The sequence below is a fragment of the Lissotriton helveticus genome, chromosome 11 (genome assembly GCF_964261635.1).
Source record: "Lissotriton helveticus chromosome 11, aLisHel1.1, whole genome shotgun sequence".
Classification (NCBI taxonomy): Eukaryota; Metazoa; Chordata; class Amphibia; order Caudata; family Salamandridae; genus Lissotriton; species Lissotriton helveticus.
In genome coordinates this window covers 607,957,427-608,029,515 of record NC_136072.1, presented here as the reverse complement: position 1 = coordinate 608,029,515, position 72,089 = coordinate 607,957,427, and positions in this window count along the sequence as shown.

Here is a 72,089-nt window from a genome sequence, read left to right as displayed (position 1 = left end):
TGATGACCTTGATGACAGGTGATATGGATCTGCAAAGAGGGAAGGGTGGCTGTCGAGATCTTGTATCCTCATAACTCAGTGTGCTTTCTGGCACTGTTCTTCTCTTGTGGCATGTGCGGTTGCGAGCAGGGATGCCATCTGTCTCAAGCAGCCAACACTTGTGGACTGATGGATGCACTAGGAAGCGTGGGGTAGAGATGCGGTTTGCGCTTGCTGGTTGCTTACATTTGGTTCTACCACTGAGCTGTCACCAGAGATGTCGCTCCACCTCGGTGGCTTGCTTGTGCCTGTAGGTTCACTCTCCGGTAGTGGCACGAGTAATCTGTCTCTTCATCCTTTGACCATGTGCTCTTGTGTACCTGTGGACAGTGTATAATAGAGTGGTCCTAATGTATTGGTGGCTTTCACATAGAAGAGAAATGAACAAATCAAAAACTAACATTCAAGGTGTTGAATGAGAGAAAACACAATAATATTCAACCAATGTTATTTAATCACATTGGAGATATGCATCTTATGCAGAGAATAAATCGTAGGGAAGCCTAACAAGGTAACAAAATTCACATGAATAGTTCCCAAATAAGGGGGGAGGGAGTGCAAGATGGTAGGTGGTGAGAAAGAAAGTTTGTGGTGGTGACAAAATATCACAAGCAATTCTGGTATATATTGTTCATATACCGGATGGTCAAAGTACACATAGTATATACATATTCGCCATATAACACATGAAGTCACAGTCTATTCATTACTGTTGATTGGGTATTGGCAAGAGTTGTAATGTCGACATTTCAACCCCTTTTCCCATAGGTATCTTGAACCTTACTTGCGGGGTCTTCCTCAGGACAAGTGAGAAGTGATAAGTGCTGGGGGCACCTAAAGAGAGAGGGATGGTGTGTCAATACCTAACTGTAAACAGGAAAAATAAAAACAGAGCCCCAAAACGATGGGCAGAGTTACTTAATATTACCATGAGTGCTGGGGCGGGGGGGTCACTCACAAATCAATCGTGGAGCAGGAGGGCTCGTTGGCTCTCCATGGAACACTGTAGGGTAGGAGTGAGATGTCACCTGTATAGTAAAGGTGACGGTTAGCCAAACTAATAGGCATGGAGAAAATTCGCAATCTGAAGTTGAAAGGCCACTACGCACTTACTGAATGTACGTATGTAGCGTACAAAGGTCCATTCAAACAAAGGATTTCTTCTCTGGTGGGAAGGATAGTCCCGAAATTCTATGAGAATGTTGTCAAGCCTGAATCAATCAAGGCTAGCACGTGGAATAAATCTAAGGAGGAGAGGAGAAATCAGCAAGTAAATTTGTCCAGAACAGCATTCTGTTGGTTGTAAAAAACAATACTGATCTAATAAAAATGGTGACTGGCGCGAGTTAGACCGACACAAGCGGTGGGCATGCATCTTAATAGTGTAGGCATTTAAACTGGAGTAGAAAGTGATTTCCTTAACTTATACCGTGAGGATGTAACGGCGTCTCAAATTGCCAAGATCGTAAGGCTGTCACAAGTGTTACTTAAACATAAGGGTCCTCTGCTCGGGAAAATTCAGGTGTTTAATGAACACAGTATATTCCAAAGGCCTGAAACAAACTGGAAAAGGCTTCTTCAGGGCTGTAATGTCATACAATTTATAGGTATACATCAGTATGTTTCATAAAAATAAATAAAAGTAGTCTAAAGATATTATGCTTGGAATGTGAAGAGGGAGAGATAAAGGAGAGAAAGGGTAAGAACGAAAATGCTAGTACATTTCGGTATAAAGGGTGTTTAAGATTGTGAAAGAAAGAGTAGCCGAAGTTGTGAAAGGGGGAGGGGTACGTGACTCAACACGGCGGCTTTCTAATCTGATAGACTGTCGCGTCGGTTGAGAGGAGAAACTATGAGTAAATTGAGAACATAGCTAGAGTCCCCAAAAGATAGTGAAGAAAAGTTGGACACAGCCGTGCATAGCTAGGTTAGGTGATCACCACAAACCAAAAAACTGAAGGTGAACAGCACCCATCTGTGCGGCAAGTGCTAGTGGAAACCATGAGTGATTTAGTGATGAAACATAGTGGAAAGTCATCTCTGTGAGACCCATGCTGCCTGCCATTCTACCCAGGTGATGAATGCCAGAGTAGCTTACCAAGAATCGGTAGAATAAACGATAGTATCTTAAATAATTCTGTGAAGTGCGTCAATGGGAAGATCTGAAGGGTTTAGAAAGACTCCAATGGAAGAAAACATACCTGGTCCGAAGTAGAGAAAGTCCCGAGTGAGGGAACACTCAATGAAGAGAGCAAAAGGACCTGAAATAGAGCGGGGGGTGTATAAGTGCCCTGTTCATTGTCAAATAGATTCAAAGCAAGCAGAAGGAGGAAATAATATAAATGTAAAAAAATATTACCGGCATAGAGGAAAGGGGTTTATTTAAAAGGGGCAAGGGGGCGGTGGGATTACTACATATTGATACAGGAATCTGAAATAGTTCTCATCTAAAAATAATGGTACTTGTAATATTTTACAGCATGGTGACTACATATTGACACACGAGTTTAGAATGAGTCTCATCTAAAAATAACAGTGCACGTATTATTTTACAGTATGATGGGACCCACGATTTGGATGACACATTGTAAAGAACATGAAGCATAAATGTTACTAAGAGACAATAATTGTCAAAAGAGGTACACATCATTTTCTACATCATGGTTGCTTAGTCCTACATGTCAGATATCTGGTGAACAGAGGTCAAGATATTAAGTTATCCATGTTGAAGGACAGGCAATGTTGATGTTGAATGGAGACACTAGAGAATATTACATTTGCGAACGGTATATGGGGGAAAACAGCTAGTTCAGCAGTCCTGTATTGGCAAAAGCATGTTAAAACAGACCCACCGATGGGTATAGTCATGAAAAAATGGGGAATATCTTACATGTTAGTCTGTCTGGCCACAGTGATGAGCAAAAAAAACAGTCAATGGTTAGACAGTCAATCATAAACAAGAAATAGTCTATTATATGTATACTGATGCCAGAGCAAATCAGCCAATGGATACAGTGGAAAATACATAAATAAAGAGGGTTCACATGATAGTCTTCCATTACGGCTAATAGGCCAAGTCTGAAGTAGAAAGGGGTGACCATCATTTGTTTGGACATTCGATTGAACAACCCATATTCTTATAGACACCGCATGGGACAGCAAGGCCAACTGAATAATTGTGGTGGATCTAAATTGATTGTAGGGGAAGTCTATCGTGTACTCAGACAAGCCAGTTGGGCATTGCTTATATCCTGTTTGTTGAGACCATTAATGATAGTGTCCAATCTTATCATCCATTTGGATTCTCTTATATTCAGGATGGAGCCGATGTCACCTCCTTTCCCTACGATGTATTCTCTGCATAAGATGCATCTCCAATGTGATTAAATAATATTGGTTGTATATTATTGTGTTTTCTCTCCTTCAACACCTTGAAAGTTAGTTTTTGATTTGTTCATTTCTCCCTTCTATGTGAAAGCCACCAATACACTGGGACCACTCTATTATATATTGTCTAGCACCCAGGTCCCAATGATTCTGGGTTTACCCTTTTCTTGTAACAACTTGCATACCTGTGGTCGCCCTGTCGTTTCTTGCAGAATGGCATCCTGCCACATGTCACACTTTTTTCAGCTCTTCAGTTTGTGCGAGGTGGTGTCAGGCCACGTGTCATCGGTTCTCCTCACTGGGACCTCCTGCCAACTCCATCCTGTCCATTTGACTGCGCATCTTCTCCCATTTTGGACCACTTACAGGTCCGGGGCGTCTTCTTACAGGTGCACCAGCAAGGTTGTGATCAGCAGTGGAGACAGGGTTGCTTTGATGGATCCGGTCTGCAGTCTATTTCCATACATTCCTTCTTCTAGACAAGGTATTCCATGTGCAACTCATGATCGTCATGGGAGAAGAGGGTCTCCTTTCTTTTGTGGCAGCTTGCTTCTAAGGCTCGTGCAACCCTCCTCATGCCTGTAATGGGTTGCCAAGTGATTCAGTCTTACAGTAGTGCAGGGGCACTACCTGAACAGTCTCTGGCCTGCTGCAGGGCAATGTTTGTATAGTTAGGATGGAGACGATCTCCTTCCTGCATTCGGATCACGCTAGACCTTTCCTGCCTTCTTGTCTCTGGGAATCACTAGTGATGTTGGGCATGTGAGTGGTGGTGCAGATAGCATCCAGCTCTTTAATTGTCATGTTGTGGGGTGCAGTGCCACTCCGCCTCCTTATGGCATCAGCGGCAGCGTCTCTCTCGCAGACACCTGGCAGGCAACCAGGCTCTTTCTCTAACTGGCATTGTGTCTTTAGGCAAGTACTCAGCATGCCCCCTTTATGCCTTCCACGTGGACCTCTTGCAGGTCCTTTTCCTTTCTAAGGGACCTCCTTGGTACTCTGCTCCCTGAATGGACTGTCACCTTCCTTCCACCTCCTCTCTGTTCGAGGGTGTAGTGCTTGTGCCTCAAGGTTGCATTTTTGCAGTGCTCGGTCATGCCTCAGTTTGTGCGTACTTGGCAGGGTTGGCCACTCAGTGTGACACTCTCACAGACAGGCCAACAATGGCTAAGCAAAGCTGAGAGGTCAGCTAGCACTACTCCTTTTCTGCAGACATGCACTACATGCCCTCTTGCCACTGTCCCTGTTCTGGCAGTGATGGAGCTGGTAGATAGTCTCTCCATGGATGCACCCATGCTGGCACCTTGTGTGGTCATTCCTCTCACTTGCGTGGGGGCAGTTCACTACCGGTGGCATGAAGCATTCTCCTTGCGCTGCTGTGATACTACTTTTAGCACTGTTGATACTTGTGTCTGGCGAGGATCGGTGTAGCTTTCTTTCTCAGCTGCTTAAGCATAGGCCACTACTCCCACAAAGAGCCCGAATTAGTATGCAAGATGGCATCAGAGTATGCCAAAGCCAATAGGTAAGTCCTACCTTTAAGCAAGATACAGTTAGACCCAGAAAAGACATTATCGAGCCTTACTTTGCGGCTAATTCATATTATGTAGGCCTACACAGCACTATATTAGAGCAAAATATACTGAGATGGTAGTGGGCAACGGTCATAATCGAGCCGTTTCCATAAAAATGGCTCAATCACTACATTCCACCTATGACCATTGTCCAATACCATCAAATGTATATAAACATTAGACAGACTGTAAATCATTACTAGAATAATAGGAAACATAACTAACGGATCTAGTCATAGTACCTGGTCGAAACATATTCAAAAGATTTGGTACACATTTAATGCAACAACAAATGGCGATGAGAAAACAAATGACCAAGAGTGCACCACCCAGAATAGAATGAAGCAAACTAAAATCAGGCAGCTTCCCAAAAAGCCAATTAAACCACCCTTGATCCAAATTTTGATTAACTTCTAAAGACAGATTGGGCAAGGCATTAATATGGGATTAAAAAGATCTCGAATGGTCAGAAAGATTAAAACAACATAGACCCTTAAAATCAGAGCACCCATGATCATGCTTCAATAAGAGATAATCAATAGCAGCCCTATTTTGTAAAATAGCTCGGCGCTCAACCTGTGCATCTAATAAAAATTCAGACAAAGCAGTTGAAGTGTGATTGATAGATTTGACCATAAGACAAGCCAGTTTACTAATGGCTCTGGAATTGTAAATCAATAGCCCAGGAATAGCTACAATTGAAGCAGCTAGACTAATATATTCTGATTTGGAAAGTAAATGTAGATTAGATTCACAATGTTCATCCAATGGAGGTGCCTCACGTACAGTTTGAGTATGCATAGAGGGAAACAAAGAGAACATAGCCAGGCTAAGTCTAGCTAAGGCACACGTTTTACCTGAAATGTTCGCTGGAATAAAGGACCAAGAAATCTTTCCACAAGAAAAGAGCCATCCTGTTGGCAGTAAAGACATTTTTGTAATAACTAAAGGAAAGAAGAGTTTTTCTACAGGACATAAAATTACGAACTGAAGAGCACATGTAGGGTTTACGACTGTAGCACAACATTTGTACATGCTGGGGAAGCGTGGAAACATTTTCTAATTTAGTTTGAATACATTTGCCAATTAATAGTGGGTCACACGTAAAATCAAAGCATACATCACCTTCTGTGATGTTATAAGTGGTGACAGCCAAAGTCCGAAGCGCATCAAGATCAGTTAATACTGTACAGGAGGCACAATAATTGTACATTGACAGTCGACTTTTCACGGTGTCAATGCCAACACTTCTGTCGATGTTTGTAACATTGAAAGCATCAATTAGAACAGCCGTCGGAGTTGGAACCGAGACATGGCATGTTGACAAAATATCAGGGATGCTTCTTATGTTCGACATGCACAAATTGGAGTTATTGAGAATTCTCTGTGCCAAATTCTCCCAAATGTTCAGTTTATTGGTCAGGATCGAGTTCGTTCTGCGTTCTCGGACGATCGTCTCGCTTTCGATTCTCCACAGCCCACCTTGGCCCCAAGCGTACCATGCCGAAAGGAGTCCAGCGACGACACATCCCGCAGCGACAATCCATACAGTGACCTAAAGAAAATAAGTCAAAAAAAGGCATTATTCATTCTCGAAGATAACATTTGTCAGCTGGGACATGGTCCCACTTTTCCTGTCCAGGTTTCATGACCAGTATTGTGTTATCATTGCCCGTGGCGATTATTTCAGCCAGTTCAGGAGGTTGATCAGGCGACTGTACCCACACTTTGGCTCTTGGATTTCTATCAGTTGAGCCAAAACCTCCTTCTCCGCGTACAGTTAGGAGGGTTGGGGCAATCCCTTTTCTCACCACACCACCAAAAACTGGCATTATAACCAATTGGGCAACTCGATCACCAGGCTGGACTGTTAAATCCAGATCACCACTATTCAACAGAATAATTTTGATTTCACCTTGATAATCAGAATCAATTACACCGCCCAGCACCTGGATGCCATTTAGCGCTAATCCAGAGCATGGGGCGATCAGACCAAAGTGTCCTGCTGGTATTTGGACACCAATTCCAGTTTCAATGAGCACAATATCACTTTGTTTTAAAACATGCTGTTTCAAAGTATGCAAATCTAAGCCAGCAGCTTCAGGGGGCGGTCTGTGTGGAGCCAAGGCTCCGGGAGTAATTTCCCAATAAACAATGATAGCCACTGCCGTATGGAGTTGCACATTTACAGAAGGGGACAACATTTGTATAATGGGTGTATCTGAATTATTTAAAGGACGATTGTTGAGAATTTGTAGGGCATCCACTAAATGAATTCTCCAGTTATGTAATGAACCATCAGACAGTTTTCTCAATTGTTCTTTCAAAAGGCCATTCATACGCTCGATCAGTCCTGCTGCCTGTGGGTAATAAGGAATATGAAAAATCCACTCGATATTGTGTCGAGCACAATATTCTTGTACCATTCTCCCTTTAAAGTGTGTGGCATTGTCTGATTGAATTTGTAATGGTACCCCGTAATAAAGTGCGATCAAATCTAAAGTCTTCAGTGTATTTATCTGAGTAGCACGTTTATAGGGGGATGCAACCAAATATCCTGAATATGTGTGTACAACTGTACATACATATTGACAGCCTCTACAGGTTGGTAAGGGACCTATGTAGTCTATCAGCCAAATCTGTGCTGGTGACTTACCTCAATGTAGCTGACCTCTCACTATCTGTGGTACCTCTCGTTGTCGGGAATGCTGGCAAATGGGGCACTGTAAAATTACTGTTTTAATCACATCATGGGGAAGATATATCCCTCTATCTGCTGCCCACCTGCTAGTAATCTTTTCTCTAAAGTGTCCACACTTTTGATGTGCCCACTTCGCCAATCCAACCAGGTCAGAATTCTGCGTTTCCACCTTTGTCTCAGAGATCTTAGCATTTTCATCTGCAATGAGATTAGACCACCTATCAAGTGAATCAATGACACAATGAGAATCTACATGGAACACTGATACAGTACTTTGAGGAAGCATATCCCACACCTCATTCCACAATTCCTTTCCCCATAATTCTTTCCGGTTTATTAACCAATTATGTGCGGGCCATGTGGGAAGTCATGTCGCCAATCCATTAGCAGTCAACCAGGAGTCAGTATAAATATGGCAAACTACCGGTAATTCTTGTTTAAAAGCCTGATAAACAGCATAAAGTTCTGCAAACTGACTGCTCTTTCCTTCACCAGTTGTGCTCAACAATTTCTGGGTAACAGGGTTATAGGATACTGCTTTCCATTGCCTCTTTGCTCCAACATACCTGGCTGAACCATCCGTAAACCACACATGGTTTCTATCCTCCACGGAGAGATCGCTAAATGGCTTACCCCATTTGATAGGAGATTCCTGTACTATAGGTACGTTGCACTCCACATCGGTCTCTTCTATTAGCGCCTGCGCCACCTGCTCATGTAACATCGCTGTACCCTTAGGACCCACTCGAGCCCTGTCCTGTATGTACCACTTCCACTTGATCACACTAGCTTCCTGTGCATGTCCAATTCTATGAGTTTTAGGGGAGCTCATAACCCATTGCATGATCGGAATCTCAGGTCTCAAAATTACATCATGTCCCAAAGTCAGTTGTTCTGTGTCTACCAAAGCCCAATAACATGCAAGTAACTGTTTCTCAAAAGGTGTATAACGCTCGCCAGCGTCAGGCAATTTCTTTGTCCAAAATCCTAGAGGTACTTTCGTCTTACCTTGTTTTTGCCATAAACTCCAATTTGCATATGGATCCTGTACAGTCACATTCAAATCAACATCACCATCTCACACTGGCCACAAATCCAAAGCATGCTGAATAGCCCCTTTCGCCTGTTCAAACGCAGTCTGCTGCAGTTCACCCCACTCAAATGCATTTTTCTTTCGAGTAACCTTGTATAAAGGGGCCAAAATTTGACTTAGATGGGGAATGTGCTGTCTCCCAAATCCAAACAAACCAATAAATCTCTGAGCTTCTTTTCTATTTCGGGGGACTGCAAATTCTTTAATTTAATTTTCTGTCTCACTTGTGGGACCACTTCTCGATTTCCCTGATGCCACTGAATAACTAGGAATTTTACACTTTGCGCTGGACCCTTAAATCTATCAGGATTAATCTCCCATCCTTTGCTTTGCAAATAGGTTACAATTTGATCTAACTGAATTTATACTTGCTCCTGTGTCTCGCCTTGAATCAATATGTCATCAATGTAATGACAAATTTGTACTCCAGAAATTATCGGTACCTCATCTAAATGCTCTGCCACCAGCCGGTGACATATCGTCGGACTATGCAAATAGCCTTGAGGCAGACTTCGAAATGTCATTTGTCTGCCACCCCATGAAAAAATGAATTGTTCCTAACATTCGGGAGCTATAGGAATAGAAAAGGAAGCATTGGCAATATCGATAGTTGCATACCAAGTCCCTGAAAGTTTCTGAATTCTCTCAATCAGTGTAACAGTGTCAGGGACGGCAACAGTCAAAGGTGGTGTATGTTTATTCAATTTGCAGTAATCCACTGTCATGCGCCATGAATTATCACTTTTGCGCAACGGCTACACAGGATTATTCCATGCAGTGGTAATCAGAACCACAACCCAGGCGTCCATTAAATTTTGAATAGTAGCCCTGATCTCATCATGCCCACCAGGAATTCTGTATTGTTTCAACAAAATCACTTTAGTCACCTGAGGCACCTTTACAGGAGTGATTTTCAAGCGACCTACTCTCACAGCGTTGGCTGAAATATAGCATCTTGTTCCAAAATGATAGTACCCATCATCTAAACATAATGTCAATTCTAATAATATATTCAGAAAGGTGCACAACTAGTACACTATGTTCTCTTTTTGGTATTTTTCCGATTCTTAATTGGGGATTAGATTGTACTGCTGGGGTCTCTTTACCACCCAATCCTGTGATTGTAAAATACTGTCCTCTAAATTTCTTGGGATTTCCATATATCAAAGTGGCTTCTGCTCCTGTATCTACTAAGGCTCGGGCCCGTTGCATATTTTTTTAGTATTACGATGACTCCCAAAAATTTCTATATCTACATAGGGTCTATGATCTTTGCGAATCCAATTCTGTACCGGAGCTTGACCTATTTCCTAGTCGTTTTTGTTCCTGTCTTGCGCCCAGGACAAATCAGGGTAAATATTCTCATATCGTTTAGGAAGTACACTCTCTCTTCATAATATGAATTTCTCATATTTCTGGCCCTCTGCGATCTTCGATCAGAGGATCTACCCGGGTCTGGTGGCTCAGTGGACTAATGCGTCCATTGCATGGGCCTGTGTTCGACCTCATGGTCACAGGTTCAAATCCCGGCAGGTCCACTCAGCATTTCATCCATCAGAGGTCGATAAAATGAGTACCATTGAATTGGGTAACAATCAACATCTGTTATTCAGCGCCAAGAGACCTCTGGGTGAACATGCGCTTAACAAATACACATGTTATGTTATGTTATGTTTATCTACCTCTTTCATTTCTCATTCTCAGTTCTGGAGATCTGTCTCTTTCATTTCTAGCTCTGTGATCTGAGGAGTCTTCCCTCTCGTATCGTGTTCTATGTACTGGGGATCCTTCCCTTCTCCCTCTATACAATTCATCACTGCTTCCTTTTGAATGTCTCTGTTCATGATCCTGTTTATTAACTCTCCTGCTCCCTTTTTTTCGGTCCAAACCTCTTTTACGAAATATGGTACATAACTTCGGAGTAGGTTCCCCATCTATTTCTCCTATTCTCACCCCGTCCTTCATTAGAGCTGTAAACAAGTCTTGTCTAGTTAATTTGTTATTATCTGTACGGACCTCAGGTCTAGATGTTCTTTCAGTCTTCATCCTTTCTCCCAGTTCGCCCAACTTACGAACTGCCTCAATCACCTGCGCTAAAGTGTTTCCTGTTTGATTTATTAACAATGTCATTATTACCTGCCTATAAGCAGGAGGAGCAGTACGAATGATCTTATTTCTTACAGAAGTGTTAAGTAGTCCTTCCATTAATCTGTGTGCAGTATCTAGGAAAATCGAGGTTTTTATTACCTCTTCCTTTAATCTCTGTGTCGCATCTCTCAACGTATACCATGGCTTTTCATTTACTGGCCAATCTGATTCAGTCGGGTATTTATGACTGCATCCGGCCGCAGCCAATTGTAATAGGCTAATTTGGTTATTAAGCCCATAGTTTCTGAAATGTTCCTGAATTGTCGGGTCTGTACTTATCATGCAAAATTTCAGTGCATCTCCATGGTCTAATATTATGCCTGCAGCATCCAAGTCATAGATGTGGACCATCCATGTAAGCACGTTCTCGCCAGGTCTCTGCTGAAACCTGTCCAAAATATCATTAATCTCATGTTGCGTAAAATCCTCCAAGCTATCTAAAGCTAGCCCCTGGGGGTATTGTTGACCACCCTGCAACTTTCTCCGATGTATCGGCTGCACATGCACCTCTATATGCTCTTCTGATTTATTTTTGGTCTCAGTCCTAATAGGCTCTGTTTTCTTGTCCTCTTCCTCACCTGAACCTGAAAACTCTGAAGTATCCCAAATATTTCCATCCCACTTCTTGGGATCCCAATCAAGTCCTGCTTTTGCAATGACTAAGTGTACTTTCCCCTTTTAACTCTCCCTCGCTTGTTCCTGTATTTGTACTTTGCAATGTGCACTGCAGCCCTTTCCGCTACGGTCTGATAAGTCTCTATCTTGTCCAACAATAATGTATTTTGACATGTTAACAACGTAGTGGCATTCTTTGCTTCAACATACTGTTCTTCCAATGCCTTACACTCACGCTGCAACTTCACATATTTATCATGTATCATTCTGTAGGCATTTAATAAAACCCATCCTCTCCGTCCTAATATAGGAAGCTCTTCTCCTCTTGTTACTGGGACTTTTAGCAAACATGAAACCACCTGAGCCGGTTCGGCTTCGAACAAACATGCATTCCAGTTTTCACTCAAACCAGCAGATTTAGCCCATTCATGAGCCAATACTCCATACGGAGTCACAACGCCAAGATGTAATGACCTGATAATTCTGCCAATCACCAGGGAATACTGACCCTATCCCCTCTTGGGACCCAAAAGGACACAACACTTCACAATACTTACCCAAGAAAGTAATAATACTAATAATTACCTAGAATATATGGCTATTGCCGAGGAGCTTGCCAACAACAACAACAACACAATAACAGTACCAGTGGCGACAACAACGCAAACAACGCACCCCGGGGTACGACAACTCAAACAAGGGGCCACTCGGTATAACAACACAACAAAGCACACCCAGGCGGGACTGTATAATCAACGCATACTCCTCCTAACATTGCCTCAGGTGGAATACTTGTTATTTTGAGCTTCCCTGGATGAGAGCGGGACGTCCATCGTTCTGCAATTACCTGCAGGAAGGGAAACTTACCGTCCTGCCAATGCTACAGCATTTGGGTAAGAAGGGCCCTGACCTTCCATCCCAAGGAACACAGACAAATAATTCTTTATTATACAATGATAGAATGACAAAAGTAAAGAATCACTAATATGTCACGATAGGCCTTCTTCACATCAGTACCTAGGCAATTGCTAAATGCAATCAATCATACATATACAGAACTTATATGTAAACTAGCAGCCCGCCCCGGCCTTGCCCGGGGCAGAAAGGGGCTGGGGGCAGCATCGCAGCAGGAGAGGCGCAGCAGAGCGTCCGCTTCTGCCCATGCTTTGTTTCCTCCGACGTCCCGACTTTCACTCTCTGTTCATGGCCCCCGCCCGTCCCTCGCTGCGCACCCGCGGCTGCTTGACTTACCTCATCCGCCGCTCCTCCCCGCGCTGCTGTGTTTACCGCTCCACTGCTCCCCTGCTTCTCGCCGCTCCTGACTGCTTGTCCGCTACCTCATCCGCCGCTCCTCCCCGCGCTGCCACTGCTCCTCCGCTTCTCACCGCTCCTTTCCGCTTGTCCTCTGCAGCTCCTCCCCGCGCTCATGTCCTCCGCTCTTCCTGTTGCTCCTGAATGCCGCTCCTCCCCGCGCTCCCGATGTCACCACACAGACATCGCGGCCGGCGCTACTTTCTAGGGACTACTTTATTTTTATTCGTAAATGTTTTTTTTTGTTGGTTTTTTTGCAGAGTTTTATATAGCGCGAACTAGAACCGAACCGATTCAGTTATCAGAGCGCTTTACATAGCACCAGTTAAGTTACATGAGGACACACTTTCATTTTAGGCACGGGGAGATTAAGTGATTTGCCCAGAATCACAGGGGGTTTTTGGTGTCGTTACCGAGACTCGAACCAAGTTCCCCAGGTCCGAGGTCGAGCGCCTTAGCCGTTAGGCCAACCCCTCTCTTTTAAATAACGTATATTTTTTATTTTTATATCGCCTATGTCCTTCTGCTTGCCCTGAGGTTTTCATTGATGTCTTGGGAGTTTAGATTGGTGGTGTACTTTTTGAGTTTACCTGGCTCAAAGGACAGACTTCTCTCTTTATAATAGTAGTATAGATAAATGTATGGAACCTGAAAATAGGAGACAATAGTTACATAAGAACGGTTAGAATGTAAGAGTTAGTGGAAGTGGAACACCTCACCAAGTTTCTACACATCCTGCTTCCACTTTGCCAGAGCGGAGTCCGTTTCTCCAGCCAATCAGGATTCTCTGCTCCACCGTCAAAGCTACATGTCTGCACTGTGATGAACTACCAATGGTCGAGACCTGAACACCCCCTTTAGTACAAGTGGAAACGTTGATTGAAGCTTCTAGCAAGGCTCGCCCCCTGTTCCCATCAGATTCCATACCACTCCGCACCAAGGCCACAGCATCAGCTAGATAGGCGTTTGTTATGACTCCGGGGCAGAGCGACGCATTCCTCCGACAAGAGCCAGGTCCTACCAGCATACGAAGTGCAGAAAACAAGTGAGAAGCAAAACATGACTCCTCACCCAGGAAAGCTCGGAAGATGGCGACAGCTTAGAAAATGGAGTCGCTTAAGCATAGGCCACTACTCCCACAAAGAGCCCGAATTAGTATGCAAGATGGCATCAGAGTATGCCAAAGCAAATAGGTAAGCCCTGCCTTTAAGCAAAATACAGTTGAACACAGAAAAGACATTATTGAGCCTTACTTTGCGGCTAATTCATATTATGTAGGCCTACACTGCACTATATTAGAGCAAAATAAACTGAAATGGTAGTGGGCAACGGTCATAATCGAGCCGTTTCCATAAAAATGGCTCAATCACTACAGGGTCCCATGTTCTCCCTACTACTGGAGTCAAGCTAACCTGGCTGATGAGTGGGGAAACCCCGAAACCGGTCCTAGGAGGCTTGTTTCCAGTCCAGGGAGGACCTGGCCTGGCAGTTCGGGCTGAACTGTTCCCATAGGGACAAGGGTCAAGACTTTTTTTGCATATGGCTGGGTTCCAACTGGAATGCCATGGGGAGAATAAAAAATGATGGATTCAGGTCCAGATCTTTGTACTGGTGTGAATGAATGGTAGTGTTCTGCAATTTGTCCATACATTTTTCTTTCTGCATGTGTCACCCGAGTGGCACATGTATGCCGAGATGTGGGTCCCATGCTCTCCATCCCACTGGAGTCAAGCTAGCCTGGCTGATGAGGGGTGAAACCTCGAAACCGGTCCTACGATGCTTGTTTCCAGTCCAGGGCGGACCTGGCCTGGCAGGTCGGACAGGACTGTTCCCATAGGGACCAGGGTCAAGACTGATTTGCATATGGCTGGGTTCAAACTTGAATGGAATGGGGATACAAAAAATTATGGATTTAGGCCCAGATCTCTGTACTGGGATAAATGTATAACATTGTTCTGCATTCTGTCCATAAATTGTTCTTTTTGCATTTGTCACCCCGAGTGGGACGGGTATGCCCAGACGTGGGTCCGGTGCTCTCCATGCCATGGTAGTTAAGCTAGCCTGGCTGATGAGGGAAGAAACCCTAAAAACAGTTCTAGGATACTTGTGTCCAGTCAAGGGAGGACCTGGCCTGGCAATTATGGCTGGACTGTTCCCATAGGGCCAAGGGTCAAGACTGATTTGCATATGGCTGGGTTCAAACTGGAATTGCATGAAGAGAAAATAAATTATGGATTTAGGCCTAGATCGCTGTAATGGGGGGAATGTACGACATTGTTCTGCATTCTGTCCATCAATTGTTATTTCTGCATTTGTCACCCAGAGTAGGACGGGTATGCCCAGATGTGGGTCCCATGCTCTCCAAGCCACTGGAGTCAAGCTAACCTGCCTGATGAGGGGTGAAACCCTAAAACCAGTCCTAGGATGCTTGTTTCCAGTCCAGGGAGGACCTGGCCTGGCAGTTTGGGCTGGACTGTTCCCATGGGGCCAAGGTAAAGACTGATTTGCACATGGCTGGGTTAAAACTGGAATGCCATGGGAAGCAAAACAATTATAGATTTAGTTCCAGATCTTTGTACTCGGGTGAATGTATGCCAGTGTTCTGCATTCTGTCCATCAAGTGTTCTTTTTTGCATTTGTCACCCAAGTAGGACGGGTATGCCCAGACGTGGGTCCCATGCTCTCCACGCCACTGGAGTCAAGCTAACCTGGCTGATGAGGGGTGAAACCCCACAACCAGTCCTAGGATGCTTGTTTCCAGTCCAGGGAGGACCTGGCCTGGCAGTTTGGGCTGGTCTGTTCCAATAGAGACCAGGGTCAAGATTGACTTGCATATGGCTGGGTCCAAACTGGAATGGCATGGGGAGCAAAACAATAAAATGATGGATATAGGCCCAGATCTCTGTACTGGGGTGAATGTATGCCATTGTTCTGCATTCTGTCCATCAGTCATTATTTTGCAGGCTGCTCCCTCACAGCATGCGTGATGCTCACTGTTTAATTAGTTCTCTATGCTGCATGTTTGTTCATGTGTGCCTCTCCGGCGAAATCTTCCTCTTCCCCACTGAATCTGCTGCAGCTGTGGACAGTGTATATAGCTGTTGTGGGCGTCACTCACAGTCTCAGTCTCTTTGGCTGTCTGAGGTGATGTCACCACCAACTCTTAGACCATCAGGACGGCATGTACTTTCAAAAGCGGTTAGCTTGATTGGGCCGCCTCATTTTGCCTGTCTCTGTTGCGGTGTAACAAGCAGGTGCTAGGTTGCACTGCAGCCACTTCACATGAACCGTGACAGTCTCTCCAGTGCTGCAGGCCATGCTGCCCCTTGCAGCACTGCAGACAGGTTGGCTCGTAGAGCTGGCGCCATCAAGGGTCAGTCCGTGCCGTGCTCTTCTCACCTGGTTCACCTTGTTCCAGACCAATGTACTGTTCAGGGGACAGACCAGTCCCCATGCATTGGCCGTTGGTGTGCTTCACACTCCTCCTCTATCCCAACAGAGCTCTGCTGCATGGCTAGCGGTCTCTCTCTGGCTGGGAACACTGGGTTGCCTTATTTGAGGATGCCACCCAGCTTTCACAGTGCTGCAATGGTACTGCTCCTCTTCCTCTTCACCGGGACAAGAGTTGGCTTGCAGGGCTAGCTCTCTGTATTTTTTTATTTTGACGAGTGGAGGAGTGGAATGACTCTTTCCATTGAGTGGCGCTTCTTTCAATGGGGTCCCTCCCATATGAGTCACTTGCTTTGATGCGAAGCTGCAAACGACCGCTAGGTGTTGCTGCAGCCACTTCAGAAGGCCAGAGCAGCTTTCCAATGCTGTGAGCCATGCCAATAGGACATTTGCAGGAGGAGTGACAATGAGAACTGGTGCAGCCAAGAGCCAGGCTGTGTTCCTCCCACCTGCGGGCACAGCATATTCGGGTGTAGGCCTCCCTCAGTGCTGGTGTGGCCACGGTTTTCTACCCTGCTGGCGGGGCAGCACCACCGACAGTCAGCAACAGATATGACCTGCGGGGCACCTCTTGTTGGTCACTGGGCCTCTGCACATTTACGAGCCTCACCGGGGTTGCTGATGGTTGGCTCACAGTATTGGGAGGATGCTCCTCTCTCCTCCTCACACCAGGACAGATGGCAGCAGGCAGGTGCTGCTTGCTGGTGCCTCTCAAGCATGGGGCATGGCATGAAGTGAACCCCAGTACCCCTGGAGGGTCAGGGCACATCAAACATTGGCATCCTGTCCGTTGTGTTGCTCTTACGGTATTATGCTCTCTGCCAATTCATATGGTCTCTCTATAGGCATATCACAGCATGTGCATCGAGGTGCTAGAGATGACAAATCTCTCTCCCCTTCTCCTTCACAGTGAGAAGGGTCATCCTCTTCTCCATGGCAGGCGTGAGTGGCAACGCCAATATGCATTACCCAAGAAGGCACAGGAGCAAGCTGCAAAGCTGCATAGCATGGGTTTCGGAACACTCTTTGCAAGTGTTATTTCATGGGCTCTAGGCCCAAAAAATGATAAAGTGATGACACAGACATGGTGTGTATGGTTACTGAACTGACCACGTGCATGTGCACTCTGGTCTTTTTATTGACAGGGTCACCTGACCAGTGACACCTGTCTTGGGAGGGTGTGGGGTGAGTGTAAAGGCCAGCTCTCACTGAGTGGCTAAGGGTAGCTGCGTAGCAAACATTAGTATGTGTCCAGCAGGACACTACAGCATGTCTTTTTAATCTCCTTGTTTGTCGAACATACAGACAACAGTTTCGCATATATTCAAGACCTGGAGTTAAAAAAGTAAATCATGAAAGTTATGAGAGGGGTCTCCTGCCGGCGGACCAACGGCTAGCGTCCATTGTAGTAATTAGGAAACCAGGTAAGCCTACGGATGCTCGTGGCTCCTTCCGCCCGATTTCCCTGATCTATGTGGAGGCAAAGATTTTAGCTAAAGTCCTATCCTTATGTCTAATAGCGGCCATTTCATCACTGGTTCACCTGGATCAGTCAGGCTTCATACCCGGGAGGAACACAGCGTTGAAAATCAGGCGCCTGCATAATGTCATTGCCCGTCTGGAGTTTATCGAAGAAGATGTTGTGATCCTCTCCCCGGACGCTTCGATGGCGTTTGATTCCATCGAATGGCCCTACTTATTCGTAGTCTTGAAGCATATGGGTTTTGGTCCTAAATTTGTGGGGTGGGTGAGACAACTATATACGGATATTCAGGGACAGGTACGGGTGAATAACCATACATACAGGTCCTTCCCCCTCGGCAGGGGCACCAGACAGGGTTGCCCTCTCTCCCCCTGCTATTCCCTCTGATGCTGGACCCCCTCGTGGCATGGGTTAGGCTAGATGCTATGGTACGAGGCTTGAAGTGGGCGGAGGGGCACGATGACAGAATCTCACTTTATGCAGATGATATTTTGCTTTACCTGGCATCTCCCTATAAATCCCTGCATGGGGTTTTGGATATATTCACAAACTTCGGGAAATACTCGGGATATGCCATAAACTGGAGCCAATCAGTGCTGTTTATCTTGAAGGGTAAGGCCCCCCGATTGCCATTGGGCTGCACAGTGGAAATCACCTCGGTAGGCTTTCGATATTTAGGGATCTTTGTGACTCCGGACTTCCAACTTTTCTACGATTGTAATCTTGCGGCCCCCCGGTCCGGCTTCGAACAGACGTCAAACTCTGGCGCTCTCTGCCTCTATCCCTGGTGGGGCGAGCAGCCCTCTTTAGGATGATGGCCCTTCCCCGGTTCTTGTACATAATTCAGAACTGCCCCACAGGGTCTCTGATGCCTATTTCGCAGGCGTGGAGAGGTAATTTGCATGCTTTTGTGGGATGGATCCCCTCGAATAGCCATGCACAAGCTGACTAAAGGGTGGTACGATGGGGGTATTGCCTTCCCCGACCTCTGTCTGTACTATTGGGCAACGCAGCGAGGTGTGGTGAATCACTGGATATAACGATCTCCGGCAGATCTGGCATATATGCTGGATAGGTACCAGATGGGACGATCGGGACATCTGGAGGCACTATACTCTAAGACCCGAAAAGGTCGGTACGTTGGCCCCACAGCACACATGGTAATGATATTGCACCTGGCGTCCTCTTGTCTGGGATGGGCAGCAACCCTCGCCAGGGCCACGCCCCTCTGGTGCACTCAGAGACTGGGACTCCTAGGCAACCACACTGGGTTTGATAAGTGGGACATTATCGGAATCTCAACAATAGGAGACTTGGTAAAAAAGGGGGCGCTTCTCAAATTTGAAGACCTACAGAGAACATATGTTATGGCAAGAGGGGAGGTATTCAGATACCTACAGGTCAGACACGCCCTAGCAACAACTATCCCTGACATGGCGGATATCCCTGACCTTCCCATTTGGAGGACAGGCTACTTGACGGTCCTCTGCTTACAAAGGCCATATCACTCACATATAAAAAACTATGTAATAATCTACCGGACACTTTTCATAACCTTCAAGAGAGATGGCAGGTGGACTTAGGAACACTGGATGACGATGACTGGCAGGCGGCATTCATGTCACATATATATATGTGTATATATATATATATATATATATTCACGCTCCAAGGTCCCACCTCAAACCACTAAACTCCAAGGGCGGGTGCTCCCATATGCGAGGGTGAGGTCTCGCAGTAAATGTACGCTCTGTTCCAAGAAGGAATTGAAGCACTCTCGGGGTAAAAACAATTTATTCAAAGCAGTCCTCCAGATGCATTTCGGCAAGGTGCCTTTGTCGGTGTATGAACTGCTAGTCTTTGACACCTGGTGTCCCATTGGATTATATTTCAAAACCCCAGTTCTCATTGGTTGGTTCGAAGCCAATGGAAGGACTGCAAACCTTCCTGGATGTACCCAGCTGTGGCGTGTTACCGTATATACATTGGCACTGTGGTCTAAGAGATCTAGTATTTGACCTGTATGGCAGCTGTTAATTAAGCCCGATAGGCCGATAAAATGTACCAGTATAACGTAACACGCTCGGAATGCCGTTGTGGTATGCAGTTCCTGTTAGCCCCACATCAGGGGCGGCGTGTTTTTCTTGCACCAGTTTCACCCCTCGCCAGCCGCTGGATGTTAAGAAGGATAATGCTGCAGTCGTCTTTCATATTGATAGGCGTCCCTGGGCTTGTATAGCCCACGACCTGGATGGTCACCAGAATAGTCCAAACAGCGACGGTTCAATCGGTTACATTGAATTCACGCTCCAAGGTCCCACCTCAAACCGCTAAACTCCAAGGTCGGGTGCTCCCATATGCGAGGGTGAGGTCTCGCAGTAAATGTACGCTCTGTTCCAAGAAGGAATTGAAGCACTCTCGGGGTAAAAGCAATTTATTCAAAGCAGTCCTCCAGATGCATTTCGGCAAGGTGCCTTCGTCGGTGTATGAACTGCTAGTCTTTGATACCTGGTGTCCCATTGGCTTATATTTCAAAACCCCAGTTCTCATTGGTTGGTTCGAAGCCAATGGAAGGACTGCAAACCTTCCTGGATGTACCCGGCTGTAGCGTGTTACCGTATATACATTGGCCCTGTAGTCTAAGAGATCTAGTATTTGACCTGTATGGCAACTGTTAATTAAGCCCGATAGGCCGATAAAATGCACCAGTATAACGTAACACGCTCGGAATGCCGTTGTGGTATGCAGTCCCTGTTAGCCCCACATCAGGGGCGGCGTGTTTTTCTTGCACCAGTTTCACCCCTCGCCAGCCGCTGGATGTTAAGAAGGATAATGCTGCAGGCGTATCAGGCTTAAAAAATTCCTTCTTGGAACAGAGCGTATATATATATATATATATATATATATATTACCTACTGGCGGTCGCCAGTAGGTATATATAGTTAGGATTTTTTCTCTATGGGTTTTTTGAAAATTCTATGTCTAATAACTTTGGCGTTTGTGGACGGAATTGGCTGAAATTTTCAGGAAAATGGCACATTTTGTTTCTGAGCAGCCCTTGAAAATTTGGGGGGGGGTTCGTCCAGTGGGGGCCGAGAAAAAAGGGGGGTCCCAAAACGTGTTTTTAACATTGAGTTTTCCATAGGGCGGTTGGCCTCACTTTTAGCCCGAACGGCTGAATGGATTTGCACGAAACTTGGCAAAATTGTAGGGACTGGTAGCCCGATGTGCCTTTTGTAGGTCTCAATATATGTGCTCCAGTGGATTTTGAGAAATTAACGTTTAAAAAAAGATATATATCTGTAACAGCGGACCGGGCAGCGCTCTGGTTCGCGGACTTTTCGCGCAACGGAGCTTTGTGAAGCGAAGCTGATTGGTTCTCCGGCGTCTGTCAACATTCCAAACAGTCCGTAGCGGCCGCCATCTTGTCTCTCGGTAGGATCGAGAGACAAGAGGAGGTCAAAACAAAGGGGGAAATAACTATAAGGGGGCATAGTAGATCCTCGCTGACCCCCTAGGTTTGATGTGGAGGTTTTAAAAGGGCCCCGCGGGGCAAAAAAAAAAAATAATAATAATAATCGAACGGCTGAATGGATTTGCACGAAACTTGGCAAAATTGTAGGGACTGGTAGCCCGATGTGCCTTTGCTAGGTCTCAATATATGTGCTTCAGTGGATTTTGAGAAATTAACGTTCAAAAAAAGATATATATCTGTAACAGCGCACCGCTTCGCGTACTTTTCGCGTTACGGAGCTTTGCGAAGCGAAGCTGATTGGCTCTCCGGTGTCTGTAAACATTCCAAACAGTACGTAGCGGCCGCCATCTTGTCTCTCGGTAGGATCGAGAGACAAGAGGAGGCCAAAGCGAAGGGGCAAATGACCATAAGGGGGCATAGTAGATCCTCGCTGACCCCCTAGGTTTGATGTGGAGGTTTTAAAAGGGCCCCGCGGGGCAAAAAAAAAAAATAATAATAATAATCGAACGGCTGAATGGATTTGCACGAAACTTGGTAAAATATTAGGGACTGGTAGCCCGATGTGCCTTTGCTATGTCTCAATATATGTGCTTCAGTGCATTTTGAGAAATTAACGTTCAAAAACAAGATATATATCTGTAACAGCGCTCCGCTTCGCGGAGATAAAATTATATCTGTATTACCTAGCTGTTGCTAACACCAGTTAGCGACGGCTAGTAGGAGATAGCGACCATCTTGGGTCCCACTTTGCATGTGAGTGATATTTATCACTAATGACATGCAAAGTGGGCATGCCAAGATGTTAGCGACTGGAAACAGTCGCTCACATCGCTATCTCCTATTATCAACTTTTGGAAATATTCGAGATAAGCGCGAATATCTCCAAAAAGTAACAGCTGCCCTGAGCAGTTCTTAGCCATGTTATCCAATGGGAGGTGGATAACATGGCTAAGAGCATTAGCTCGGTAATGCATGAATATCGCGGAGTTTTCAGCGATATTAATGCATTGCGCTCGTTTTTTATCGTATTTGCGATAAACCTTGATAATAGCAAGGTTTATCTGCGATAATTTCTGACGGTAAAAAAATCTTTGCAATGCATCGTTAGGGATAAATATCGCTTAACTTTGGTAATATGCCCCAACGTCTGTTAACGTTCGATTCGAAGGAAATCAGGAATTGTTGAAAAACATTGTGTGCGCCATCTTGTCTTTTTTCAAATGCCACACTTTTGTCGTGCACGGCAGCCATTTTAGATGCCTTGACCAGACCCACTCTGTGCACGCTGTCGATCCTTAGCATGGCTCCCCACCCTCGCAAGCATCTCACCCAGGCAGTGGTCACCCCCGCTCTCTGTCTTATGCATGGGTAATAAACCTCCCCCCATCTGCGCTGCTCTTCCCTGAGAATCACACCCTGTGCCCGCCCGACACCTCCCTTTCGCCCTATTCACTACCGCACCCTCTGACACTCCTTTTCCTCTGTGTCCGATTGTCCAGGCCGGTCCTAGGCTATCAGCTAGCCCTGCAGATGTAGTTTATGGCCACAGCTGTAAAGAATCACCCCTCTTCAAAGGAGTTATAGTAGATCAAGGCCCACACTCGATGAGATCCGTCACAGCAGAAGCGTTGCTATTATCTGAAAACCATCCTGTATTGTGATTGGGGAGGGGACCGAGCGTGAAGCGGAAGATTCCAGGGATGACTCTTTGTACATCAAAGTTTTTACAATTATGTGTCACATTAAAAATATATAGCACTCCGACAAAGTAGTAAGATTATAAAACTTTAATAATTTATAAATATATACAAGAAAACAAAAATAGTAATAACATATAAACATTTTTAGGGAAAAACAACGAAGTAGCGGTCGGCTGTGCGAATAGTGCCAATGCAGCACAACGTCCAGATTTCCGGCGTGGGGCGTCGCGGGGGGTGGGTCATCAGTAGCAAACTGTTGTGCGAATAGTTCCAAGGCAGCAGAACGCGCCGAAATCTAGATGACACGAAAGTGATGTCTAGTAAGTTGCCACCCAGCAAATAACGGCGTGGGGCGTCGCGGGGGGTGGGTCATCAGTAGCAAACTGTTGTGCGAATAGTTCCAAGGCAGCAGAACGATGGCACCAAGGTGATGTCCAGTAAGTTGCCGCACTGGTTTTGGTATCCTACAATGCTGCTCCGAATAACGGCGTGGAGCGCCCCGGGGGAGGCGGCGTGAACGGGCCTCTCCAGGTGGAGTCTCATCTGTTTTAGTGGGGCGCCCCTTTACCGTTTCAGTTGCCATTCCGTCCGCTTTTGGTCCACTGTGTCAAAATCCGCCATTCAGCTGAGTTGCGCCCACTCTTGCGGTGCAGCGATAGGCGGCTGCCACAGGACTCTCAAAATGGCGGCAGGCTCTTTCCTTTTTGGGCGTGGTCCACTGAAATGGCCCTGGGACACCTTGGAAATCGGACGCTTGTCTGCTAGGTCTTGGACCCCATTCTCGAAAGCGTCCCCTCCGCCTTGAGAATTCATCAAAAGTTTTGGGGGCCCCGACTCCTGCAGGCTTCTGGTGGGGAGCGGCTGCCATGATTGCTCGCGGAATGACCACGACGGAGCTACGGGATGGTGGTGCTCTCATGCTGACGCCAGTTTAGTCTGAAACATCCAGAAACAAGGTGGGGCTTTCATCGTTTGGGGGAAAAAAAAAGTTTTCATCCAATGAAAAGTGTTGTTTTTAGGTCATATGATCAAGCCTTCCATCATTCGGAAACCAAAAGTAAAATGAACCAATGAAAAGTTTTATAAACAAGTCACATGACCTGTTATGCGGCATAGGGTATAAAATGCGGAGAAAATACGTTGGCACGTGAGGCGGCGTCAGTAGCGGACCGATGTGCGAATAGGCCGAAGGCAATACAACGCGCCAAGATCCGGATGGCACCGAGATGGTGTCCAGCAAGTTGCAGCACTGGTGTGGCCATCCTACAATGCTGAAAGTCGGCGTGGGGCGCCCCGTTGGCCTGTGAGTTTGCGTCAGTAGCGGACCGATGTGCGAATAGGCCGAAGGCAGCACAACGCGCCAAGATCCGGATGGCACCGAGGTGGTGTCTAGTAAGTTGTCGCACTTCTGTGGCCATCCTACAATGTTGAAAGTCGGCGTGGGGCGCCCCGTTGGCCTGTGAGATGGCGTCAGTAGCGGACCGATGTGCGAATGGGGCCAAAGGCAGCGCAACAATATTTTCTGACTGACACCACAAGGCGCTGAGATGCCAAGATCCGGATGGCACCGAGGTGATGTCTAAGTTGCGGACTGATGTGCGAATGGGGCCAAAGGCAGCGTAACAATATTTTTTGTATGGAAGATACCACTAGGCGTTGAGATGCCAAGATTCGGATGGCACTGAGGTGATGTCTAGCAAGTTGGTGTGGTCATCCTACAATGCTGAAACTCGGCGTGGGTCGCCCCATTAGCCTGTGAGATGGCGTCAGTAGCGGACCGATGTGCGAATAGGCCGAAGGCAGCACAACGCGCCAAGATCCGGATGTCACCGTGGTGGTTTCATAGTTGAGAGGCACTTCATCTGCAGTGGGGCGCCGAGATCCGGATGGCACCGAGGTGATGTCTAGCAAGTTGCTGTACTGGTGTGGTCATCCTACAATGCTGAAACTCGGCGTGGGTCGCCCCATTAGCCTGTGAGATGGCGTCAGTAGCGGACCGATGTGCGAATAGGCCGAAGGCAGCACAACGCGCCAAGATCCGGATGGCACCGTGGTGGTTTCATAGTTGAGAGGCACTTCATCTGCAGTGGGGCGCCGAGATCCGGATGGCACCGAGGTGATGTCTAGCAAGTTGCTGTACTTGTGTGGTCATCCTACAATGCTGAAACTCGGCGTGGGTCGCCCCATTAGCCTGTGAGATGGCTGTTCTTTGGATTTGGGCCTGGTCCACCAAAATGGCCCTGGGACACCTTAGAACTCGGACGCTCGATTTTTTTTTCCTTTCCTGTACATGCAAAAAAAGATAAATGCCCGGTACGTTACACGCTTCATCTGCCACGATGAACTCTCCAGAGGAACCGAAAAAAAATATAGTTGTGGTAACTATACCATGCATCGTCATATGGAGAGGTGGCACCAATTAATTATAGTGCTGCATAAAAGAGAGATTTGGAGGAGAACCCCTGACCTGCTAGTACATTCATCAAAGAAGTGGCACTGAGAGCTTCAGAGGCAAGGGAAACGGTCCCAAATATTTAGAAGAACTTTGGAAAGATTAAAATGACATGTTTAGATTGTGGCAAATTAATTTCATGTGGACAGATGAGTGTTACTCTAATAAATACAGCATATGAACATCATCATAGTCGATGGTTGGTAGAGACATTTTGACTATATCCTGGACCTGCCCGTCCTCGCCCAAAATGGCGCCGGAATAAATGGGACTCGTAACTCCTTGTTGTGTACTGGTTGCAGAACCTTGAAATCACGAGATACGTATGCAGTTTTGAAGCACATGGCGGGCGGGGACGAGAATTGATTGAATATTTCGACATCCCTATTGATATTAAGTTCTGATGTGTTATTGATTACTGTACTGTTGAAAGTTCGAATTAACGTCACCCATGGTACTTGCCCGCAAATGTATATCTAGATAATTTTATTGTAACTGGCCCTGTCGTATTTTAATTATAAAATGTACGTCCACCGATTCCGTAACTGTTAGACACCTTAGTTCTTGCAACCTAATGGCCCGCCCGTTACGTTCCTCTACAGTGTAAATGTCTATTCATCATATACGATTACAGTTTGCTCTGTGGCAGGCCCACGTGGTTATAGGCTCGTATTTGTATAATGAAATTTTCACAATAAAGGTTTTTAAAAGAAAACATGGTAGTAGTATATACATTGGTAAAGTTTTTAATAATAGTGACTGTTTTAGAATCATTAAAAGGCAAGTGAAATAAAGCAGACCAATTACATGAAGGGTAAAAGGTATAATACGAAGGAACGCAGTAAAGATAAATGGTCAAGGGCTGTTGTGTTTTCTATTCCTGCAACATAAAGTGATCGATAAGAATCTCATATTCAGGCGTATCGGCGACTAAGACAGCAGGTCGACCCTCTTTTGCTCAACGGCTCCGTCATGGGACGAAGAAACGCTCTTTTTCTCGAAAAAAGAATATATTTTACTTGCAGGACAGTTGTAAAATTTCCGGGAAAGTACATTAGCCTGGAACATTATAACATATATTTAAGAAAAAATAATGTTCGGAAGTAATGAAAAGCGTAATTTTTAGGTCATATGACCAAGCCTTTCATCATTACAATAAGAAAAGTAAAATGAACCAATGAAAAGTTTTATTAACAAGTCACATGACTTGTTATGCTTACGTTACGCGCTGCGCGCCCCGGATGACTTCCGGATGCGCTAACGCGGCGCGTCATATGACGCATTACGCGACAACGCAGGTACAGAATATAGTCAAAATGTCTCCACCAACCAGCGGTCGGAACACAACCCCTTTCAGCAGGCTAAATAGTTCTGTTAAATGACAACAGAAGGGACAGGCAACAAGAACCATCAGTCAAAGAGGGGAGAGCTAGTTCTTCTCTACCGGGTTACATTGGGGCGCTACCGGAACTGATCAAATTGGTAGTCTACAGTGTTTCTGGATGTTTCAGACTGAAGCTGGGGTTAGCATGAGAGCAGCACCATTTCGTAGCTCCGTCGTGGTCATTCCGCAACCAATCATGGCAGCCGTTCTTTATCGTTATTTTGGGCGGGGTGGGTGGCGGAGCCGAGCTGTTTTGCAGCCATCATTGTGTGGAGTTCAGTTCATCTCACTAGTTTTGTATTTGTCATGAGGGGTTGTTCCTAATGTTTCTATTTTAGCGAGGTCAAAAAGAGATCCCATTAGTGGCCTACTGATTTTGCTCGATTCCTTTTCTTTTTTTTTTACACGATTTTTCGTTATCTGCAAAGACTAAACAGAGTATTGCGACTCTGTGTTTGTTTGTAAATAGAGAATGAACCAAAGAGAACTAATTCTAAAACAGTAAATACTTGGATAACAATCAATCAAATGGAGAGAGAAGCAGGCACGACGGATTACAATGGGGGCAAAGACCTGCGTTAACTACCTTTCACTATCTGCAAAGAGAGAGTACTCCTAATAGAAATGAGGGGGGGGGGCACCATTCAAAGCAGATCAGTGTGCATAAACACGAAAATGTTTTCACTTACCACGTACTTGACATTCGACAGCTTATGATATTTGCTATTAAAAAACCATTGAAATTCACTGAAAAAACCATAGGTTATAGACCATATATAGTTAGGAATTAGCATTTACAAAACCTTGAAAATTCACTGAAAAAACCATAGGTTATAGACCATATATAGTTAGGAATTAGCATTTAAAAAACCTTATTTTACTCACACAAAACCATTGAAATTCCATATATAGTTAGTTGCACTAACTATATATCGCGCACCTGCAATCCACTGCTGATCATGTCACATATTACATCATTCATGACATGGTCAGTGACATCACTGATGACATCACTGATGACATCTCAAATGACATCACTGATGACATCACTGATGACATCTCATTTGACATCATTCTTGTGCTAATACGATAAACCTCTTCAGACTCTAATATAACCTTAGATACACTCAGTGTATACAGACACTCACACACTGCCACTCATCCATGGAGTTACTCACACACCCAGTCAGTCATGCAAAGAAACAATCTCATCTCCATTTCTTCAACTATACAGTTAAACACACCTTACTTATTGAAACATATACTAACACATATTTACTCTCTTATACAATCCCTGATACAAGTTCACAATGATCGATACAACCACTCACTCATTCGGTGGCTCTCATGCACAGTTATTTATATATGCCAACTCTCACATGTACTGTGTTTTACATATGTACTTACTATGACATGTAGCATTGAGATATCCATTCACTCATCAATACACTCATGCACACAGTCAACTGCCCATGTAGCTGTTTCCACATGCACTCTTGAACTCATACACCTAGTGAATAAACTGTTCACACATCTATGCATAGAGTCACACACCTTCCAGCCACCCCCACACAAACTCAATCTCCCATAGAAATACTTGGGCAACCAATTAATAACACATATAGCCTCTCGTATAGCTAATGATCAACACATGCAGCAGTTTACAGAACAACAGACATAATGATGCACAAATTAAGACAGTTTAGTCACTAACACATGCATTCAGTGAGACACATTTAATCACTCACTCATACAGTCAGTCACGCACCTACTAAATCCTTCATCCAGACACTTATACATCCACTCATTCTTCAATATGTAAGACATATTTTAACTTTACAGAAACATACAGTCACTGGATGTTGTCATCAGTGATGTCATCAGTGATGTCATTTGAGATGTCATCAGTGATGTCATCAGTGATGTCACTGACCATGTCATGAATGATGTAATATGTGACATGATCAGCAGTGGATTGCAGGTGCGCGATATATAGTTAGTGCAACTAACTATATATGGAATTTCAATGGTTTTGTGTGAGTAAAATAAGGTTTTTTAAATGCTAATTCCTAACTATATATGGTCTATAACCTATGGTTTTTTCAGTGAATATATATATATATATATATATATATATATATATATATATATATATATATATATATATATATACATATATATATATATATATATATATATATATATATATATATATATATATATATATATATATATATATATATATATATATATATATGAGAAGAACTCCTCCAAGCAAATGAAGAAAGAGAGGCCAGAGCAGGGGAAACAGTGGAGGAACCTTTATTCAGCAGTAACACACCCGGTATGGCGAATGCATTTCGGCGTCTGTATCGCCTTCATCAGCGCCGGGGGTATGAAACAGGATGTCCATCTGGGGATAAGTGCCCTGCCCCATTCTGTTAAGTAATGCACAAGTCCTCCCTCAAGGTAGATAGTCCATGCATACACTTTCTGTTAGTAACCTGTTGTCCGGTTACTACAAGTCCCAGAATGCCGCTGTTAGATGTGGGCCAGTGTTGCGGGGGGTGGATAATATGCCTGATGACTTTAGCCCCTAAATCGAGTGTAATCGCCAAACATCGCCGCCTCCTCAGCTCCCCAACCTGTGGTAAATAAAACATTACCCTGTCATAATTTCTCTAAATAAACAAAGCATCATGCATCAAATGAGAGGCAGAGTCCGTGATGTCCGAGTTAAAAGGGCTTTATTCCAATAACTCGAGTTAAGGGAGAATCTGTTCCATCACCACTAAGGTTCAGGAAGGGTCTTCTAAACATTATTTACAGAGTACAATATATATACGTTTATTCTTGTACATAGGGAGGAGCGCTCCAGGCAGAGCAAGAGAGAAAGAGATAAGAGCATGTGGGCGTGCATGAGGGTGTACACTTGATGTGTCGCAGGTGGGTGATAGGTGGGTGGATATGTAGAGGAGGAGTTGCATGGCCAGCTGGAACTTTGCCCTACTTGTGTGTGCAACTTGATCATGACGTGCAGCTGACGTGTAACTGGGGGGAGCTGACATTCAGTCTAGTAGGGAGGCCTTCAGTGTCAGGGCGACCAGCACGTCTGGTACTATCTGATATCTTGAGTCCGGGGATGTATTATCTGAAGCAAAGGTCGCTCATCACTAAGAGCCAGAGAGGGCATATATTTCTTCGTTCATTGCGTGGGGGCCGTGGGCTTTCTACGAATGCAAGCTCTGTAATTTACTTAAACGGAGACAGAAAGGCTAGGCCCTATCTCTGCAGGCGGGTTCTGTTTACCTTCTTCACCGGGCAGGAATGTGATTCTGTAGAGCAAGCAGATAACTGTTTTGCAAAATACTGTCTTGGCACCCCGTGCTGGGCCTCTTTCGGCTGAGCCAGAAGTATGCGAGGTCAGGGATACGTAACTGCAGCTCTCAGAGTGTCTGGAGTCAGGAAACCTTAATTCAGAGACTGGCTCAGGCTGAGCCACAAAATGAGTTCATCGTGATTTAAAAGTGCACAATGCAAACACATGGGCTTTAATGCAAAACTTAATGTTTCTTACATGGGAGACTTGATGACTGGCATCCTAATACAGGACGTAAATGCAGAGGCCTTGTTATTCAGGCCACTTAAGGGAAAATGCATGGATGACATGCACATATATTAAACATAGGGTACACGCAGGGGACATATTGGTCAGGCAAAATTTAATTTTCCTCATTCCCTCCTTGTCCCCTACTGTACCCTTCAGGACACATCTATATTCATGAGACCGTATATTTGATCATACAGCATCATTTGTTCATCTTTGATCCTTTGTATACGTGGATGTGGAACACAGGCAGTCGCACACAGGCCGCAAATGGCCGGGCCACACTGCAGACAGAGACAGCAGCCGACTATCATAAGCAGTATCATTCCTAGGAACGACAACACTTTCCATCCCCAAGCCGATATTACACCGCAGAGCCAACTGGACCAAGTCCATGTGCCTGGGTCTTGATGTATATCATGAGCAATCTTGTGGAGCCTTGTTATTGCTGCGTACACAGAGGGTGCGTTATTAGGGATGAAAATGCATCAACTAGAGCCGATCACTCTACAGGCCCCGCCCCTATCCGCCAGGATGACGTCAAGAACAAGGCGGTTCTGAAGAACAACAAGTCTCATGGCAGACTGCTCCTGGGTCAAGTTCGCCAGGGCAGATGCAGTCACATTCACAACCGTTTCCAGGGTTCTTGTTAACCTGCGTATCAGTTTACTGTTTTGGACAGGACCTATGAAGAAAAAGAATCCTTTGTTGAAATCTGAATATTTTTCCCACGCTGTCTCAGTTTGATCGATACCTGCGGCATCGGTCTCTCTCCTTAATCTACCATGCTCTTGCTCTAGTCGTGAATCTCAATGATAATGGGATGGGGCCAGAAAGACGGGTGGCAGCAGGAACGCTATATAACATGTCCCACCCCAGTCTGAGGGCAGATGTACATAGGCTGTCTGACCGCAAATGAAATAGGTATGGCGTGATGCTTTGAAAGAAGACTGTCCTTCATCGTTAAACTCTACTACAGCTTTACACTCGCTGTGTCCCATGTGTACTGAGCCTTTCTTTCTGACACACAAATCACCTTTTACCGGTAGGACTGAAATAGACGGTGGACCTATATTTTGCATGGGTTGAACATTCAGCATTACAAAACTAACGGATGCATTTCCTTGCTCGTACTCTTCATTTTCTAGATCGGTTCCTTTCCTTTGGGGAAATCCGTCTTTGTCTGGAAAGCATACCTCGTTCATGACTTTATTCAAGTTTCCATATATCCATTCATCTTGGTAAACTATGGACTTTCTGTCCAGAGAGGTCATTAAGGCAAACCATGCTCCACACGAACCATTGTGGGAGAACGGTAAAGGGAAGAAGGGCAGAACTCCCTTCGTCTTTTGGTAAGGCGGGAGTTGGCCACATACCCAGCAATCAGTCGCATTGCTGGTCTGATGAGAACGGTGTAACATTCGAATGAAAGTATTGTTACGCAGGGCAAGTCGATATGACAGTTCATGGGGTGGCAGGTCACTGAATGTATGCTCTACGGTGTTGTTAATGGAAGAGTGCATATGTGAGGCAATAGGAGGAAAGAAAACATGTAGTATTAAACTAACACAGATTATAACGATGCACAGAAAAAAAAAAATAACCAAAGAAACTATACATCTACTGCGTAATATCTTGCAGTATTTCTCTTTCATTTCGCTCTTCTTACTATTCTCGTATGCGATCTTATACATGTCAGAAATCTAGTCTAACCGATTCACCACCTAGTGGACTTAAACAATTAAACCTCGTCTGACTTACTAGATCGTAACTTAGACCTATACTCTTGCTGTGGAGTCTTTTCTAGCAAAGGCGGCGCAAAGTCTGTAATGTCTTTAATGTCTTTATTCTTTGCCAAAGTTCCAGATTGTCCAAAGTATCGCTTGCAATGGTGGGCATGAAGCCATCCCTTTCTTCCTTCTACCTTGATAGCAGTCCTCGTTGTTAGTAACACTAGCTTCGGTGTCTTCCAACGCGACTCAAGGGGGCTTGATCGATCAAAGTTCCGCACAAAAACGAAGTCCCCAGGGACTATGGCGTGTTCCTTGACCTGGGTGTTGTCAGGGAAGGCGGCAGCAACCTGTGAACGACAAGAGAGTAGTGCAGACATCAAGGAAGCCAGGTAATCTGTCAGCATGTTACTGTCAACATCAGTTATTTTCTTAGGCATAGGCGTACCCCACATATTTGGCGGTCTACCGAAAACTACTTCATACGGGGATAGGCCTGTTCTGGAATGAGCTACCATACGCATGTAAAAGAGGGCAACCGGCAAGGCTACCATCCAATCCACGCCTTTGTCTGCACAGATCTTTGCTAGTTTTGTCTTGATTGTCTGAATATGTCTTTCTACAAGGCCTGCTGCTTCAGGGTGTCGTACACAATGGAACTTCCAAGTATATCCTAACAGAAGAGACACTTGTTTCATTAATTCAGAGGAAAATGGCTGACCATTGTCTGAGTAGATGACACGGGGCAATCCATATCTGGGAAAGAACTCACGCACTAATTGCCTGGCAGTTGTCACAGCAGTATAATCTGGGACTGGATACGCTTCTGTCCATCTAGACAGTGCACACACAACTACCAGAACATACTTGTAACCTTTACATCTGTTCATTTGGATATAATCCATCTGGAGGACCTCAAAAGGGTGGTCAGAAGGATGAAATCCGCCTTGTTCCACCGGGATGCCTTTACCTGGATTGAACTGGCAACAGATCATACATGTTCGTACTTTCTGTTTCGCTGCTGCACGCAGGTGCTTGTTAAACCAGATATTCTGTAAGCTGTCTATCATTGCCTTTTCTCCCAAGTGTGCTGGACTATGTGTTGTGTTTATGATTACTTGTACCATGGAATCTGGAAGAAACCATGTACCTTTTCCCTTAGTCATCCAACCTTCGTCAGTCTGGACCCCTCCTTGTTCTGTCCATTTCTTTATTTCATCTGTAGTGGCATGTGTCTGTATGTCGAGTACATCTTGAGAAGGATCCCTGACTGTCATACCTTTCGTCAGTAATGGTACCTCTGTCCTTGTCGTGTCTGTTGGTGTCTGGGCTGTAAGTTTAGCAGTTCGGTCTGCCAGGTCATTACCCTGGGAAATGGTGTCTGTAACTTTGGTGTGAGCTTTGCATTTCAGGATAGCTATGGCTGTAGGTAAATGTATTGCTTCCAACAGGGCCTGAATAAGCGGGCCGTGCTGAATTTTGGCCCCATGAGAGGTCAAGAAACCTCTCTCTCTCCATAGTACCCCAAAATCATGAACTACGCCAAAAGCATATCGTGAATCTGTATAAATGTTCACTTTCAAGTGCTTAGCTCTTATGCAGGCTTGTGTCAGAGCGATGAGCTCTGCTGCTTGTGCTGATAGTGTGTCTATTCTTTGTGTCTCTATGACTTCAGTAGCAGTGGTCACGGCATATGCTGCTACTAACTCTCCTGCACTCGTTCTCATGCATGATCCATCTACATAGAGTGTTAGGTCAGGGTCTGGAAGTGCAATATCTGTCAGGTCTTGTCTTGGTTTCGTCACTATATTCATTACTTCCACACAGTCATGTGGTGGTGCATTTACTGTACTTGAGGGCAAAAGTGTAGCAGGGTTCAGAATGTTACATCGTCTGATCTCTATGTGTGGTTGAAATAATGTCAGTTCATATCCTGTCAGTCTCGCTACAGTCAAATGTTGTGTCTGTGTCCTGTTTAAGAGAACTTCTACTGCATGTGGTACCTGTACTGTCAGGGGGTGTTCCAGCACTATCGAGTCACTTTGTCTTATGGCTAGGGCTGTTGCCGCAACCGATTTCAGGCACGCAGGCAGAGCCTGGGCCACTGGGTCTAGTGTACTAGAAAAATAAGCGCAAGGCTTGTGTTTTCCTGCTTGATCTTGTGTGAGGACAGATAACGCTGTTCCATCCCGTTCAGTTACGAAAAGCATAAAAGGTTTGCTGTAACATGGAGTCGCTAAACTGGCGCTTGACATAAAGCTCTTTTTAATTCCTAAAATGCCAAGGTGTGTTCTTGTGTCCAAGGGAGGACAGTCGAAGACGCTGCCTCCTGTGTTGTCAATTGTATGAGTGGTTTGGCTAGATAGGCATACTGGGGAATCCATTGCCTACGAGGGAAAAACTATTCATTTGCAAGCATGCCTTATCTGAAGTCAATGAAGCTTTCAGTACTAACTGTAAGGAAGAGCAACTTGACCCCCTCCTTATATAAACAATTCTCCAAGGCTCATCAAGTTTTTTTTCCCTACACTGCCTTCCCCTTCATCGTGATGTCACCCACAGGGCTGTTCCTCAACCCTTTCAAAACTCTGAGAGCTAAGAACAGCTGCCAAGTTACTGAAGAGAGAGCTTGGTCAAATTGCAAGCATTCTTTATCTGCATGCGAAGGAAGCCTGAGTCAGTTGGAGGACTGTCAACAACTGTCCGCGGAAAAGAATTGGAGTATGGCCAATAATAACAAGACAGGCACTGCTCGGCGCTCCAAGAGGGAAAAGCCCTCCCTTCACAAAATATCTTTCCCTGGGAGCCAGGCCACCTCAAGGTCGAAAAACACATTCTTTGTAATTCAAAACATATCTGTACCCAGGCCAGAGAGCTAACCAACATTCTCTAACTTAACTGAAGCAAATTTAAAACGTGATAAAAAGCATCCTAAAATCAGTAATTAATAAGGACATATTTTTTTTTATATTTCGTAACTTAGACACATGCTAGCATTTTAAAATAATTATATCATAAAATATTGTTACTAGCTGCAAAGGAAAAAAGAAACAGAACAACATGGCATGGAACCACATCACATTTTACTTTTTGAAATTAAAATGTGAAACTCCATAATTCTGCATTGCATAACCAAGATTTTCTTAATTAAGTGTGCAAGCTCTTCTATTCTACCTATTAAAAGGGCCAGATTCATCATTTTTCAAAAAGCCATGTTTTCTAATTGAGTGTATTAACTGTCACACGCTATTCTAAAGGGCAGCTTGCATTGGGAAAAATAATAATGTATATTTTGTAGAACACATTTTTATTTTTAAAAAAAACACACGGTTGCATTACACTAATTAAAAGCACATTCTATGATGGGTCTGTTTTATATTTTCTTCTCAACCGTGAAAACATTAAAGCACCCTCCGTGCAAACCCTTATCTCAATCCGACTGGTTTATTTACAACTTACCGACCTCTGAGTCAAACACATTAAATCAAGTGTTCCAAGGCAAACCCACACAAATACGCGGGCGCATTTGAAATAGAATGTTATATGAACACTTCTTTACTCTCCATGCAAGATGTTACCATTCAGTCTGCAAGCTGACAAAGCACATAGGCAGACCCAGCAACCAATGAAAAAGTTAAATCAAACCATCATTCATCTAAACACTCACTGACTTTTAGTGTCAGCTCACATAACCATGCATGTTAAACAGCATGTTAAAACAAATACTGCCTTCTCAATACAAGATAATAACCCTTTGGCAGCTGAAGCACAATCATTCCCCAATGACTGCAGTACATGGGAAAGTCATGAACTCATCTCTCCACGTTATCACATAACACGTACGCACATCTTCAAAACGTTTTCTCCAAGTACTTGAAAGAGATCCAGCTCTCTCCTGCCTAACGTAATGATAACATGCTCTGCACAAACCATAACCACATGGCGCTATTCACAAGCCATATCCACAAGAAACTCAACAAGTTATAATAATGACATGCTCTTCATAAACCATATTTACAAGGAGCTATTTACAAGGAACTCCACAGTAAACTTATATGGCCGATGGGGGCGGAGGGAAATCTGCGTTTACGTAGTCCGGTGGGGTCTCATCTAGATAGGAGGAAATAAAAGCCTTGGATGCTGTCGGCTTTATTCTACGTACTCTATATGGTACAGGTGGTGGCGTTTGCGACCTACTGGGTGTTTCTGAGGGGGTCACTCTAGCTAGTTCTTCTGAGAGGACGGGATAAATACCAGTAACGACGGCATTTCTTTCTCTATCAGTCTGTTCTGTTTTTACCCGTTCCCCCTCCTCCCGTAGTTCTTTTTCTTTGGCTTTTTCCGCCGCTTGTTTAGTTCTCTCTGCTTTATTGAATTCTTTCTCTGATCTCCTATGTGACTCTTTGCGCCATAACTCAATAGCATCTTTCTGAGAGGGTCTTGATTTCTTTTTCCATAGCGCTTCCTCTACTCTCATAATGCATTCAGAATCCCATGTTCCCGAGACAGGCCATCTATACTTCTCCTCTAAATCCTTCGTGTAATGTACCCACAACTCTAAAAACAAAATGGCGTCTAGCCTGTGCTTATTATACATGTAATGACCAGGTGTGTCTCTAGGCGGGATGTTAACTGACTCTTCTAGTATACCTTTCCTGGTCCCTATCTGACGTAATTTCGAAAACAGTGGCATGTTGAAACCAACACAATGAAAACACAATACACAAGAATAGACTGAAACAATCAACAATCATTCACACAAAATCAAATTAAACACTAAAACAGACACAATCTAAACTGATACAGAGAGCTAAACATGTACTTTAAAAAACAACAACTTTATGCACTGGAATACAGTACAACCATACCGGTCTCAGAAATGAGACACGTCTTTACCGTGCCCACGTTTACCGTGGACCCGTCTTTACCGTGTTCGTGTGAACGGACACGTCTTTACCGTGTTCATATAAAATGAGACACGTCTTTACCGTGCTCACGTATAACGTGAACCCGTCTTTACCGTGTTCATATAAAATGAACCCGTCTTTACCGTGTTCATATAAAATGAACCCGTCTTGAAAACTTTATGCGTTCCCCATAGTGGTACTCACCGGGAAGCAGAACTTGAAGGCCTCGGAAACTTTATACTACGCATGCGCCTCGGAACAGGTGGACCTCTGGAGACCTCGGACCTTGCTCTCTCACAGGTTGGGCTCTGGTTGGGATGATCCGCGATCCTCACCGCCTCGTATGGATGCCTGGTCGCAGTCCGTCCTCCTCCGTGGGCCTGAGGGAGTAAGCGGGAAATCCCGATCGCGTGTGCACATTGAAGTCCGTCACGGCTGTAGAAGGGGGCAAAGGCTGGACCTACAACTCCGGCGCGTGGGGAAAGGGATATGTCCCTGTCGGGCGCCAAATTAATGTGGTAAATAAAACATTACCCTGTCATAATTTCTCTAAATAAACAAAGCATCATGCATCAAATGAGAGGCAGAGTCCGTGATGTCCGAGTTAAAAGGGCTTTATTCCAATAACTCGAGTTAAGGGAGAATCTGTTCCATCACCACTAAGGACAGGAAGGGTCTTCGAAACATTATTTACAGAGTACAATATATATATACGTTTATTCTTGTACATAGGGAGGAGCGCTCCAGGCAGAGCAAGAGAGAAAGAGATAAGAGCATGTGGGCGTGCATGAGGGTGTACACTTGATGTGTCACAGGTGGGTGATAGGTGGGTGGATATGTAGAGGAGGAGTTGCATGGCCAGCTGGAACTTTGCCCTACTTGTGTGTGCAACTTGATCATGACGTGCAGCTGACGTGTAACTGGGGGGAGCTGACATTCAGTCTAGTAGGGAGGCCTTCAGTGTCAGGGCGACCAGCACGTCTGGTACTATCTGATATCTTGAGTCCGGGGATGTATTATCTGAAGCAAAGGTCGCTCATCACTAAGAGCCAGAGAGGGCATATATTTCTTCGTTCATTGCGTGGGGGCCGTGGGCTTTCTACGGATGCAAGCTCTGTAATTTACTTAAACGGAGACAGAAAGGCTAGGCCCTATCTCTGCAGGCGGGTTCTGTTTACCTTCTTCACCGGGCAGGAATGTGATTCTGTAGAGCAAGCAGATAACTGTTTTGCAAAATACTGTCTTGGCACCCCGTGCTGGGCCTCTTTCAGCTGAGCCAGAAGTATGCGAGGTCAGGGATACGTAACTGCAGCTCTCAGAGTGTCTGGAGTCAGGAAACCTTAATTCAGAGACTGGCTCAGGCTGAGCCACAAAATGGGTTCATCGTGATTTAAAAGTGCACAATGCAAACACATGGGCTTTAATGCAAAACTTAATGTTTCTTACATGGGAGACTTGATGACTGGCATCCTAATACAGGACGTAAATGCAGAGGCCTTGTTATTCAGGCCACTTAAGGGAAAATGCATGGATGACATGCACATATATTAAACATAGGGTACACGCAGGGGACATATTGGTCAGGCAAAATTTAATTTTCCTCATTCCCTCCTTGTCCCCTACTGTACCCTTCAGGACACATCTATATTCATGAGACCGTATATTTGATCATACAGCATCATTTGTTCATCTTTGATCCTTTGTATACGTGGATGTGGAACACAGGCAGTCGCACACAGGCCGCAAATGGCCGGGCCACACTGCAGACAGAGACAGCAGCCGACTATCATAAGCAGTATCATTCCTAGGAACGACAACACTTTCCATCCCCAAGCCGATATTACACCGCAGAGCCAACTGGACCAAGTCCATGTGCCTGGGTCTTGATGTATATCATGAGCAATCTTGTGGAGCCTTGTTATTGCTGCGTACACAGAGGGTGCGTTATTAGGGATGAAAATGCAACAACTAGAGCCGATCACTCTACAGGCCCCGCCCCTATCCGCCAGGATGACGTCAAGAACAAGGCGGTTCTGAAGAACAACAAGTCTCATGGCAGACTGCTCCTGGGTCAAGTTCGCCAGGGCAGATGCAGTCACATTCACAACCGTTTCCAGAGTTCTTGTTAACCTGCGTATCAGTTTACTGTTTTGGACAGGACCCATGAAGAAAAAGAATCCTTTGTTGAAATCTGAATATTTTTCCCACGCTGTCTCAGTTTGATCGATACCTGCGGCATCGGTCTCTCTCCTTAATCTACCATGCTCTTGCTCTAGTCGTGAATCTCGATGATAATGGGATGGGGCCAGAAAGACGGGTGGCAGCAGGAACGCTATATAACATGTCCCACCCCAGTCTGAGGGCAGATGTACATAGGCTGTCTGACCGCAAATGAAATAGGTATGGCGTGATGCTTTGAAAGAAGACTGTCCTTTATCGTTAAACTCTACTACAGCTTTACACTCGCTGTGTCCCATATGTACTGAGCCTTTCTTTCTGACACACAAATCACCTTTTACCGGTAGGACTGAAATAGACGGTGGACCTATATTTTGCATGGGTTGAACATTCAGCATTACAAAACTAACGGATGCATTTCCTTGCTCGTACTCTTCATTTTCTAGATCGGTTCCTTTCCTTTGGGGAAATCCGTCTTTGTCTGGAAAGCATACCTCGTTCATGACTTTATTCAAGTTTCCATATATCCATTCATCTTGGTAAACTATGGACTTTCTGTCCAGAGAGGTCATTAAGGCAAACCATGCTCCACACGAACCATTGTGGGAGAACGGTAAAGGGAAGAAGGGCAGAACTCCCTTCGTCTTTTAGTAAGGCGGGAGTTGGCCACATACCCAGCAATCAGTCGCATTGCTGGTCTGATGAGAACGGTGTAACATTCGAATGAAAGTATTGTTACGCAGGGCAAGTCGATATGACAGTTCATGGGGTGGCAGGTCACTGAATGTATGCTCTACGGTGTTGTTAATGGAAGAGTGCATATGTGAGGCAATAGGAGGAAAGAAAACATGTAGTATTAAACTAACACAGATTATAACGATGCACAGAAACATAAAATAACCAAAGAAACTATACATCTACTGCGTAATATCTTGCAGTATTTCTCTTTCATTTCGCTCTTCTTACTATTCTCGTATGCGATCTTATACATGTCAGAAATCTAGTCTAACCGATTCACCACCTAGTGGACTTAAACAATTAAACCTCGTCTGACTTACTAGATCGTAACTTAGACCTATACTCTTGCTGTGGAGTCTTTTCTAGCAAAGGCGGCGCAAAGTCTGTAATGTCTTTAATGTCTTTATTCTTTGCCAAAGTTCCAGATTGTCCAAAGTATCGCTTGCAATGGTGGGCATGAAGCCATCCCTTTCTTCCTTCTACCTTGATAGCAGTCCTCGTTGTTAGTAACACTAGCTTCGGTGTCTTCCAACGCGACTCAAGGGGGCTTGATCGATCAAAGTTCCGCACAAAAACGAAGTCCCCAGGGACTATGGCGTGTTCCTTGACCTGGGTGTTGTCAGGGAAGGCGGCAGCAACCTGTGAACGACAAGAGAGTAGTGCAGACATCAAGGAAGCCAGGTAATCTGTCAGCATGTTACTGTCAACATCAGTTATTTTCTTAGGCATAGGCGTACCCCACATATTTGGCGGTCTACCGAAAACTACTTCATACGGGGATAGGCCTGTTCTGGAATGAGCTACCATACGCATGTAAAAGAGGGCAACCGGCAAGGCTACCATCCAATCCACGCCTTTGTCTGCACAGATCTTTGCTAGTTTTGTCTTGATTGTCTGAATATGTCTTTCTACAAGGCCTGCTGCTTCAGGGTGTCGTACACAATGGAACTTCCAAGTATATCCTAACAGAAGAGACACTTGTTTCATTAATTCAGAGGAAAATGGCTGACCATTGTCTGAGTAGATGACACAGGGCAATCCATATCTGGGAAAGAACTCACGCACTAATTGCCTGGCAGTTGTCACAGCAGTATAATCTGGGACTGGATACGCTTCTGTCCATCTAGACAGTGCACACACAACTACCAGAACATACTTGTAACCTTTACATCTGTTCATTTGGATATAATCCATCTGGAGGACCTCAAAAGGGTGGTCAGGAGGATGAAATCTGCCTTGTTCCACCGGGATGCCTTTACCTGGATTGAACTGGCAACAGATCATACATGTTCGTACTTTCTATTTCGCTGCTGCACGCAGGTGCTTGTTAAACCAGATATTCTGTAAGCTGTCTATCATTGCCTTTTCTCCCAAGTGTGCTGGACTATGTGTTGTGTTTATGATTACTTGTACCATGGAATCTGGAAGAAACCATGTACCTTTTCCCTTAGTCATCCAACCTTCGTCAGTCTGGACCCCTCCTTGTTCTGTCCATTTCTTTATTTCATCTGTAGTGGCATGTGTCTGTATGTCGAGTACATCTTGAGAAGGATCCCTGACTGTCATACCTTTCGTCAGTAATGGTACCTCTGTCCTTGTCGTGTCTGTTGGTGTCTGGGCTGTAAGTTTAGCAGTTCGGTCTGCCAGGTCATTACCCTGGGAAATGGTGTCTGTAACTTTGGTGTGAGCTTTGCATTTCAGGATAGCTATGGCTGTAGGTAAATGTATTGCTTCCAACAGGGCCTGAATAAGCGGGCCGTGCTGAATTTTGGCCCCATGAGAGGTCAAGAAACCTCTCTCTCTCCATAGTACCCCGAAATCATGAACTACGCCAAAAGCATATCGTGAATCTGTATAAATGTTCACTTTCAAGTGCTTAGCTCTTATGCAGGCTTGTGTCAGAGCGATGAGCTCTGCTGCTTGTGCTGATAGTGTGTCTATTCTTTGTGTCTCTATGACTTCAGTAGCAGTGGTCACGGCATATGCTGCTACTAACTCTCCTGCACTCGTTCTCATGCATGATCCATCTACATAGAGTGTTAGGTCAGGGTCTGGAAGTGCAATATCTGTCAGGTCTTGTCTTGGTTTCGTCACTATATTCATTACTTCCACACAGTCATGTGGTGGTGCATTTACTGTACTTGAGGGCAAAAGTGTAGCAGGGTTCAGAATGTTACATCGTCTGATCTCTATGTGTGGTTGAAATAATGTCAGTTCATATCCTGTCAGTCTCGCTACAGTCAAATGTTGTGTCTGTGTCCTGTTTAAGAGAACTTCTACTGCATGTGGTACCTGTACTGTCAGGGGGTGTTCCAGCACTATCGAGTCACTTTGTCTTATGGCTAGGGCTGTTGCCGCAACCGATTTCAGGCACGCAGGCAGAGCCTGGGCCACTGGGTCTAGTGTACTAGAAAAATAAGCGCATGGCTTGTGTTTTCCTGCTTGATCTTGTGTGAGGACAGATAACGCTGTTCCATCCCGTTCAGTTACGAAAAGCATAAAAGGTTTGCTGTAACATGGAGTCGCTAAAACTGGCGCTTGACATAAAGCTCTTTTTAATTCCTAAAATGCCAAGGTGTGTTCTTGTGTCCAAGGGAGGACAGTCGAAGACGCTGCCTCCTGTGTTGTCAATTGTATGAGTGGTTTGGCTAGATAGGCATACTGGGGAATCCATTGCCTACGAGGGAAAAACTATTCATTTGCAAGCATGCCTTATCTGAAGTCAATGAAGCTTTCAGTACTGACTGTAAGGAAGAGCAACTTGACCCCCTCCTTATATAAACAATTCTCCAAGGCTCATCAAGTTTTTTTTCCCTACACTGCCTTCCCCTTCATCGTGATGTCACCCACAGGGCTGTTCCTCAACCCTTTCAAAACTCTGAGAGCTAAGAACAGCTGCCAAGTTACTGAAGAGAGAGCTTGGTCAAATTGCAAGCATTCTTTATCTGCATGCGAAGGAAGTCTGAGTCAGTTGGAGGACTGTCAACAACTGTCCGCGGAAAAGAATTGGAGTATGGCCAATAATAACAAGACAGGCACTGCTCGGCGCTCCAATAGGGAAAAGCCCTCCCTTCACAAAATATCTTTCCCTGGGAGCCAGGCCACCTCAAGGTCGAAAAACACATTCTTTGTAATTCAAAACATATCTGTACCCAGGCCAGAGAGCTAACCAACATTCTCTAACTTAACTGAAGCAAATTTAAAACGTGATAAAAAGCATCCTAAAATCAGTAATTAATAAGGACATATTTTTTTTTATATTTCGTAACTTAGACACATGGTAGCATTTTAAAATAATTATAACATAAAATATTGTTACTAGCTGCAAAGGAAAAAAGAAACAGAACAACATGGCATGGAAACACATCACATTTTACTTTTTGAAATTAAAATGTGAAACTCCATAATTCTGCATTGCATAACCAAGATTTTCTTAATTAAGTGTGCAAGCTCTTCTATTCTACCTATTAAAAGGGCCAGATTCATCATTTTTCAAAAAGCCATGTTTTCTAATTGAGTGTATTAACTGTCACACGCTATTCTAAAGGGCAGCTTGCATTGGGAAAAATAATAATGTATATTTTGTAGAACACATTTTTATTTTTAAAAAAAACACACGGTTGCATTACACTAATTAAAAGCACATTCTATGATGGGTCTGTTTTATATTTTCTTCTCAACCGTGAAAACATTAAAGCACCCTCCGTGCAAACCCTTATCTCAATCCGACTGGTTTATTTACAACTTACCGACCTCTGAGTCAAACACATTAAATCAAGTGTTCCAAGGCAAACCCACACAAATACGCGGGCGCATTTGAAATAGAATGTTATATGAACACTTCTTTACTCTCCATGCAAGATGTTACCATTCAGTCTGCAAGCTGACAAAGCACATAGGCAGACCCAGCAACCAATGAAAAAGTTAAATCAAACCATCATTCATCTAAACACTCACTGACTTTTAGTGTCAGCTCACATAACCATGCATGTTAAACAGCATGTTAAAACAAATACTGCCTTCTCAATACAAGATAATAACCCTTTGGCAGCTGAAGCACAATCATTCCCCAATGACTGCAGTACATGGGAAAGTCATGAACTCATCTCTCCACGTTATCACATAACACGTACGCACATCTTCAAAACGTTTTCTCCAAGTACTTGAAAGAGATCCAGCTCTCTCCTGCCTAACGTAATGATAACATGCTCTGCACAAACCATAACCACATGGCGCTATTCACAAGCCATATTCACAAGAAACTCAACAAGTTATAATAATGACATGCTCTTCATAAACCATATTTACAAGGAGCTATTTACAAGGAACTCCACAGTAAACTTATATGGCCGATGGGGGCGGAGGGAAATCTGCGTTTACGTAGTCCGGTGGGGTCTCATCTAGATAGGAGGAAATAAAAGCCTCGGATGCTGTCGGCTTTATTCTACGTACTCTATATGGTACAGGTGGTGGCGTTTGCGACCTACTGGGTGTTTCTGAGGGGGTCACTCTAGCTAGTTCTTCTGAGAGGACGGGATAAATACCAGTAACGACGGCATTTCTTTCTCTATCAGTCTGTTCTGTTTTTACCCGTTCCCCCTCCTCCCGTAGTTCTTTTTCTTTGGCTTTTTCCGCCGCTTGTTTAGTTCTCTCTGCTTTATTGAATTCTTTCTCTGATCTCCTATGTGACTCTTTGCGCCATAACTCAATAGCATCTTTCTGAGAGGGTCTTGATTTCTTTTTCCATAGCGCTTCCTCTACTCTCATAATGCATTCAGAATCCCATGTTCCCGAGACAGGCCATCTATACTTCTCCTCTAAATCCTTCGTGTAATGTACCCACAACTCTAAAAACAAAATGGCGTCTAGCCCGTTCTTATTATACATATAATGACCAGGTGTGTCTCTAGGCGGGATGTTAACTGACTCTTCTAGTATACCTTTCCTGGTCCCTATCTGACGTAATTTCGAAAACAGTGGCATGTTGAAACCAACACAATGAAAACACAATACACAAGAATAGACTGAAACAATCAACAATCATTCACACAAAAACAAATTAAACACTAAAACAGACACAATCTAAACTGATACAGAGAGCTAAACATGTACTTTAAAAAAAAAAAACTTTATGCACTAGAATACAGTACAACCATACCGGTCTCAGAAATGAGACACGTCTTTACCGTGCCCACGTTTACCGTGGACCCGTCTTTACCGTGTTCGTGTGAACGGACACGTCTTTACCGTGTTCATATAAAATGAGACACGTCTTTACCGTGCTCACGTATAACGTGAACCCGTCTTTACCGTGTTCATATAAAATGAACCCGTCTTTACCGTGTTCATATAAAATGAACCCGTCTTGAAAACTTTATGCGTTCCCCATAGTGGTACTCACCGGGAAGCAGAACTTGAAGGCCTCGGAAACTTTATACTACGCATGCGCCTCGGAACAGGTGGACCTCTGGAGACCTCGGACCTTGCTCTCTCACAGGTTGGGCTCTGGTTGTGATGATCCGCGATCCTCACCGCCTCGTATGGATGCCTGGTCGCAGTCCGTCCTCCTCCGTGGGCCTGAGGGAGTAAGCGGGAAATCCCGATCGCGTGTGCACATTGAAGTCCGTCACGGCTGTAGAAGGGGGCAAAGGCTGGACCTACAACTCCGGCGCGTGGGGAAAGGGATATGTCCCTGTCGGGCGCCAAATTAATGTGGTAAATAAAACATTACCCTGTCATAATTTCTCTAAATAAACAAAGCATCATGCATCAAATGAGAGGCAGAGTCCGTGATGTCCGAGTTAAAAGGGCTTTATTCCAATAACTCGAGTTAAGGGAGAATCTGTTCCATCACCACTAAGGTTCAGGAAGGGTCTTCTAAACATTATTTACAGAGTACAATATATATACGTTTATTCTTGTACATAGGGAGGAGCGCTCCAGGCAGAGCAAGAGAGAAAGAGATAAGAGCATGTGGGCGTGCATGAGGGTGTACACTTGATGTGTCACAGGTGGGTGATAGGTGGGTGGATATGTAGAGGAGGAGTTGCATGGCCAGCTGGAACTTTGCCCTACTTGTGTGTGCAACTTGATCATGACGTGCAGCTGACGTGTAACTGGGGGGAGCTGACATTCAGTCTAGTAGGGAGGCCTTCAGTGTCAGGGCGACCAGCACGTCTGGTACTATCTGATATCTTGAGTCCGGGGATGTATTATCTGAAGCAAAGGTCGCTCATCACTAAGAGCCAGAGAGGGTATATATTTCTTCGTTCATTGCGTGGGGGCCGTGGGCTTTCTACGGATGCAAGCTCTGTAATTTACTTAAACGGAGACAGAAAGGCTAGGCCCTATCTCTGCAGGCGGGTTCTGTTTACCTTCTTCACCGGGCAGGAATGTGATTCTGTAGAGCAAGCAGATAACTGTTTTGCAAAATATTGTCTTGGCACCCCGTGCTGGGCCTCTTTCAGCTGAGCCAGAAGTATGCGAGGTCAGGCAATACGTAACTGCAGCTCTCAGAGTGTCTGGAGTCAGGAAACCTTAATTCAGAGACTGGCTCAGGCTGAGCCACAAAATGGGTTCATCGTGATTTAAAAGTGCACAATGCAAACACATGGGCTTTAATGCAAAACTTAATGTTTCTTACATGGGAGACTTGATGACTGGCATCCTAATACAGGACGTAAATGCAGAGGCCTTGTTATTCAGGCCACTTAAGGGAAAATGCATGGATGACATGCACATATATTAAACATAGGGTACACGCAGGGGACATATTGGTCAGGCAAAATTTCATTTTCCTCATTGAAACAGGATGTCCATCTGGGGATAAGTGCCCTGCCCCATTCTGTTAAGTTTATTCAGCAGTAACACACCCGGTATGGCGAATGCATTTCGGCGTCTGTATCGCCTTCATCAGCGCCGGGGGTATGAAACAGGATGTCCATCTGGGGATAAGTGCCCTGCCCCATTCTGTTAAGTAATGCACAAGTCCTCCCTCAAGGTAGATAGTCCATGCATACACTTTCTGTTAGTAACCTGTTGTCCGGTTACTACAAGTCCCAGAATGCCGCTGTTAGATGTGGGCCAGTGTTGCGGGGGGTGGATAATATGCCTGATGACTTTAGCCCCCAAATCGAGTGTAATCGCCAAACATCGCCGCCTCCTCAGCTCCCCAACCACAGCAACCCCCTTGCCACAGGTCAATTTGCAGCGGGGGCAGGGTCGGAAGTCCAACTAGCCCAACGTGCCTTCAATGAAGACAACACTGCCTCTTCTCTTCCCAGGCACGGAGGTGGGCTTCAGTTAATCCGTTACCACGGACACGAGCAAAATTCCATATATATATATAGGATGACCACTGCTGGACCAAATCTCATGAAGAAATTTAGGCAGGCTAAAATCATACAAACCATTAATTCGGTTCACACAAAATAGCAACATCAGGATCTGTTGACCAGAGACCTCTCTAGTAGACTTCCCATCCCTCATTAATACTACATTGGTATGCACAATCAATTATTGTAAACAAATCATAGAAAGACAGGAACAGGAATTAAGGATGGTTACATTTTTATCAGTAAGTTAAAGAAAGTAAATACATTATTATCCGGTATTTAGTTTCAGAATAATCAAATAATATCTTTCGGGCAATTCATTAATAAAGTTCACGGGGAAAAGTTCAGAAAGGCACATGGACCTTATTAGCTCACAGTATCTGCAGGCATTGCTCGCAGGTCAGGGTGCAGGCACGAGGGGTCGCTGGGAGGGATTCATGGAGGGTGTTGAGGGAGAGTCAGGGGGAAATTTAAAAATAATTAATTACATTAAACTTAGTTTTCCGCTGCCGAGTCCCTATTCTTCTTAGCTCCTGCTCCTGCTCTCCTGCCTCCGACAGGAACAGGAAGCAGGCAGCCAGGCTCCCTCCGCTAAGCCAATCACAATGCTGCAAGAAGAGTTGTGATTGTTTGGGCCGCCACCCAGCCAGTGGCTAATGGGATGGCCATGTTGTCCATGCGGGCTGCTTTGCAGCCTGCATGGAGAAGGGCAGAGTGCGTATGACTGGTTTGGGTGGCCCAAGAGGGCCTACCAAACAGTCTTTGAGCATTCAGGAGTAGGCAAACCACTCTTCCCATGCCCTGCTCAAAGAGCAGAGTAGCCCCGACAAACCCTCCCGCTCGCAATGTGCAAAGGAAACATAAAATGGTAATAACTTTTAGTTATTACCATTTTATGCTTTGGCTTTCTCACACTGCAAGAAAGCAGTGAGGTAACGTTCCTCCGCCCTAGTGGAGGAGCTGCCCCGTTAGCTCAAGAGTTCCAAATCAAATTTCAAAGCTTTATTCGACAGCAAGTCATAAAAGCAATTACATCCTAATGCTACACAATAAATACTAAGCCTAAAATTCATATTTAAAACATACATTAAACACTTTATGCTGTCAGTTTCATTACTCAATATAAAATATTCCATCAAGAATTATATAAAAATCGATCGTATATAAAAACCATGGTAACAATAATTCATTAGACTGCGTCAGATAATTGTAAAGTACGGGTGCGAATAGACCAAGCCCATCCTAGGAATTTTGCAACAGCAATCGCAAAGTATGGTGAACAATCTGATTCCAGTATTCTAAGCGCCTCTATATGCCTGCGTGTTCCTAAATTACGACACACTGGTTTTATCCATTTTCGACGTGGGCATTGATAAAGAGGGCAAACAAACATTAAGTGAGAAACATTCTCAACAAGGTCTTTACAGTAGTGGCATTTCTCATCCCGGTTTGTAGACCAATTTTGTGTAAATACGTTTAGGGGGAGAGTTCCAAATCTGAATTGAAAATACAGTTTTCTGTCGAACAGTTTTTCAATAATGTCCCAATAGAGTTCACAAGATGGTACTGTTTTAACATCTAGAAACCGTCGAGTTAATTTGGAGTTGGAACCAGTACAAATAGCAGATGACCGAACCATGGCCCAATACATTTTCTTCAAGATGATCTTCGATGGAAAACATGTTACATCAGTATTAGCCCAGAGATGGTCTAGACCCAGGTTAGAGAATAGGCCCCGTAGTTCTTTAAGCCACAAGATGGTATGAAAGCGGTCAGCATTAATAATATCCGCTAGGGCTGCAGCATAGTGAGCTAATTCCGGCGTTGTCATTATCCGTCTCCAATATAACAGAGGGCGTAGGCGAGCTAAGTCCTCAATACTTTTCCTGCCAAGATCAAGCAACAGAGGAACAGTGGGAGTGCTTTGTGGTGCCCCCACTAGGCGCCGCAAGAACCTATTCTCTGCCAATGACAGGTCCCTCAGGTTAGAAAATCCCCATAATTCCGAACCATACAGTGAAGCACTTATCACCTTCATGTTATAAATTTCTAAAGCAGGGGTGATTGGTTTGGTCAATGAGGCTCTATGTTTGAGCGCTACTACACCCGCTAACTGATGGAATTTTAGAATTGCCATATCGATATGATTTTTCCATCGCATATTACCCTGAAGGGATATTCCTAGATATGTAAAGGCCTCTACCTGCTCTAATGGGGTACCATTGTAAGTTATTGAGCCTTTGCATGTCTTCCGTTGGTTCATACACATAAACTTGGTCTTAGAAGTGTTCAACTCTAAACCCCGGTTCTCACAAAGCTCTCCAAATGCATTAATTGCCTTCTGGCGCCCACTAGGAGTTTGTGATACTATCAGTGTGTCGTCCGCAAACATGAGGACTGGCACACGCGCCCCCGCTAGTACTGGTGCATCGGTGGGTGACCTTCTTAAATAGTCCACTATACCATTAATGTATATAGAAAACAATGTGGGGGCCAAGACGCATCCCTGTCTAACCCCACGTTCTGCTTCGGTCTGAGTTCGTACAAAGTGACGACGAGGGCGCCAACACCGGAACCCACAATTGCAGAATTGAAAGAATAAACATCTTATGAGGAACTACATAAAGAAAAATTCTAGGCACTTCACTGTAAAAAGAATTTAAATCTGCAATGAAATTGCGATACATCGGAAGATGTTCAAAAAAAGGTTCTTGAAATTTATGTGTGGATTCTAATGCAGCAGATGATAAGAGAATTACAAAGAGGAAATCATTTTAAATCATATTCTTCACAACAGCATCTGGAAGGGACTGGCTTGAAAGAAGTATTATTCTAACTATGGCTTAAACATAGACTCGTGTTTGATGAGACTTTATGTAGTTCACAAAAATACTGTGTGGAAATAGGCAGTTGCAACTGAGCAGCTCAACGGAAAAACGGTGTCAACTGCCAGCTGATGCATACGTCCCCAAAACATGAGAGAGCGTGGTGATGCACAACTCACAAGGAGGGAAACACTGTGTGAATCAGACGCTCTAGTCTATTTTGATAACGTAACGCGCACATCAAGCATGCGCCATCTTAAAAAAAATAGTAAACAAGCAACGGGAAGCTCCACATCTGCTGGTCAAGAGTTCTACGCCTCAGTCAGGGAAAACCCCTCGCATCACCGGAGCGCGAGCAGAATGAGAAGAACCTAAGGCTAAAAAGGTATGACACTCTGTTGGCAGGCTGAATGCTGCATGCGCTAAGAGTACAATACAGGATTAAAGGCTCTGCTCTCTGCACGAACTGTAATTAAGTCAAGGAATACTATACAGAACACTAATTAGCATTCAAATGCAGGGAACATTACATTGACTCTGCGCTGTTTGGTTTATGCTTCCAAATTAACAAGGGAAACCTTAGCATGGCATCAGGATACCTATGGAATCTTTCACCACTGCAAGCATTCCTACCTGGCGTGGGTGATCCTGTAATTAGGTGGGTAGAATGGAGGGAGTATTTTGAGAATTATTTTTCGCAATTTGATGATGATGATAAGTTCTCCTCAAAAAATAAACTGAAACTTTTGCTGCATTGTTTAGGGGCTGGTGGCATCAAAGTTTACAACAAAGTTAACAAAAAATACCAGGGGTTAAAGTGAGGATAACGTGTATGCCAATGCAATTGATGACCTGAATTCATACTACAAGCCCACCGTGTGTGTAGGGGTAGACAGGTACAAATTCTTCCATAGGAAGCAAGGCAAAGAGGAGTCCGTCGATGACTCTGTGTCCACCCTCAAGGAATTGGCCCTGAACTGTCATTTTGGAGATCTGCATGACGAATTTATTAGGGATCAAATAGTCATGCAGGAGTTAAATACAGACATTCAAGACAATGTATGGGCTAAGGGAGAGTACCCTTTACAAAACATAATTGATATTGCTAGAAAAGCCAAATTGACTGGTCGCTGCACCAAAGCAGTTATTTCAGAGTCAAAAGCAAAAAAAGAAGATGGAACTGTTAGCAGGGTGATTCAAGCGAAACAAAAGTCAAGACAGAAAGGGAGCAGTGCCGCTCAAAGATCTGCATTCAGTAGACAACAAAACAATGAGAAAAGGAGTTGCTACAGGTGCGGAACTGATTCACACTGGGCAAATGACAAAAAATGCCCAGCAAGAAGTGTACAATGCTCCTTTTGTGGCGTTGTGGGCTATTTCCAAAAAGTGTGCCAAAGGAGGTACACACGCTCTGTTCGAGTTGTATATGACGATGAAACCGACAATGTAGAGTCACATGATGAGGATGATGTAGACTTATGTGTGCTTAGCATTAAGGACCAACACGTCAATGAGATCAGCGACAGTACAGTAAACAGAAAAGAAAAAACATATGTACATGACTATAAGTGGAGTTAGTATCAGCATTGTTGCAGACTCGGGATCCCACTATACCATTGTGAACAAGAAGACTTGGGAAGAGAAATTCGCACACCACATCGGAAAAGAGCTAGATAAAGCTGACATTAAAATAAAATCTTTCATAGGAGAACCTATAAAAGTGTGTGGTTTCAGAAGACTAAAGCTTGAATACAAGGGAAGAGAATCAGTCTGCAAACTATATGTGTCTGCCACCGGTCCTTCTGTGCTGGGATGGATGGACCAAGGATATTTAGGAATTATTCTAGACCCAAGCAAAGATGATCTGGTTCTTGTGGTACAAGGTGAAGACGATTATGGGAAATTCCTGATGAACAAATACAGCAATGTGTTTAATGGCAAGATTGGTGCATTGAAAGGATACCAACATAAGATCCTGGTTAAAGCACACGCAAACCCCGCAGTGCACAAGGTAAAAAATTTTCCATTTTTGATAAGGGAAGAAGGAAAAACGCAATTAGAGAAATTGCTTGAAGATGGAATTATAGAACAGGTGGAAGCTTCAGAGTGAATTGCACCCATGGTCGTGGCAAAACGCCCCAACGGCAGTTTGAGACTGTGTATTGACCTGCGCGACCTTAACAAGAATATAGTGGTCGAGCAATTTCACCTCCCGAAGATAAACGAAATGTTAGCAACAACTAAGGGAGTCAAGTGGTTTTCCACAATTGACCCAAAAGCAGCTTACTACCAGGTTCCGCTTCATCGCGATAGTAAGAAATTAACAGCCTTCATGACTCCTTTCGGCTGTTACCAGTTCACAAGGGTCCCATTCGGTCTGGCATCTGCAGCCGCTATGTTTTAACGTCTAATGAGCAATATTTTCAAGGGAGTTACCGGGATACTGATGTTCCAAGATTACATCCTCGTCATGGGGAAGACAAGAGAGGAATATGATGAGAAAGTTGAACAAGTCCTCAAAATCTCAGACTCCAAGGGGCTTACTGCAGAAAACAAAAAAATGCAAATTTGCTTGTAATTCTGTGAACTATCTGAGGCATGAAATTAATAGTGAAGGAATCAGCCCCTAGCAGGAACTATTACATGCCATCAGGGACTCGCCTGTACCCAGCAACAAAGATGAACTGAGGTCCTTCCTAGGCCTGGTGGAGTTTTACGCAAAGTTTATTAAAAAGGTTTCTAGCAAGACCTACGAAATGAGACAATTGTTAAAAATGAAGAATAAGTTTGAGTGGAGCGACTTGTGTCATAGCGCATTCACTTCTCTCAAAAAAGAAATGTGTGAGACCTTGCCACTACAGTGGTTTGACCCTTCACTCGAAAGCACGATCACTACGGAAGCAAGTTCTAAGGGGCTAGGGCCTGTGCTGGCACATTAAGACCATAAAGGAGTAGAAAGCACCATCACATTCGCTTCACAATCACTGACGCCAACTGAGGAAAGGTTTTCCGTGATCAAACAAGAAACTTTAGCTTGTGTATGGGCTTTAGAACATTTCCAACAATTTGTGTGGGGAAATAAAATCATATTGTGCACAGACCACAAGCCCCTCACAAAAGTGTTCAGCACAGCAGGTTTATATGCTGCATCGTCCAGGTTAGCACGTTTGTCGGTGAGTTTATTTGATTACAACTACACTATTCCCTATGTACCAGGTGTAAAAAACATGGTAGCAGATTTTCTGAGCAGAATGCCTATCAGAGATTTGAAGCAGGACAACCCCACGGAAAATGAAGATACATGTGTCGCAAGCATGAATGAGAACTTCCAGGGAATCTCTAAAAATGAATGGCTGACAGAGCTGGAAAAGGACACTGATCTGTGTAAAGTTATAGACATGATACAGAAAGGGTGGGCGTGCAAAAGCACACTCTCTGAAAATTTTTCGAAGTAAAAGATGAACTTTCATTCGAGGAGTGTGTACTGTTGAGGAGTGGTAGAGCAGTCCCCCCAGTTACCCTAAGGAAAAGAATACTGAACTTATGTCATGAGGGTCACTTGGGAATAGTAAAAACTAAAAGCAGGGTAAAAGAAAACTACTGGTGGCCTGGGATCAGTACCGCAGTCGAAAGGATGGCCAGAGAATGCAACGTGGTTAAACTCTGACAAGACACAGGTCACTCTTAGACCTCCCCTTCATCCTATCTCTTACCCCTCCATGCCGTGGAAAAGAGTAGCGGTGGACATAATGGGTCCGGTCATGGAACTCGATGAACAATGGTACATTGTGGTCATTGTAGATTATTTTACCAAGTGGCCCGAAACCAAGTTTTTCAAAAAGCATTGTGGAGTTTCTAGACAGCGTATTCATTAGAGAAGGGCTACCCAAACAAATTATCAGCGACAATGGGCCGCAATTCATGTCAGATGTTTTCAGAGCATACACGGAAAGAAATCAAATTGAACACAAGACGACCTCTGTCTACCATCCCGCGGGTAACGGAGTCATGGAGAGGTTTAATACAGTCTTAAAAGGCATCATACAATTAGCTAATAGCAACAAGCTACGTTGGAAGAAAGAAATACTTAAAACCGTGTGGGTGTACCGCATCAAGCCAAACAACACCACAGGACATAGCCCGTTCGTACTCATGTGGTGCAGAACTCCCTGTACCAAAGACAATGTGGGGTGGTGTAAGACCACCAAAAGTGTACACTGGTCGGCCGACCTGCTAAGGAAAAAAAGGAAAAAAGTGGAGCAGGCACAGTCCAAATACAAAATCTATTATGATCAAAAGCATGGGTGTAAAGCAGTACAGCTCAGGGTAGGGGACACCGTTAAGGTCAAGAAGAGTGGACATGTAGGCAAGGGGCAGGACAGATTCTCCACACCCTTGATTGTACGTGAGTTGTTCTGCAATTCAGCTCGGTTAAGTGATGGCAAAATAGGGCACTTTTCTTCCCTCTCAGTGTGCAGACAAGTATCCGAGAAATCTGCCAGTTCCATCAAGAGGTCATCCTGTCAAGAGCTACCATACTGAGTAAGAACAACAGGCATTTGTCTGATTCATCTGACTATGAGTCTGAACAAGAGCCCTCAACGTTTGAGTCTGACTCCACCAGCAGAGCCCCACTTCACCCAGCAAACAACGTACAGGCTTTCCCTCGGAACAGTATCCCGGAAAGAGTTAGTAGACAGCTACCTCCCGTTCCAGAGATGGGTGAAGCACCCCCTATAGTCACCAGCAGAGTTGGAAGAAGGGTGTTACACCCTGTGAGACTTTCTGACTACATCTGTGGATAACCCAGGGCTTTAAGTGGGCCTGGTCTCACTGGGTCTAAGCACCGGCAGTTTTTTAAGGGGGCCTCGAAACGGGTCTCTATCGGGCTCTGTTTTGTGCCCTGGCACAGGCAGTCCGTTGTTTTTTTCCGGACTGCAGTGACAGCAGGCACATCGGTGTGCGAAGGGTGAACGTTGTAGGGGAAGGGAAATCCTTTAAAGAGAGTTATTTTCTCTCTGGGTTTCCCTTCTCTTTTTGAATCTCAGGAGCAGCAGCATTGTTGTGGTGTCATCAGGGCTTTAAGTGGAAGTTTTTTCAATATTATATACAAGCCTTAGTTGCTGCTTATGTATCTTATGCAACTAACAACCATTGACAAAGCCAATAGTCCTGACGTGTAGGTATGATGTGACTTGTTGTATCATATAGCTGGACGCAATGACTGGAACAGCAAAATACAAGTCGGGCAGCACACTATGCTAAACACAGATTTTTAGCTTACGTGTTTTTAAGCCATGCCCTTAATTACACTGACCACCCCCCTTTGAGAGACCCCCCAGTTTTTTCATCCCACTTAAAGCCCTGGGATAACCCTTGCATATTGTGCATTTCTTACCCCTGCTCTCTCTCTCTCGCTCTCTCTCTCTCTCTCTCTTGTTCTCTTTTCCTTTTTTTCACTCTTCTCCTTCACAAGTCTATTTTATGTTCTTTTGGGGGAAGATGTGTTATGTCCACCAGTTGTGTCCCTGCGAGGACACCTTATGTGTTTCCTGCTGTGTCCCTGTGAGGACACCATACTGCTCGCGCCCTCATCAGCTGGCAACGTCATCTGACAGTTGACAGCTGATGATCTGACGTCAAGCACATTCCAGAGTTCCGCTCCGGACTTTAGTGTTGGTGTTTTATTTAAATAAGAACTCGTTCTTCATCCTGTTTCGGTCTGAGTTTGTACACAGTCCTCATGTGTGAGTGAGAATGCTTGGAAGACAACATAGTTTCAATTCATTTTGTAATGTTGGAGTCCTTTCCCATGAGAACGGAATCGGGCTACAAGGAAATGGAGCATGTCAGCAGGCAGGCAGTCACTGAATTTAGGCTAATATAGGCACAGTATGAAATTATTGAAATATACATTTTCGATACAAATTATCGCCTTCAATTCATTTTTCAACTTAATTTTTCCTAGAAAGCAGGTTAAATTGATTGTAAATTGGAAGTGTTACTATGGCACATTACTACGTTTCAAATGTATAAACATATAAAATTATTTCAAAGTTTAAGAACAAAGGGCCAGATGTAGGTAGGCATTTACCGGTCGGTAACGGCCGAATTCGGCCGTTACCGACCGGTAAATGCAATTTGAGATGTAGGGCCCTGTATTTTACAGAATCGGTAAATTTACCGATCGGTAAATTTACCGATTCTGTAACATACCGAGTCGGTATTTTTACCGATTCAGGAAAATTGATATGTAGGTGGGACTCTTCTGAGTCCCACAAGCATTAAAAACTCGGTATTTTACCATCAAATACTATTTGATGGTAAAATACCGATTCTGGTGTGCATGCACATGTGTGCATGCACACCTATGCCATATGACAGGCCGACCTGCCCTTAGGGCAGGTATGCCTGCCACATGGCACCCGAGCCTCTTTTGGGGGTGCCAGAGGGTGTCAAAGTGACACCCCCTGCACCCTTGTGACATTCGGTATTTACCGATTCGGTAAATACCGACCGGTAAATGCCCATTCATTCCTATGGGCTTCAAAGCCCATAGGAATGAATGGGCATTTACCGGTCGGTATTTACCGAATCGGTAAATACCGAATATTTCCGATTCGGTAAATGCACATCTGTATTTACCTACATCTCGGTACTTATATTTTACCACTTCTTAAATACCGAATCGGTATGATTCGGTATTTAAGAGGTGGTAAAATAAAATTACCTACATCTGGCCCTAAATTGTTTCCAGTAATTCTCATTAGTACATTCATGAAGATTATTCTCTGAAAGTTTCAGTAAAATTAGAATTAATAGTAATGTGTAGCATCTGTTTGTCTTTTCTTACATGGTGCACAATTTTCACAAAACATATGCAAAACATGGAGTGTTAAACAAAGAGGCATATGTACAATGAACTGGCGGAGGGGGCGTGGGTTAGCTCCAAAATTGCTAAAGCTGCGCTCCGTTAGTTAAAAAATGCAGAGATGCAGCGCATTTACAATGATACAGTGCACCCCTGTATTTCCCCAAGTGCTGGCGCTAAATTAAGCTTCCTAGTGGCAACACAGGCACCCTTGCACCACAGTGCAAGGATGTCTACATTGGGGGAAATGATTGTATATGTGCCGGAAGGTGTCCCTTCCTGCACATAAATAATCCAGAATGGCGATATGTAATTCCTATGTGTGCTGCATTGTGCAGCACACAAAGAAGTTGTGTAAATGGTCTTTTTTTAATGCTTGTGTAGGTGCAGAAAGGCACACCTTCCTGCACATAAACAATCATTCATGGCGATGTGATGTTTCTAGCTTTGCTGCATAATGCAGCACACATAGGAACAGCAAACACAAGGAGAAATTAAACATTTTCTTTGTTTCCCCATTAAGACAAGGTTTTTTTGGTTCAATTTTGGCACTGCCCCATATTCATGCCACCTTTGTAAATAGTGGGCAGTGTCAAAATCCATGGGTGTTGCGGCAGGACGCCCACCTCAACACCCATTGCCTGCCCATTTCATGCTAAGTGTAGTGTGAAAAGGGACCTTATTTATAAGTCGGCGTTAAGCCCATTAAGTGGATTAATGCCACCTTGTAAATAAGGTGATGGACTTAATGCCAGCAGAACATCTTAAAAAGTGACATTCTGGTGGCATTAAGTGTTTGTATATATGTCCCCAAGTCTCCTAAAATATAGTTTCATTAAATCTTTCACACATTATTATTACTTAATGGTGGAAAGGGTTAATACACCTTAATACCACATAATCCATCACTTTCATATTTCTATTCTATGTTGAAAGAATACACCATGGAAAACTTAGTAAATACGACCCTATGTTATTTAAACAGACATTTTCATCTAATCAACACTCTTCTATATGCTACTACGATGCAGTAACTAAGTTTCTTTTGTTTTGTTTTTAAGTTTCTTCACTGTATAATTACAGGGGCGCAATGGCCATTGGACTCAAAGGGCATTGGACCCCCTCCCATCGTGTGTGTAAGCCAGGGCTGGCGACCATCTAATTACAGTCGCATCCGAGTATTTCACAGGTCTTTAAAAGATCATTTACTTGTTAACGAGGCTTTGTTGTGTTTTCACAGCTTCGTAGACCCCCCTGCATCTCCACTCTGCCTACTGCTGGCAGAATTACCCCCCCCCCCCGAAATTTTTATTAGCCCCCCCACCCCGAAATGTGGCTCTAGTTGCGCCTCTGTCTAGTTAGCACATGTTGTGAACGTTTGTCATTTTCTTCTCAAAAGTGTGAAAAATCGGTCAAATTTGTCAAATCAGGTTTTAGCAGTTTATCTGCTTCATCACAGGCGTGGGAGCAAGAACTCCACAATATTAACGGGGAATAATAAACTGAGCACATTTTGTTTGTCTGTTGACTGTAATGGAATTGAGGATGCTGAACTGGGTGTAGGAAGGTTGACAGAAATATTATGTGATAGAAGCAGGGCTGCCAAGTTCTCACGTTGCTTATGTGTGATATTTCAATGTCTGAAGAGTGTTGATGTGGGATATTTTCATTTCTATGTGTGACGCTCTCAGTGACACTTTATTGATGCATGCAGCACACTTCTAAATGACGCTGATTCCAACCGCCAAGTATTCCCAAATCAGGAGTGAAGCTTCAGAGGGGGTGCATAGGATGGAACACCCCCCAATATTTTTTTTTTGAGCCGGAGCAAGACACCTGCCATCGGCCTGGCTGAGGTCGGGGCTTTTCATGAACCATTACTGATGGTAGTGAGCTTTGTTCGTGTTTGCTCTAACAACCAGTGTTGGAATGCAAGCAGGATCCAGGACGGACAGTCACAAGTCGGATTCCGTTTGGGAAAGTGTGTGCTACGTTCACATGTCTCTGCCCGACATTTGTAGTGGATGGATGCTCTTCTTGTGACCTGACGCACAGACGCTCTTACGCGCAGACGTGAATGTCAGGACGGAGCCACGCGCCAGGTGGGGTAGATCTTGAAGCACTGGTCTCGATCAGGGCTGCCTGTGCAGCAATGGTTTCTCGCGACCGTGCCTGTAAGAGGAAATCAGACCTGCATGCCTGTGACCTTTTAATGAAACCTCACCTCTCTGGCAGAATGTCCTCTCCCATCCATTCCTGTGACTGAGTGATGATGAAAGGGTTCAGCGCAGTCCACTGATGATCCTGACCTAACTTAGGGGCACTCTGTCATTATTAATGTTTATAGTAACCCTTCATTCAGCAGTTTCATTCCGTAGCCCTGAAAATAATGGGTATTACAGGTGCTCACCGTGACTCGGATGGCTTCTGCAGGAAATGTAGTCATGATTATGTGGAGAAGTGTGGCTCAATGGTTAGAGCGGCAGACCCTGATGCAGAGGTCTAGCCTGGGACCAGGGGTCAATTCCCTGCCTTGGCGGGTCTTGGGCTAAAAATTCCACAGACCTGATAATTCTTGCCTCGGTGCCTATTCCAATCATGGAGTCCCAATCTGCAACTCTGGGCAATAGCTTGCTTAATCTCCACAACAGCCCCCACAACGCTAAGGATGCCTGGCCTACACCTTGGGGGTTCCCAGGAGTGGACACCTCACAGGGAAAGCCAGGATGGGTTCCACAGTGGTATTCGTACAAGCGCCTTGAGACCCTTGCGGGTGAGTAGTGCGCTATACAAGTATCAATTTACATTTATATGTGTGCAACCTTTGGGGCAGGGTTGAAACCTCATAACATTTCATAGAAAGTTAATGTGGTTGCTTCCTGTGCGTTGAATATAATGCTAGGTCAGACTTGTTTTATTGGTAAAATAAGTTAGTGGATTAATATTTTTGATGCTTCTAGATCCTTACTGATGTAGGTAACTGGTTACAGTCCTGGTAAAACAGGTGCACGGGACATGCAAGGTACACGCTACATGGTCTGATCAGAGGGGCAGATATGTAGGGGTGTCGGGGAGATTGGGGGGTAAAGTGGTGACTTTCCTTTCTGTTTATGTTCCCCCTGCCCTGCAATCCGACACTTTCAAAGATCTTCCACATGTATTTCTTACACTTCCGCTGGGCATTCTGCTTTTGGGTGGGGACTTTAATACTGTTTTGGATGGTGATCTTGATCGTGTCCCGCCGAGGTCGCGGCCCCCAGTGCGCCGGTGGCTGGGTGAGTTCTTAGATTCTCTGAGTTTAGTTGATGCTTGGCACCTTTTGAATCCTAAGCTTCGGAGCTATACTCATCTATCGGCTGCTCATGGGTCCATGTCACAGCTTGACCATGTCATTGTCACATTTACTTGCAGATTGACTAACCTTAATATTCGGACACAGCAGGAGCGATGTAGTAGCTGATTTCACTCCTCCCTTGGAGCGGCACCCAAAGTGAGTTTATATATATATACAACTCTCCTATGAGGACCTCACCCAGGGAAGGGGAAAAGTGGAGAAATAAAACATAAAGGACTGGCAGCCAGAAACCATCTACAATGCCCGGCGACAGGGGAGGTATCATACATTAAGTCTGCATTCGGGTTCCTGCATAGGAATACAAAGAACACACATAAATACACTCCAGTGTGATGTATGCAGGTACTAATTATATGGACGTGAGAATAACTTACTGCTATATGCTGCCACAATCTCCCATAGAAAAGATCTCAGAGCAAAAAGGCAAAAATAAAGCAAAAGTCAAAAAGAAACACAAGCTCTCCCCAAGAGTCCTTGAACTTTGAGTAAGTCTTACCAGGACAAGAAGAAGCTACTTAGCTCAAACACGACGTCTCTTCCGCCTGTTTCTGAGTCCAAAAGCCTCGAGGATTTGTCTGGAAACAATAGGTTCTTGATTCCCAACACAATCGTAAAGTACTTAATCCGAGCCTCTCAACAGCTCTAGGTGTACATGTGAGTTCAGCAATAGTCAGAGTTCCATTACCAAAGACATCCGTCTTTGATTTCTCAATACTGTCAGAGTAGCTCCCCAACGCGATATTGTGACCAAAGGGGCGCTTTCACAGTGCTCCGAATAACACTCCCCAGAGCTCTCCCCCGCTGAAAAGGCAGCGCGGATCTGCAGCGCGACTCTTCAGGTCACTAGGGGTCAAATCCTTGATCTCTGACCGTGACTCGCAGCGTTCTCCCGCGCTGAACCTCAGCGCGGCATCCAAGCGTCTCTGAATACAAAAAGGGCTCCGAATTTCTCCTTCTTCGACAACACAGCTTCAGGTAGGCAATCAGGTGACAAGCACCGAGCACTGGCCTCAGAGAACGGATATAGGAAACAGAGGGGAAAGTAAGAGTGAGGAAACAAACAACAGACTACAGAGCAGGCATTCTGGGAGATGTAGTCTATACCTACAAGCGCCTAAAATGTGACAGTCATTTTACCGGCTGCAATGGCTGATGGTGTGCGGGAAGCGCGCCATCTGGGTATAGGTATGTCTGATCACTCCCCAGTTTGGGTCCGTATTGAGATGGGACGGCCCATGGTTGGCAGGGTTGCACCTATCAATGCCTGGCATCTTCGTGACCCCACTATTAAGAAGGAACTGTGTGGCGCCTCCGGACGTTACTTTCAGCATAATCATGGGACGGTAGACTCGGCACGGACACTGTGGGAAGCATACAAAACTGTTCTCCGTGGTGAGGCGCTGTCTCTCATTGCTGGTAAGAAGAAGAAGAGGCCTTTGGCAGATATAACAGCGGCGGAGGCGGAGGTCATACGTTTAGAGAGGGAAGCCGCGACTTCGGCGACGGCTGAGGTTTGCCATCACTTGCGTCTTAAACAAGACGAATATCGTGAGTTGTCTAGGGAGTCGGCGGTGACACAGCATAATGACGTCCAAAGTAGAATTTACGAGCACGGAGACAGAGCCGGTAAGCTTATAGCCTGGTTGGAGCGGGGAGATCGCGCGTCCCGATTGGTCCCTGAGCTTGAGGGTGATGGTCCTGAGACCGTGACAGATCTGCAGTTGATAGCTGACTCGTTTGGTTCTTATTATAGGAACGTCTATTCTTCCTCGAATGTGCACGATTGCTCGGAACACGCGGATTTGCTCTGTGACATTATTATGCCTGTACTGTCGGAAGACAATCGGAAATATCTGGAGTCCCCGCTCACGGATGACGAAATTGGGGGAGCCGTTGGGAGTATTAACTCTGGTAAGGCGACAGGTCCTAATGGCATTCCTATTGAATTATACAAACTAAATGCGCATAACATAGCTCCACACCTGCGTGCTATGTTTCTGGAAAGCCGAGAAGTCGGGGTGCTCCCCTATGATCAACGCATTGCTCATATTGTCGTGATTCCCAAACCGGGTGAGCCCCGTGCTTCTCCCTCCTCCTATCGTCCTATTTCCCTGCTGAACGCGGAGCCTAAGATACTAGCTAAGCTGCTGGCAATTAGGTTAGTCAAGGTGATTTCCACTTTGGTTCATCCAGACCAGTCGGGCTTTATGCCACGTCGTAGTACCGCCCTCAATCTGAGACGCCTCCACGGCGTCCTAGGTAGGGCACGTACATTGTCGCAACCTGCGGCACTGGTGTCACTTGATGCCACCATGGCCTTTGACCGGATTGAATGGTTATTTCTCTTTGCTGTACTCTATGCTGCTCCCTTGGCCCGCGTGGTGGTGAACAACTGTCAATCTTGCGATTTTGAGTTGGAGAGGGGCACGAGACAGGGTTGTCCGTTGTCGCCCCTTCTATTTGCATTGGCTTTGAAACCCTTGGCTGCTTGGATTCGGTGGGAAAGGATGATACGCGGCTTGCGGTGGTCCCCGGAGTAGGAGGATAAGATCTCTCTATATGCCGATGATGTGCTTCTTTATTTATCTACGCCTCGCTCCTCCCTAGATGTTTTCCTTGACATTCTAAGGGTATTCGGTGAATTTTCGGGATTCACTATCAACTGGTCAAAATCTGTAATGTTGATGTTATCGGGCGCTCCACCGGTGCTCCCGCAGGATTGTCCGCTTCAGGTGACTACTTCCGGTTTTGTATATTTGGGTATTTATATTTCCCTTGACGCAAGGGCGAGATACGCGAATAACTTGCAACCGCCCTTGGTTAGATTGCGCGCAGAGGTAGAGCGTTGGCAGTCATTACCCTTGTCTCTTTTAGGTAGGGCGGTGCTTTTTATTTTTTTTATATAACTTTTTATTTTAACAGTAAGACAAGAGTAGGCATTACAGATATCGGGTGTCAAACCATACAGTGCGGGAAAGAGACAGGCGGGGGAATTATACATACGAGAATCATCATAAGGAGCCCACGGTAAATCGCGGCTATACACAACAGTTAGGAAGAATAAACAGTCTATCATACGATCAAAAACAACCCCGCCCCGTCCTCCCCCATCCGCAATGAAACAGGATAATTAAAGCCAGTATAGACACCCGAGCAAGAAGGATCGTGGTGAATAAACAGCCCACATCTCGGAAAAGGAAAAAGAAAAGACAAAAGGGGCCATAGAACAAAACAAAGGAAAAATAAGCCCCCCCCCAACCCCCACCCTGCACCCCTGCAATGGCTACGGCCTAACCCCACTAGCAGCGTGCCTATCGCCCAAGAACTACCCTAAAATAAGGGAAAGAGAGAAAAAGTGGAGGAGGAGAAACCAAACACACTCCCGGTCTCCCGTACCCCCCGCCAACAGCTACCACCCCCAGACGTGATAAAGCCAACATTCAGCAAAGTATACAAACCAGTCGGGGGAGTATAGTCAATAGCCACCCAACTCCCGTTACACTAGAAGCACAACCCCGGCATTGCTGAAAACCATAACATCGGATCAAAACAGTAGATGTCAGCCCTGGCCAGTGCGATCTTGATTGAGAGTCTCCTTCCCACGAGCCGCCATCTTGAGAAAAAAGGCAAAGCGTCCATGAAAGTTCTCGTCGGTGCAGTGGAGTCGCATGCAGGATAAATGTTCACGAATAAGACAATGAAATGCTTCCAAAAACAGCACGTTTTCCAAAAAGTCACTGAAGAACTTGTTAGCACACTGGAGAGCGTTCATGGCTGTAGCACAAGGAAACAGAATCGAACAGGAGACGATGGCACAAAGCACAGGCTTGAGAGTCATCGATTCGGAACCGCCAGGGCTCAGGAAATCCGGTATCGGCACAGGGACCTCGAGTCCAGACGTGCGGTGCACCGCTGGTACAACAGCCAGCGTAGAACTTAGCAAAGAGTCATCTTTCGGTTCCAGGATACTGTCCACTTTTTCGATCAGTGTCCGGAACACAGCGCTAGTATGCGAGTGGAGCGCCTCAATGGTGGCCATGATGGCCCGCAGCGATAGCGTGCCTTCCATCCGCTCCGTCCCCTCTCAGTAGGCGGCAGAGCCGGATTTGAACCCCGGAGGCCGGCTACTCCGGGGTAACAGGCCACGCAAGTAGATGTCAAACAGTGGGCGCTCCTCATATAGCAGAACACACCTCTGCCGCCAGCGAGGGCCCCGTCCCGTCGACCCCGGGAGGTCCGCAAGGTCTTCGGACACCAGACCCCCACCACGGCATCCGGTGGAACACGCTAGTGTGTCCTCGGTGCAGATCAAGCACAGGATCGTCATCAAAAAGCAACAATTCACGGCACACTTCGGGAGACCGGGCTCAGTCCAGGTCTCACGGCCGTTGTTGATCACTTCCAGACCGGATAGGTTAGAACTCGAGGTCCCGGCTTCCATACGATGTTAGGCCGAGAATGGAGACAGGGCGTATCTTCGTCGACCGATGAGGTAGAAAACTCGGGATTGCACCGTTAGAAACAGCAAAACTTCATGAACAGGGGAGTCAGGTGTGAAGTCAGGATAGACGGCAGGATAGTCGAGCTGCTGGCGGAGGTCGGCGGAGCCGGGAGCTTACACGGCCATCTTGGTTGCTAGCGTAGCTCCTCCCTCGGGCGGTGCTTTTTAAGATGTTGGCCCTTCCACGCTTTTTGTACGTTCTCAAAAATACTATGGACTCGGTGCCTGCCAGATACTTTCGAGAGGTCGAGACACTCCAGAGAGCCCTCCTTTGGGGTGGCAGGTCTCGTATTGCTTACGCTAAACTCACCCTTGCCTGGTATGATGGAGGTATTGGTCTCCCCGATCTACGGAAGTACTATTGGGCTTCCCAACTTGCAGCTATCAACCACATAGTTTATGGCCTTCCTGATGATCCTGGCTATGCTATGGATCGTAGCCTGTCCGAACGTTATATAATCGGCCGGGGCGCTTCTCCCTCACGGGCCCTACTTTGCACGCAGTGAGAGTCTGGCACGCGGCCACTAAATCCCTGGGTTGGGAGGGAAAGTTAACCCTTGCAACCCCTCTTTTCGACTCTGCTAAATTAGGTAACTTATGGACTACCAAGGGATTTGACAAGTGGGAATTGATCGGACTCAGCCACATAAAGGATGTTTGGGGGAGGGTGGAGTTATTGACCTTTGAAGCGCTGCAGGAACGCCATCACCTCCACGCTAGGGAACACTTTCGCTATCTGCAGGTCAGACATGCTCTTTTGTCCCATGTTCTGTTGGGAGACTCCCTTCCGGATGCCTCCCCTCTCGAGGATCGTATCTTGGATGGCCACATTCCTGTTAAGACGATCTCCCTGGTCTACCGCAAACTTATTAACCACATGGGTGATCCGCCACAGTCTCTCCGGGAGGCTTGGATGGCTGATGGACTGGAAATGGATGATGAAGACTGGGTTGAAGCGGTTTCTTCCCCACGAGTCGTAGCAGTACAGATGCAGCTACGTTTGGTGCAGTTGAAGGTTTTACATAGATCTTATGTGACCGGTCCTAGATTGGTGAGAATGGGGTGTACGACGAATGGTGACTGCAAGCGGGGATGTGGGGAGGTTGCTACGTTTCTCCACATCCTGTGGCATTGTAATTCCATCCAGACTTATTGGCGAGATATACACGAGGTCATGAGGTCTGTGTTAGGTTATGACATAGGATTGGAGGTGCGTAGATGCCTTTTGAACATCTGGGAGCCAACAGACCTTAATCAATACCTGAAGCAATGGGTCACGCTAGCCTGTATGGTCGCAAAACGCAATATAGCGCAACTGTGGGGGGCCGCTCAACCGCCTCGGCGTGCAAAGTGGTCCCAGGATCTTGTTTGGTGCATGTTTAGGGAGTGGGCGGTGTATGTGGCGAGAGGCTGCCCTGAGAAATGGACGAAGATATGGGGACCGTGGAACGCTTATCGAGGAGATATTTGTGTTCCTCCAGCCAGGCGACCTGACTCTGACGCCCTGGATTCCCCTTGATCCCCGGAATTTCGTATTCTGCTTTATCCTGTACTAGATGTCCCTCGCTCCTAACACTTTGTAATACTGTCGATTTGTTCCAATGCAATGTTGTGTTTCTTTCATGTTTATTGTTAATAAAAGAAATATAAAAAAAAAAAAAAGTAGAAAGTTTAGCTAGAGAGAAAGGTATAAAACCTGACATCGTGAGTAGGGAAAAAACTCTTACTTTCCGATTCCTGAATGACGTGACGTGCTGTTGGACTCTTTTGGCGCACGTAAGGACAGCAGACTTTAAATTGATTTTTCCTTTCTAGGAGAAGTGAGAAATAGACAGGGAAATAGATTTAGGGAATGGAAACTGTTATTTGCAAAAAACTATCATGTTTCTGAGCTTGCTTTGATAATGTCAGTTCATTAATTCATTTATTTATTAAAAATGCTGCTTTCTTATTTGCTTATAAAATAAAGATTCTTAAACGTAAATGCTTTCTTCTAAATGAAAATAAAGTTAATAAAATTAAATTTGAAGAGACAAGCTGGTCTTGTTTATTCATGAAACAAAATAACAATGAGAGAGACAGGGAAGATCAGGAACACTCTCTTGATCCCCGGTTTTATATGAATAAACAAAAGAAGAGAGGTTGGGGTATCAAAACAAGCCACATAGAAGGAGCGAAACAACTAGTGGAATTCACACCCTATTTGGGTGGAAAAGAAAGCCCTCACACACCGACCTAGTCAGTGTCATGCTTCATCATTGGGCCCCACCAAAGAGGCCGAGTGCCTCTTTGGTGTGCTGCGACGCCAGAAGACTGCGGAGCTGGTTGTGTGAACTGGGCGTGTTGTGCGATTAACTACAAGTAAAAGTGTCTAAAGGGTATCTAGAAAAAACTTTTATTAAATGATCCCTAGGACACAGATAAAATATTTATGTGTCTGAATTTTATAGCCAAAGGTAATGGATGGTTAATTCAGAATTAAATATTAAGTCAACATGTTTCAGCCTTACGGATGGTTTAAATTTACCTAGACATTCATCAGGACAGAGATAAACCCCGGCGGTATGGACTCTCTAATCGTCCACCCTAACCTGGGGGCGTGAAAGTGAAAAATTAACAAAAAGTGAAAAAGTGCATAAAAAAGTGGAAGAGCGCAATGCTCATTCCAAAAATACTCCTAACTCTGGAGTGTATCTGCACCTGTGGAGTAAAAAAACACAGACAAACACATACAACATACAAACAATTAGTTGTAATGCTGTGTCATCTCGTTTTTTGACCATGGTGCTCCATAGTAGTGGCATTGAACGTGTTTCCCAAATAATTGCTAGAATTAACACCATCCACACACCCTATAGGGATGATACCTCTAGCTCTGGGAAGTGAGGTGAAAATGGTGTTTGTATTAAAAGCCAAAAGAAAGATTTATTAAAAACACGATATGGGTGCTTCAAGGGATCAATGGACCAAAGGTCTGTGACCCCCAATGAAAGGTTGCATAAATACCAACATATCTCACTTTAAAATATGGCGCTAATTGCTCCATGGGTCTCAGGAGGGGGGTAGGAGCGTCCCTGGCACATCCTAAAAGTAGAAAGGAAAGGCTAGAAATACACAGAATCGGAGTTAGACTTAGCTCGAGTAAGTAATATTTGTCCGGTCATCCTGGTTGCGTTACTCACGCCCTCAGCGCACGCTGCCCACTTCAACACCTGGTAATCCCTCAAACCGGACCCCGACGATGGGGAGCGGGGCCGGTAAATGAGATTAAATGCTTGTTTCTCCCCTCGGCGTTCTTCCGGGTGGGCGTGGCCTCGCGGAAGCGAGGCCTGGGACCGCGCCACTCCTGGAGGGGGGCGTTGTTTAGCTCCACAGCGAGGCTTGGATTATACCGCCTATGGGAGAGCTGGATTACAGAATAGTAAACAAATGCGAAGTAAGGCAGAAACAAAGCCTGTATACAACGATCGCGCGGGATGTTAGGGTCTCACAGCATGTATGTTTATGGTACCAATGGTGAACAGTTGGAAAAAGAGTGCTGTTTTAAGAGCTAGGAGGAAAATATCGTATTCATTTTAATTACTACTGATGAGAAGTAAAGATCTCTGGACAAAGCAATACCTCCTCTTTAGCAGCTGTTAAAGAAATCTGGGTCCCTAAGTGTAAGGGCTAAGTAAATGGACAATAATTGAGACAATCACTGGTACCACAAATGTCACTAGCAGGCTCTTTGAAAAAGAGCAGCGCTGGGTGTATCGTTTGGGGACAAACATCATTGGGCTCAATGATGATATTCCATGGAACACTGTTCTACGCTGACTATCCCCACCTTTACTTAGCCCTTACACTTAGGGACCCAGATTTCTTTAACAGCTGCTAAAGAGGAGGTATTGCTTTGTCCAGAGATCTTTACTTCTCATCAGTAATAATTAAAATGAATACGATATTTTCCTCCTAGCTCTTAAGACAGCACTCTTTTTCCAACTGTTCACCATTGGTACCATAAACATACATGCTGTGAGACCCTAACATCCCGAACGATCGTTGTATACAGGCTTTGTTTCTGCCTTACTTCGCGTTTGTTTACTATTCTGTAATCCAGCTCTCCCATAGGCGGTATAATCCAAGCCTCGCTGTGGAGCTAAACAACGCCCCCCTCCAGGAGTGGCGCGGTCCCAGGCCTCGCTTCCGCGAGGCCACGCCCACCCGGAAGAACGCCGAGGGGAGAAACAAGCATTTAATCTCATTTACCGGCCCCGCTCCCCATCGTCGGGGTCCGGTTTGAGGGATTACCAGGTGTTGAAGTGGGCAGCGAGCGCTGAGGGCGTGAGTAACGCAACCAGGATGACCAGACAAATATTACTTACTCGAGCTAAGTCTAACTCCGATTCTGTGTATTTCTAGCCTTTCCTTTCTACTTTTAGGATTTGCCAGGGACGCTCCTACCCCCCTCCTGAGACCCATGGAGCAATTAGCGCCATATTTTAAAGTGAGATATGTTGGTATTTATGCAACCTTTCATTGGGGGTCACAGACCTTTGGTCCATTGATCCCTTGAAGCACCCATATCGTGTTTTTAATAAATCTTTCTTTTGGCTTTTAATACAAACACCATTTTCACCTCACTTCCCAGAGGTATCATCCCTATAGGGTGTGTGGATGGTGTTAATTCTAGCAATTATTTGGGAAACACGTTCAATGCCACTACTATGGAGCACCATGGTCAAAAAACGTGATGACACAGCATTACAACTAATTGTTTGTATGTCGTATGTGTTTGTCTGTGTTTTTTTACTCCACAGGTGCAGATACACTCCAGAGTTAGGAGTATTTTTGGAATGAGCATTGTGCTCTTCCACTTTTTTATGCACTTTTTCACTTTTTGTTAATTTTTCACTTTCACGCCCCCAGGTTAGGGTGGACGATTAGAGAGTCCATACCGCCGGGGTTTATCTCTGTCCTGATGAATGCCTAGGTAAATTTAAACCATCCGTAAGGCTGAAACATGTTGACTTAATATTTAATTCTGAATTAACCATCCATTACCTTTGGCTATAAAATTCAGACACATAAATCTTTTATCTGTGTCCTAGGGATCATTTAATAAAAGTTTTTTCTAGATACCCTTTAGACACTTTTACTTGTAGTTAATCTCACAACACGCCCAGTTCACACAACCAGCTCCGCAGTCTTCTGGCGTCGCAGCACACCAAAGAGGCACTCGGCCTCTTTGGTGGGGCCCAATGATGAAGCATGACACTGACTAGGTCGGTGTGTGAGGGCTTTCTTTTCCACCCAAATAGGGTGTGAATTCCACTAGTTGTTTCGCTCCTTCTATGTGGCTTGTTTTGATACCCCAACCTCTCTTCTTTTGTTTATTCTTGTTTATTCATGGTCTAGTTTCCATCAGTTGATCCAATTGCCTAAGTGGCCTGATTAATAAATGTTAAATGTTTTAAAACCATGGTGAAAATAGTTAAACTGCAGTTGTATATAGTTATGTAAATAATATGTGAATAGTTTAGTTAATCAGACCACATGATTCAGTTGCTCAAAAATGGTTTCATTGGTATTATGGGCCTGTCTAAGTGTTTATGATTAATGGTGAGTATTGAGGTGATGGGTAGCGTTTTTGAGACAGTTTTTCATACAGAGCGCTGGATCAATAACTTGGTAGCAGAGTTCGGTTTCTATGGTAACTAGCATGTTACATGGTAATATTGATGTCTAAAACATGTTAAGTTTGTTCAGTTGTTATATGTAGTCGAAAGGTTTTTTCCAGCAGTGTGAAAATTCCTGGTTTTATGCCGGCATATGAGAAGTGTGACAGGTGAAGTTACACAGTGCATTTGTTCTGTTTCAAAATAGTGGTATCGCCATATATCACATGTGTTGTGGACGTACAGCACAAGTTTAGGGATTTTAGGTGTGTAAGGTAGAATGTACAGTGAGGATTGTCTATGAAATCGTAACTTTCGAGTATAGGGGACTGGTGTCCTGTTTTAAAACTCACTGTGAACAGAGTAGTAGAATTTATCAAAGCTTGAGTGATGGGTAAGGAAGCGTCGTCTATCTTATTGTCGAGTGAGGATTTCTATTGGTGGGTTAAAGTCCTACTAAAGATTTATGTATGCATGGTTAGGATTTTTCCGTATGAATGTGCGTAAATGAATTTGTAATATACGATTGAGTGAAACACTGAATTGTCTCTAAGGAGGTGTAAAATGTCTCTGTATGTGCATTCAGGGAGAAACAAGTTCGTTATTACCTGCTAGTAGGGTAAAGTAGCCTTACTTTATTGACAAATTTAAATATTCTGTGAAAATAGCATTGTCTATTTCACGTGAAAAGAATACTTGAATGTTTGGGAAAGCTATCACTTTATTTTAGTAAAACAGACAAATGGTTTGTTTTTGTGGAGTTACTAACTGAATTCAATTGAAAGATTTGTAAGTATGGTGTTGTGAAAAACTTTTGTAAAGGAGGTGTTAGTTTAAGGAGTGGAGAGAGGGACAGAGAGGCTGCAGCAGTAGCATACGTCACAGGTGCCGCGCAGTGATTGGTTAACATACGTCACAGTAGCCGCGCACTGATTGGTTCATGTGACTAAGGCAAGTTTACGGCTGATTGGCTCATCCTGAAATACAGTAATTCTATTGGCTGAGCAAAATAGTGACGAGGCTTAACTTGATTGGCTTGTTGGTGAGTTTCGCACACGGATTGGTTGGTGTTGCGGAATAACAAGGAAGTCGTTACGATCTTTTCTGAAGTAAGGGAAATTGTTTGAAAACATGGATTACTATTACATAAAGGAGAAAAAGAAGTTCTCATGGTTTCAGAAATTGAAAAATAAAATGAAACCTGACAAGAAAATCTCAACACGAGGTGGAAGATTACTTCATAAGTACAAAACACCTGCAGCTTATATGCTGGGTGAATATGGTTATCATACTTGTTTGTGGATTGAGAATTGGATGAAGTATACTGAGAATGATGGTGTACTAGCATGGCCAGAAGACGGATCATTTAACATAGCGGTTTTGAAAAATTTGAGAGAAAAAATGATGAAACTCGTACCAAAGCCTAGGCCCACTCAATTTGAGGCTTTAGCTGAATGGGAGGATGAAATGTTTGAATTAGAACGAGAGAGTAGAGGAATACCAAGAGGTACTGGATTAGGTCTTGATAAAGAAACACATGAGGATAGAATGCGTCGATGGAGACGTGCAGA